At 36.5% G+C, this 72,089-nt stretch overlaps 5 protein-coding genes and 1 long non-coding RNA gene across 7 annotated transcripts in view; 4 read left to right on the top strand and 2 right to left on the bottom strand.

Annotated features, from left to right (window-relative positions):
• The window catches only part of LOC103953484 (naringenin,2-oxoglutarate 3-dioxygenase), a 2,428-nt gene extending 1,724 nt beyond the window's left edge, over window positions 1–704 (top strand). Inside the window, exon 3 of the mRNA XM_009365221.2 lies at window positions 221–704. Coding sequence (XP_009363496.2) covers window positions 221–523 — 303 coding nt within the window. The 3' untranslated portion in view covers window positions 524–704. The remainder of the gene's footprint in view (window positions 1–220) is intronic.
• A 10,174-nt stretch (window positions 705–10,878) lies between these two features.
• Window positions 10,879–13,005, bottom strand: LOC125471417. Its single transcript, XR_007253616.1, has 2 exons — window positions 11,655–13,005; window positions 10,879–11,142 (listed from the first exon to the last, which is right to left on the bottom strand). It is a non-coding gene; the product is annotated as an uncharacterized LOC125471417 (long non-coding RNA).
• Window positions 13,006–32,595: 19,590 nt separating this feature from the next.
• On the top strand, window positions 32,596–37,131 carry LOC103953483 (calcium-dependent protein kinase 28-like). Of its 2 annotated transcripts, none has more exons than XM_048588666.1 (12): window positions 32,596–33,206; window positions 34,006–34,136; window positions 34,311–34,352; window positions 34,470–34,581; window positions 34,771–34,849; window positions 34,989–35,158; window positions 35,323–35,449; window positions 35,659–35,774; window positions 35,868–35,975; window positions 36,084–36,146; window positions 36,318–36,551; window positions 36,671–37,131. In XM_048588666.1, exons 1-12 carry the CDS (start codon window positions 32,835–32,837, stop codon window positions 36,833–36,835), a joined length of 1,719 nt encoding a protein of 572 aa, XP_048444623.1. In that variant the 5' UTR covers window positions 32,596–32,834; the 3' UTR covers window positions 36,836–37,131. The 2 variants fall into 2 exon arrangements, with proteins under 2 accessions (XP_048444623.1, XP_009363494.1); XM_009365219.3 differs by having other exon boundaries at window positions 32,597–33,206; window positions 36,378–36,551.
• Window positions 37,132–46,614: 9,483 nt separating this feature from the next.
• On the bottom strand, window positions 46,615–48,515 carry LOC103953482 (transcription factor bHLH121). Its single transcript, XM_009365218.3, has 5 exons — window positions 48,201–48,515; window positions 47,920–48,041; window positions 47,590–47,717; window positions 47,023–47,490; window positions 46,615–46,890 (listed from the first exon to the last, which is right to left on the bottom strand). The coding sequence occupies exons 1-5, from the start codon at window positions 48,299–48,301 to the stop codon at window positions 46,738–46,740; spliced, it is 972 nt and encodes a 323-aa protein (XP_009363493.1). The 5' UTR covers window positions 48,302–48,515; the 3' UTR covers window positions 46,615–46,737.
• A 969-nt stretch (window positions 48,516–49,484) lies between these two features.
• On the top strand, window positions 49,485–55,205 carry LOC103953481 (DNA-(apurinic or apyrimidinic site) endonuclease 2-like). The gene is made up of 7 exons (XM_048588661.1): window positions 49,485–49,878; window positions 50,008–50,217; window positions 50,321–50,405; window positions 50,887–51,001; window positions 51,195–51,345; window positions 51,889–52,566; window positions 54,614–55,205. Exons 2-6 carry the CDS (start codon window positions 50,176–50,178, stop codon window positions 51,898–51,900), a joined length of 405 nt encoding a protein of 134 aa, XP_048444618.1. The 5' UTR covers window positions 49,485–49,878; window positions 50,008–50,175; the 3' UTR covers window positions 51,901–52,566; window positions 54,614–55,205.
• A 4,907-nt stretch (window positions 55,206–60,112) lies between these two features.
• Window positions 60,113–61,016, top strand: LOC103953480 (chaperone protein dnaJ 11, chloroplastic). Its single transcript, XM_009365217.3, has one exon. The coding sequence runs from the start codon at window positions 60,144–60,146 to the stop codon at window positions 60,609–60,611; it is 468 nt and encodes a 155-aa protein (XP_009363492.2). The 5' UTR covers window positions 60,113–60,143; the 3' UTR covers window positions 60,612–61,016.
• The last annotated feature ends 11,073 nt before the right edge of the window (window positions 61,017–72,089 follow it).

Below are 72,089 nucleotides of genomic sequence, written 5' to 3'. Positions count from 1 at the left end.
GAAAATGGCTGCATAGAGTTTGTGATGTTATGGTCAGTTGCTTACATTTATTTGTGTGACCGTTGTTGAGAGTGAGATTCCTGATGCATCAAGAGTCAGGATTTACTTACACGGCATGAACGCAACACTAAGGTTTACCGGTTTAGCATAAAACGAAAAATAAAATCATGGGCATGAGTCAATTGAACTGATTGAATTATTGTGCATATTGTTTGGGCAGTTTCTGAGCAATGGGAGGTTCAAGAATGCTGATCACCAAGCAGTGGTGAACTCAAACAGCAGCAGGCTGTCCATAGCCACATTCCAGAACCCAGCTCAAGATGCAATAGTGTATCCACTCAGTGTGAGGGAGGGAGAGAAGCCGATTCTCGAGGCGCCAATCACCTACACCGAGATGTACAAGAAGAAGATGAGCAAGGATCTTGAGGTTGCCAGGCTGAAAAAGCTGGCCAAGGAACAGCAACTGCAGGACTTGGAGAAAGACAAAGTGGAGATCAAGCCAGCGAATGACATATTTGCTTAAGACTTCTCCCCAGCCAAATTAAAAGCTCTTTGTGAAACTATAGCTGCGTGTAACTTTGCCTTTCCACTTCTTGTACTCGTAAACTTCGCTTTCGTGTGCCATAATGTGTTGGTAGGGCATTTGCCCCCTGGGATGGTTATCTGCCATAAATTGATGATAAATTAATAATCTGTTTATATCAGTGAGCTAACTACATGATTCCCCATATAACTAATTTTTCACTCATGTCATTTATAAAGCTTCGTTTTGACGATATTTGACCATCCATTACTGCTATTGTTCGCTCAATTAATTGGCAGCTCCTTGAAATTGATTCGCTTAGCAAGGGAAACATGAAAAACTATGTGGAAGAACTTTGTATTCTTTGCGCAATTGATTTGTCTGATCGTCTTACCAAGTCGTCTCGTGTTACTGAAGTTTTATGGAAACCACCTTGCATGTTGTAATTCATGCGGTAAACTTAGCTTGGGAGAGGGGTTGGCGTTCCCTTTGAATTAAGTGTGATTCATCTTGAGTTGTTCTTTTCATTTATGCTTCTCATAACAGTGTTCCCTGGTGTTTAAGGGAATGTTGATTGAATTGTCGAACGTTGCTTTCTTCTATGTGCATACGAGTTACACATATTTTTCAAGAAGGGAATCAGGTGGCTGATTTTTTGGCAAATTTTGGAGTGGACCATCAAGGAGTTTATTGGCAGGACTATTGTCCTCCTTGTGCTATTGCCACATATCATCATAATCTTTCTCTTCGCCTCAATTTTCGATTTTGTTATGATGGGTTTTACCTTTTATTTGTAACTAGATTTTCTTATTTCAAGTAGTTTTCTACTTCTTGTTAGGGTTTGGCTTCAAAAAATTGTTTTTAGTAGGTATTGGCCTAGTCCACCTACTTGTATTTCATATTATTAATAAAATCTAGTAGAAAGGGGACGGGCGAGGGGTTTCTAGGTGCAATAGGCGAAGAGCTAATCTCGCCTAATCTGTCTCTACAAAATAAAAATAAAAAGAATACCACTAGACCATAGTACTAAGTGTCACCTACTACCGTTAACAACTCATGCAAATAGTATTCAATTAAGCACCAATTTTTTTGGCCTATATTATGACATAGTAGGACAGCCAATGTGGTTTGCACATCACATATAGAGAAGTGGAAGGAGAGTGCCAACGAGTCTTGGTCCCTTCGTTGATGAGCCAAAATGTCAAAACAGGGGCAATCTTGATGGATTGAAATTGGAATAATGGAAAATGGGTTCCTCACATTTAGGTTAATTTCAAATTTTATTCATCCCTTATCTTGCTTTCCAAACTAAACCAACATGATGAAATTGAGGTTCCACCATAAAACCAAATGGCAATATGGGGAGTAGCCCAAGACCATATAAGCTCATAGCAAAGCATGCCCCTCACCGATGTGGGATAAACTTTTCCTAACATCATCAAATCTCAACACGCTCCCACACGTGTGGCCGATTTTCAAGCCTACACGTGGACAACAACTGGGTGATGCATGAGCACGTGTGGCCCTTAGGCTTTTACATGAGGGACAACATGCTCTGATACCATGATGAAATTGAGGTTCCACCATAAAACCAATTAACAATATAGGAAGTAGCCCAAGACCATATAATGTTGGCGTGAGAAAACAATAATACAATAGGAATATAATTGTGTTTCCGAGTTTGGGTATAACTCACCTTTTATGTCTTTAATATTCCTTGTAGTACAAGGATTGAGTATGTATGTGTGTGTGTGTGTGTGTGTGTGTGTGTGTGTGTATGTTGCCTTCTATGAGAGAAGAATATAAAAAGAAATATATTGAAACCCTAAAATTAGTTTCATCTTGGCATCATAGCGGGTTTCATTCTATCTCTTCCTCTAAATCCTAAGTTCACCCACTATTGACTTCCATTGTTGGCTGTTGTCAGCAACCTACAACCAAAATTCAATTTTAAAGGTTTCAAAGCAAGAAACCTTTCACGCAATCCCAACCTAGAAAAAACATCGATCAAATAACTGTGGTCTCGAAACAAGAGACTCATGACAGAAAGAAAAAAACAACAACTTATAACCAAACTATAAACCTTGTTGTGCCAATGGCTAACCATCAAGTTGCCATTTCCATCGGTGCTTCTCCTGTGTCAACCAAATATGGGCTGGCTCTGGTGAAAAGTAACCAGTGCCAACAATCTGTCCAACGAGTACATGTTGGGTTGGGCGACCATAGGGCCCAAAATCCAATTAGGCAGCCAAGAAATGGCGCTGACTTCAAGAGCAAAATGGCCGTTAGCTTGCTGAGCCCACCAGCGAAAGACCATCAGAAAATAAACCCGAACCCAGTCAATATTGGCCCATAACTATCTCTTTTAAATTTGATTTCTTCCCAATAGCAATCTGACGATCCAGGTAACATAGGAACAACCTTAATAGTATCTGTTAATCTCGATACAGGTTGGACCATTGATTTCGGAACCATTGATCATGTGACTTATGATCGTACTTTATTTAACTCTACAACACCATCACCCTGGGATAGTATTGTCATTGCTAATGGAGATGTTGCCCCAGTTACAGGGACAAGCTTGATAGCACTCACTCATACTCTCTCATTATATAACTGCTTTCTTGTTCCCACACTCTCAAGCTATTTGTTATCAGTGGGACAGGTCACCGAGCAATTAAACAGTGTTGTGCAAATGTTTCCGTCTTTCTGTTTACTTCAGGATATTCAAACTCAGGAAATCATTCGGCGTGGTACTAAGAGGATAGGGTTGTATTATGTTGATGATGTTGCACAAGGCCGTGTTCATCAAGTTCAAGGTCTTGACAATGGAAAATTAAAGTTTATTCAGTTGTGGCATCGTCGGCTAGTTCATGCCTCCTTTGGTTATTTGCAAAAATTACTTCCACCATTATTTAATAATATTCCAGAGTCCTCGTTAAAATGTGATGTTTGCACATTAACTAAAAGTTATCGAGCTTCTACTACTCAGCATGGTATGCGTTGGTTTATAACATTTGTTAAAATGTGATGTTTGCACATTAACTAAAAGTTATCGAGCTTCTTATTCTCCAAGTTTGCATAAAAGAACAATTACGTTTGAGTTAATTCATTCTGATGTGTGGGGGCCATCTGCGGTTACTACTCAGCATGGTGTGCGTTGGTTTATAACATTTGTTGATGATTGCATTAGGATGACTTGGTTGTACCTTATGAAAAATAAAAGTGATGTGGGTGACATCTTCAAAGCATTTTATCACATGGTCTATACTCAATATTCATTCTCTGTTAAAGTGCTTCGAATAGACAATGGTGGTGAGTATCTTAATCAGGATCTTTCTCAGTTTTTTTATGAAAAAGAGCATTTTTCATGAACTACGTGTCATCAGACCCCACAACCAAATAAAGTTGTCGAACGAAAAAATCGACAGATCCTTGAGATTACTCGTGCCCTTCTTATTGGTAGTTGTGCACCCAAGACATATTGGGCTAAAGCAATCACTTATGCTATTTATATCATGAACCGAATGTCATATCGTGTTCTCTCTTTTAGAACCCCTTTAGCCGTGCTTGCTGATCATGTTTTGCTCCCTTCCACTATTTATCTCGAATTCCAGGTTTTTGGTTGTGTGGCATATGTTCATCTTCACAAAAATCAAAGAAGCAAGCTTGATCTATGTGTAGTGCAATGTGTGTTCTTTGGCTTTAATCCTCAACAAAAAGGCTATAGATGATATCATCCATCCACTTAACACATGTACGTCACCATGGATGTTACCTTCTCTGAAGAAGAATTATTTTTTCCTCCTAGCCATACTCCTCAAAAAGAGACAACCTCAGGTGAAGATTATGGTTGGTTCAATATTATGCCTACTATTTCTGTAAATAGCTCAAATGGGCTTTTAGACCAAATCGGCCCAGATGTTACTAACCAAACTGGCCCAGATAAAGCTAATTGTGACTGCCCTGATCGGCGTGTTGACCATGGCAGAAGGAATGGGTCAGGACCGTGTGATGCTTACCCAAGTAAGCCGCATGTTGTAACCAATAAGAATAATGACGGGTCGCATGCTGACGATGCTATCTGCAACCCAAATTATGACGTTGTTGCTGTTGTCTACCCATCTGTAACTACCAACCCAAGTGGGCCAAATAGAAATTATGGTGTTGGTCCAAGTGGGCCTTCAAGGGTGATAACTGCCCCAAATTTGAGTAATAGTTCCATTGAGTTAAAAGACAATAACAAACTCCCTCATACTCCAACAGATATTCCTAAGGTAAGTACTCTCTCGAAAATTATTTAACCACTTTATATGTTGTCTCATCGACAAAATCAAGGTAAACCACCAGACAGGTACTCTCCAGAAGGAAATGTGCGATATTCCATTTCAAACTATGTCTCTATTAATCAACTTTCATCGAAATACTGTGCATTTGTTCAGCAAATGGAAACCATCAAAATACCCACCAGAGTGGAGGAAGCTTTGAAAGATTTGAAATGGACAGAAGCAATGCAAGTTGAAATGGAAGCACTACAAAAGAATAATACATGGAGTGTGGTCCCACTTCCCAAAGGAAAGAAATCAGTGGGGTGCAAGTGGGTGTTCACTATTAAACATAAGGTAGATGGAACAATTGATAGACACAAGGCAAGGCTAGTGGCCAAAGGTCTTACCTAAACCTTTGGGTTGATTATCAGGAGACTTTTGCTCCTGTTGCAAATATGAATACCATTAGAGTTTTATTATCTCTTGCTGCGAACCATGATTGGCCTCTGAGATAGTTTGATGTTAAAAATGCTTTTCTACATAGTGATTTAGAGAAAGAGTTGTACATGGATATTCCACCAAGTTATGGAGCTGCGAACTCCAGTGGGAAAGTGTGTAGACTTCGGAAGACATTGTATGGCCCTAAACAGTCACCGATAGCGTGGTTTGGGCGGTTTACCCAAACGATGAAGAAGTATGGGTATCGACAGAGAAGCGTAGACCATACATTCTTCATCAAACACAAGGATGGCAAGGTAACTCTGGTTATCATATATGTAGATGATATGATTGTCACAGGTGATGATACAATGGAAATCGAACGTCTGCAAGGGCATTTGTCTTCTAAGTTTGAGATGAAAGATCTTGGAGGACTTAAATACTTCTTGGGAATTGAAGTGGCTAAGTCTCAGGAAGGAATATACTTATCTAAGAGAAAGTATGTATTGGATCTTTTGTCTGAAACTGGTATGTTATGGTGTAAACCAGTGGATACACCTATTGTATAGAATCATCATATAGCAATTTATCAGGATCAAGTCCCAGTGAATAGGGAAAGGTATCAAAGATTGGTAGGGCGGTTGATTTATTTGTCGCTTACAAAGGCCAGATATTGCTTACGTAGTAAGTGTGGTTAGTCAATTTATGCATGCTCCTAGTGAAGATCATATGGAAATAGTAATGCGGATTCTGAATTACTTAAAATGAGCTCCAGGAAAAGGGTTAATGTATAGAAAGCATGGGCATATGGAGGTGAAAGGGTATATAGACGCAGATTGGGTTGGAAATGTCTACGTCGGGATACTTCACATTTGTAGCTGGTAATCTTGTGACATAGAGAAGTAAGAAGCAAAATGTGGTGGCAAGGTCTTCGGCCGAGGCTGAGTACAAAGGAATGACACATGGTATTTGTGAGCTTCTATGGCTTTGGATTCTACTCACTGAGTTAGGGTTTAAACCAAAAGGTTTTATGATGTTGTACTGTGATAATCAAGTAGCACGAGAAATAGCTAACAATGCAATGCAGCATGATAGGACCAAACATGTTGCGGTGAATAAACATTTTATCAAAGAAAAGTTGGATGTTAAGTTGGTTGACATTTCGTTCGTGAAGACAAAAAAACAGTTGGCAGATATTCTAACTCATGTAGTTTCTGCAATAAGGTTTCAAGACTCACTTGACAAGTTGGGCCTATGTGATATCTGTGCACCAACTTGATGGGGAGTGTTGGCGTGAGTCATCAATAATACAATAGGAATGTAATTGTGTTTCCTAGTTTGGGTATAACTCTCCTTTTATGTCTTTAATATTCCTTGCAGTACAAGGATCGAGTATGTATGTATGTATGTATGTATGTATGTATGTATGTATGTATGTATGTATGTATGTATAAATGTATGTATGTATATATATGTTGCCTCCTATGAGAGAAGAATATAAAAAGAAATATACTGAAACCCTAAAATTAATTTCATCTTATAAGCTCATAGCAAGACATGTCCCTCACCGATGTGGGACAAACTTTTACTCACATCATCAAATCTCAACACAACAAGCCCAGATTCAAATTAAATAACCTTGATCAAATTTAGGGACTCGAATATTGTACATGAATTTATTTAATATAATTCACCCTCTAATAATTAGATATTCAAACTAATGATGAATGAGATGAATGTTTTAAATAAATGCATATGCGTATGTGTACCCTAGTCAAATTTTTAATGTAAAACGCTTTATCATTGCGCTCAAGCTTATTTATTCGAATCTCCACCACCAATATCTGTTGTATAAAGAAGGAGCAATAACCACCAAAAAACCATCAAACAAACTCCAAAGTGTAGAAAGTTTCCAAACAAAAAAAAAAAAAAAAAAAAACTAAAGTGTAGAAAATTTGATGAAGTGGTACTGTTGATGTAGCAAAGTTGAGTCAAGATTACGCAGCCCAATCCCAGTCTTGCTGGGCTTAGGAGCTTAATTATGGATTGGACAGGAAATTCACAAAACGTAAAAGCAGAGAGAGAGAGAGAGAGAGAGAGAGAGAGAGAGAGAGAGAGAGGTAAAAAGTGTTTGGGACCTTTGTGAGTTTCTTGACAAGACTTGAAGGCTGTTAAATCTTGTTATCGAAGGTCTTTTAAAAAAGTTGCTGCAATGAAATTTACCTTTTCGACCAAAAGAAAAAAGTCTTTAAAAAGTGACGAGCTAAAACCTTTTTTTTGCGACCATAGAGCAGCACTAATTGTTGTTTAAAGTTTGAACACATGCTAAATTTATGAAGCACACATAACACGTCATAACTCAATCTCTCTCTCTCCCTCTCTCTCTCACACAGATATTTGATCACAACCAAATTTTTAAGAAACAGCCTCAGTTTTTTTTAGTGTAAGTACGATATTCATATATTAAGAAGGAATACGTACAGACTATTGAGAATAGAATGCTAACAGTAGGTTTCCATAAAAATCTTGCTTGGAATTTCAACCCGAACGAAGAGAAAAAAAGATTCTCGCACCAACCATTTATAAAGTTTTTCAAACCTTCTACACAAATTGGGTTATCATTAAGGATATATGGGTATGCGATTCTACCATTTAACAAACTGTTATGAACTTGCTATACTCATTCAACGCTCTTTAACTAATCATTTTAGAATCAATGGATTTGCATACTTACTAGGAAAAAAAAATGAAGAGGCTACTTAGGTTTTTTCTGGTTAAGTATAGAATTTACATACTAATTAAAATGTATTTAGTGTTTTAATTGTAAACTAAAAAGTGCACGAAAGCTCTAGCTTCTGATATGAAATTCAGATTAAAAGTTGTTGCTTGGACAAGTAAATGAGGAAAACCTAATTATTCTAAAGCTAAAAATAGTATCTAAGAATAGGATTCGGCAAGTGTGCGAGAGCTTTCACTTTTTATGTTATTTTTAAAGTATTGATATCTACACATTTATTTTCACTTTTTATACTCTTGTTAATTGATATCATTTGATTATTTTTTATTCATTTGATTTAATAACATAAAATTGAAAGAAATGTGTTAAAAGTAAAAAAAAGAATGTAAATAGTAACACCGTCATTTTAATATGAAATAATAGTGTTAACAAAGTAAGGGAAATAAGATAAGGAATAGGACCCTATCGGATCCTATTTGTAGAGATTCAAATAATCAATCAATTGTGTTCATTCACCATATATCGTATCGTTAGAAATTATTATAAATTTTTTATTTAAAATTAAATATAAATAATATTTAACGAAAATTAATCGTACAATGTATAATGAACATATAAAATTAATTGATAGAATCTGAAAAAATCCTCTTCCAAAAGAAAAGTGGTAGAGCACAATCTTCGATGAAGCCGCTCACTACACAGACGGTCTTACCAACCTCACAAAAATATCTTGCTCTAACTTATATTTTATATCTTTAAATGGCACGATGATGATTCCACTTTTATACGAGACTTAAATTATGCGAGAACCCTATCGAGGTTGGTGACTTTGTGTATAGAATCATTACACAGGTGTCATGCTCCAACCTCACTTCCCAAACTATCGGATAACGATGGTTTGTCATTTCACTTTCGATGCCTTCCTCTACCTTCTTGTTTTTGTAGTCAGAATTAAGTTACAATAATATTTTATATTACTATTTATTTTTGTCTTATTATCTTTATAAAAAAAATAATATAAAATATTGACGTCGCTTAATCGTGACTACACAAAACAGGAGAGCACAAGAGGGCACGGGAGGGCACTGAAAGTGGGAGGGCAGACAATCCTTGTCCCTTCCTGTGCTCTCCTGTTTTGTGTGGTCACGGTTAAGCCACGTCAACATTTTATATTGTTTTTTTTTATAGAGATAATAAGACAAAAATGAATAATAATATAAAATGTTGACGTAGCTTAGCTGTAATCACACAAGCAGAAGGGCACTGAAGGGCACCGAAAGTGGAAGCGCAAACAATCCTAATCCAAAGCTGTCACATGTTTATAATGTGTGTGCGAGTATAGCATGATGAGACGAAATTACAGTACTTCTGGATAAAAAGAGAATACAAGTATTAAAAAAAAAGGGATTTTTCGAGAATCTAAAATCTAAAAATCCCTTTTGTCTATTTGCAGCATAATCGGAACACTACTACTTTATTTGAACAAACAGAATGGGCATTTGATTCTGAAGAGAGTATTTTTACCTATCATCATAATTATGTTGTATGTTTACTACAGGCTTAATTATTTGTTATCTGTCATTTCACTTAATTCTATTTAACTTTCACATTAAAGTTACATTTTTTATTTTAAAAACACTAACCAAAATTAAATTAAAAAACACGTGACAAATGATCAGTGTGTAATGGACATCTATAAAAAATTTTGGGTTGTGAGCAAAATTACCCCCGCTTCTGGATAGCTATAATGGTAGATATGGAACAATCATAAGTCGGCAGGTCACCACCGGCACAACTGCATTGGTCTGTGTGTCCAGGTATACAAATAATGTTGGAGGTTTGTCCACCTCCAATAAAACGTGATTGGTTTCTCACCTTTATAATATTGTGAGTGTGAAAGCAACCAAATTGTGTTCGTACTGAAAAAAAAAAAAAATCTTAAATTCTTCAGTAAAACATGTTTCTGAAGTTTAACTAACTATGATCACGAAATTTCATCTCATCACTTTGCAAGTGGTTTATATGTTTTTTGGAGTGAAATGATTTTTTTTTGCACTAAATTTTTTAAATGGTAGGAAGAGCAATTCAAACTAAGTGCAAAATGAAATTAACTATGATATCAAATTAACACACTCTAATTCGGATATCTACGTAGCCACTGAAATCAAGGTATGTTCGCAGACACATAAAGGGGGACGAAATTAAAACAAGTAAGTGATGTGTAACTATACAAATAAATTAAAAACTGAAGTTAAAATAGGACTGAGAGTGCACATGTATGTGATGAACCTTTAATACATACATGAAAAGAAAAACAAAGCATCTAGTTATGTACAGTGGAAGTACACTAATGTAACATATCCGAAGATCAAGATTCTAAAATATGCTAGACGCTAGTCAGGCAGCGGATTGAGACTTAGCACCTAGGCAACTAGGCGGGGTTTAGGCGGGAGCCTAACCGGATTAAGCAGATTTAAGTAAATTTATTATATATTATGTACGTAAGTGCCTATTCATACTAAAAAAAAAAAAAAACAAATAACTGTATTGTGATACATTAATTGCAAAATAAAATGACATATACATTATAAAGTATTAGAACATATTGAAAACATAGGAAATGAGTATATAATAAGTGTTCACTCAAGTACCACTAGAAGAAAAAAGCTTATCTACCACGGTGGATGCTCGTGATAAATTGCAATCTACCACAGGCATCATGCCCGTTAGTATTCTAGATGTGATGAAAAGTCTTTGTTTCTACCACGGGCTATGCCCATTGTCAAATGCAATGTAACCACGAATTATGCCCTTGGTAGATTGATAGCTAACACCACGTGCTATGGCCATTGTGGATTACAAATTGATCACGGCTAATGCCCGTTATTAAAAAAAATTCAAAATATAAAAAATAAAAAAAAATTTATTTAATAAATAAATAAATATATATATAATAAAGATATTTATTTACAAAATTGCACATTTACACAAAATCACTGAGTTATACTTTACATTCATGTACCAAAACATGTATAGACTTTGTTTCACACTCCAAAACAAAACTCAAGTCCTAGTTCCAACATTGATCCTCCAATGATATTCATCTTCCTTGCAATCGTTTCTTCAAGAAGACACACATCTCCAGCAAGCCAATCATAATTCAAATTTGCAGGTACCTGTAAATGTAGTAGTTGATATGAGTTATAAACCATCATGAATTAGAACCACCAACCACCTATGAGACACAAGGAAAAATATCAAGCTTAGAAATCAAAACTCATCACTCAAGGACATCATATACAAAAAAATTTAAATCCACAAAATCAATTACACAAAGGTGCAAGCAATCATGGTCCAAGTGAGTACATGGTGCCTGTAAAAAATAAATGATCACTAGAATTCAAGGCTCCATTTTTATTTCAAACCAACTGCCATAGATTAACTTTCTTACTAGAAGAGTATTGTGACATGAAAAACAATAGTGAAAATCTAGAAAGAGAGACACAAAGAGACCTCATGCATTAGTATCAAGCATATGAATATCAATGTGCATGCTTTCCTCTGTGTGTGTGAGAGAGCGAGAGAGGAGAGATGACAGTTTTCCATGGGGATTACATTACAGTAATTAAGCAATGGCCATTTACCATAAATATGTTCTCAGTTAGAGTAATAGCACTTAAGTCAGTACCTTCTAGCATCAAACCGTCTCCAAACTTCAATCTGCCAAACATTTAAGGAAACACTTCAATGTCCCAATTTTTATAATCTTGTCCTGTTCGATTTATGTCAAATTGTCAATCCCCTGCTTATTTTACACATATATCAAGTGAAAAAAGTGAACTTGATTAATTCATTATTGGAGACAAAAGCAATACACCACACTAGGCCGACTAACAAACACTAGCCAAAATTTAAACAAGTGTTGTTTCAGTTCATACATATAGAAGCTTCACTAACAAAACCTAGCCTCTCTGCAGATGCAGATTAAAGCCTCTACAAGATAGTATTGCCAGGTTTCTCATTGAGGCATACACATAGTACCCAATACTGGACAAAATAACCAAAAGATTAAAGTGACAAGCAAAGAGAGATAAAGTGATAAGTTTTCATTAGATTGTTAAATATAAAATCTTAACTCCATTCAAGAAGTTTTCAAGACCAAATGCACATTATTCTATCACCAACCAGATAAGAAGGTAAACCGTAACCCCTTTCTCCTTTTGAAACCAAATCAAATATCATTTACTGGATTCTACTAACCCAACATCGATCGTTAATAAGTTATAATTAGAAATATTAAAGCAATATATAGCAGATCTGTATTCAAGGAATACAAAATCGTTTCCTCTTACACTCTTTACAGCGAACTACCCAATCCTTGTTGTTCATGTGACATTGATGGCACATCAACGCACCTCCTCAACATACTTTTAAAATCCCAAAACAACAATTACATTATAAATCATCAGTGATCACAAATGACCAAAAAAAAAAAAGTCAGCTCCAATTACAAAAAATCCTCCAACAATATTAGCAATTAGTGATGAAGTAAAACATAGAAAAAACCCTAAACAACGAGAGAACTTATGGAGAATAGATAGGGTTGGAATTTGCAGAAAAATGATGAAATAACACCAAGAAAATTCGTAGAAAGAAACCCTAGGAAACTGCCATACCAGAATCAAGAGGCACAAAAAATACCAGAATCGAGATATATATAGTCTGAAACCGAGATTCCAACCTGAGAGAGAGAGAGAGAGAGAGAGACAATCCAAATCAAACTCACTGAGAGAAAGAGACAGTGAGAGGGCTGAGAGCTTGAGAGCTTGAGAGATCGTGATAGTATCGCAAAAGAGCCAAATGCAACTACAAGACCACTCAATTCATACCAAATTTATAAAGAGAGATCAGTGAATAATCTTTTGCATCCTAGAAAAAAAGAACGATGTGAAGAGAAGGATTGAGGGGATAACCAAATATAGCTCCAAGTGACTGGGAACTTGAATGACAGTTTCTTCGCTTCGTGGGTTTTTAATTAAGTTTTCTGTCCAATAAAAATATAATAACTTTTATTATATGTTAGTTGGTTTACAATTATACCATCATTGGGACTCTCTTATAGCCATAAAACTAAAAGTATATTGGGACTCTGATACCGTGCAGCACCCATTAATGGGTTAATAAATTTAAATAAAATTATACATATCAGTTTTTATGTTGTAATTATGGTAAAAATTTGATATCTTAAATTTTACATATATAGTTCTATTTTTATTTTACATGGATCTTGAATTGTAATTATCACTTTTTATTTGTTTTGGCCAAATCGCAATGAAGACAAACCAAATTTGGGTGTTCTAGGTAGTCACGAAAGCAATGGGGGTCTCCTTGCCTCCCCTCCCACGTTCTGTAGATTTTATTTATCATTATTTGTAACATTCATGTCATTTATTGATTGAAATTCTCCGCATCATTTTTAATTAGGATTATTGGATATTATCGGAATTAAAGGTTAAATAGAAGTGTAGTATTTCAAATATAATAATAAATAATAAATTATGAAAGAAATATTTTGTTGCAATCAATAATCAATATAGTAATAAATAATAAGTAATATAATGATTCTAAATATATTAAAAAAAAAAACATAAAAACATCCACCATGGGCCGATTGCGTGGTGAATTTTCAAAAGGCAGTGTGGACGTTTGAAGTAACCACTACAAGCATATTGCGTGGTGGTTTTGATATTCCATCACGGGATTAAAAACCTTTGTAGATTATTCACTTTTAACAATGGGCTAGAATCTAACCGTGGTGGATTGATGTTATCTACCACAAGCTACACTTGACCGTGGTAATTAAATAGTTTCTACCATGAGCTGTTGATGCCCGTGATGGAATTGACGTGGTAAATATGTTGTTATGTACTACCTAACAAGTCTCTTACATTTTATTGACAAAATAAAATGAAAATGAAAGTTATCAATTTTCTATCTAAGTGAGAGTCATGACCTAGGCCTGTGCTTAGGTGGATTTAAATGGGCTAGGCGGATTCTTAGCTGCAACGGGTCTAGGTGCACATTCTTAATTTTCAAATGCCTAGAGCCTAATCGGGGCGGTGACCAGCAGCCTAGAGCCACGGTTTTTAGAACAGTGTCGAAGATGTTAATTATAGTTTACTAAGAATAGTCCCTACTCGAATGAGGGAAGACTATGCCACCACACATCGATGTCAAGAAGTGTGAGTGAACAAAGCCTACTAAATCATGGAAGGGTACAGAACAAAAAAGTGTGAATGGACAAAAATAAAGATTTCTAAAAATCACTTGTCTTTTTTGAACATATTAACCCCTCATTGTAAAAACTGGTATAGCTTTCAGAATCATGCAACATAATTCATATGAAAATAAAAAACAATAGTTGAAAAGTATTTAGTTCAACAAGACGGGTAAATCTCAAAAATGCAGACACACGAGTCCGTGCAAAGAGACTCTAACATGAACATGCTCTGTGTTTATACAAGTTACACTCATATACCACAATCATGTGAAGTTCACGCTAAGTGCATCACACCTGGGTCCTAATTACCTAATGCAAAACTTGTACATGCTTGCACTAAAGATATCTATTCTAAGCGTAATTGCAATGTGAAGCTCGTCTCGATCGTAGACTTGGTACTAACACAAGTGTAAGCATCGCAAATGAGCGAGTATATCAAATAAAAAATTGTCATGGCTAGTCTCTCGAATCTCATGTCACAGACCAAGTAATTGCACAAAACATTACATTTCTAAAAGTAATGCACAACCATAAATTCGTTCGATAGTTAGTTCACAAAGCTCATAAACCACATCATCAACACATAAACATTTGCATTTCTAAAACAGGGCATGATACAAAATTTCATCTCATCACTTTGCAATTCGTTTATGTGTGTTTTGGAGTGAAATTTTCTTTTTCTCGATACAATGGATATTCCATACAAAATTTACTTAAACGGCAAGAAGATCAATTCAAATTCGAGTACAAAAAGAGAAGCACAATACTCTAATCAACTTTTTTTAAAGTAGAAAAATAAATGAAACACAAAATTCCCTTGGGCAACGAGTACAGTTGTTGAGAATGAATCTCACATTGATGGAAGAAGGAACTTTGCAGTGGTTTATAAGTAAGTTGGGCTCTTATATTGGCAATTGATTTTATGGTAAAACCTCAACTTTTTTTTTCATGGTATCAAAGCAAATTATTCTGAGTGTGAAGCCCAACCATCATGCGTGTTCCACGCCACCTCATTTGTGTTGTTCATGTATTAGGCTATAAAATTTGCCTCACTTGAAGGGCGTGTTGAGAATGAATCCCACATTTATGAGAGAATGGACATTACAAAATTGTATGAGTAAGTTGGGCTACTTTTCATATTGTTAAGTGGTTTTATAGTGAAGTCAACTTTCTTTAACATCAATTATCAAAGTGTAAGGCATTCCTTACACTACTAGGATAAAATTGAGCCAAATACAACATGAAGAAATAGAGTGCTCTATAACAGCTAATTTTTATCTAGGGGTGTGCTATCCACACACCTATTTTTATGTCTCACACACCCTTTTAATTTTCGACCGTCGTATCGAATGATTTGAAGAAGATCAAAAGATAAAAATTAATAAGATCCCTTCCCGTTATCTATGCTCTAATCAGCTAATTGGAAGAAAATTATTAGTTTGAAGCATATGCTTCCCCACCATATATTTGGGTATTGTAAACAATATTGGTTAACGGTGGTCGTCCACGTGCACGTGAAGCTGTTGATTGATGTAGAACATGTGTTGCACTTGGATTCTTTGATCGATGAAAGCCTACTTTTAATGGTCAAAATCCATGTTGGAAGTGTTGGAACTTTTAAATTAGAGTTTATAGACTCCAACAAGGATTACAATCATTACATGCTATTTAAAACAAGAAAATATATGTATGTGTATCGTGTAAACCGCAAATCAATATTGCATTTATAATGTACAAGTATATATATGTATGTTTCCATGCAATCAGGCAAGCCTTTCAAGATTACAAGCATATATCAAGATTCATGCACTTAATCAAATATATACATGTGAACCCAGGAACAAACTCATGTAATTATACATAAGGGTAAGCATGCGTCATGCGTGTATATTGTACAGAAGGGTTTCAATGATAATAGCCAAGTACCTGAGGATACCATTGTCGTAGAAGAAGAATATACTGATATACAAGAAAGGCCTTCTGAATACACAGAGAACCCAGAAGAGAGTCTTCTACTCACTGTGATCCTTAATGTTCTACTAGTGATAGAGCTAGTTTTTTGAATAGAACGTGTTGTTATCACGTGAGCAGAGATGCTTCTTTAATATACATAATCATAACCAATTCCCACCTATCATTGGAAGCTGGTTGTAACCATTGTAACCACGCTCAAAACATGAATAGGGATTGCCATGTTCCACGTATCTTTCCACGTTCTAGCTGTTCATAGCAACAAAAAAGAGTCAAATATATCTAATTTAATTTTTGATGCATGGATTCCATTGATAACCAATAGAATAAAAATTAAAAAATTTTAATCATTTTTAATAGTTAATATAACTATGGGCTTAATATAATAATAAAATAAACATTTGACACATAGAAGAAGATTTAATATTTGTATTCAATTAACCACATCAGCCATCAAATAAAAGTTTGACATATGATATCTCATTTGGAGATGATATTCAATGGTTCATATTATAAATTTGTTAGGGTGAATTGCCAATTTAGTTCATGAACTATCACGTCAGTGAAAATTTAGTCCCTAAACTATTTTTTTCACAAAAATAAGTCCTTGAATTATAAAAATCTGCCAATTACATCCATAATATTATATTCAAAGCTACTATATTCAATTTTCCGTCAATTTAAGTCATGTTACTTGCATGTGATACACATTGGATGGTATATTGGTAGTTTTTCATAAAGAAATAGTGTATGGAGTTAACTTTGGAGGGTAAATTGGTAGTTTTATATAAGAAATAGTGTAAGTTAACTTTGGAGGGTAAATTAGATGTTAGATTTGCAACCTATATGACATGGTTAGGGTTTATATGCTAGGAAATAACAGTATTACACCCTAAAGTGTGTCAAGTGACTTAAGTTGACAAAAATTTTGATAAAATAGCTTTGAATATAATAGTAGGGATGAAATTAGCAATTTTTAATGAATTTAGGGACTTATTTTACCGAAAAATAATACAGGGACCTAATTTTCACTGAGGTGATAGGTCAGGGACTAAATCGGCACTTCACTCAATTTTTTATATACAATAAAACCTTTCTAAATACTCTATAAAAAATAATATCTTTGGACTAATAAAAAATTATGATCTTAACTTGGGTCAGGTATGCATAAGAATAAGCTCCACATTGTAATAAGCTATAATTTTTTTAGTTTTCTTGCCTCCACATGGTAATAATTGTCAATGGAAAGGGATTCTCTTTGGATCCCTTCCACCTTAACCACCTGAGCGTAAAATCTGGGCCTTTAAAATTTGATCCAATGGCTAAAGTGATTATAACTTTTAAAGGGGGCCCCTATTTTTAGCCGTTGGATCAAATTTCAAGGGTCCGGATTTGTGGCTCAGGTGGAAGGGATCTGGAGAGGACCCCTTTCCAATTGTCAATAGGTATAATGTTGTTTGGGACAATACTTTATTTGTGTTTAGAGTTAATACTACGTCTTAAGCTTGTGGATACGTAATACTTCATCAACACAAACATCTTCTTGTTGAAGCCAAAATACTTCTCATTTCTCAAGCATGTTTACAATTTTTTGACATGAAACTTTTGGTATTTATGTCTTGTCATCCTCAAAATTATCTATTTCCCCTTCTTGCCTAATTGCAACAATGATTCCTTAGTTAAAGCATACACAACTTCTTACACAGCTCAGCATAAATACATTTAGCTGACTTCACATATTGAGCTTAAGTGGCATGACTGATTTAATAGAGGAAGAAGACAAAGTATTCATTTGAATTGGTTGAAGATTGCATTGGATGTATAGTGTGTATTTATAAAATTTACTTAGGAATAATAACATTAAAGAGAATTTTACATACATATATTCACTAGTTTTACAAATTAAGCGTCTCTCTTTTTCCAACGTTAGAAATTGGCAAAATTCATTACTAATATTGTTCTTTATATTCATACAACTTTTATTAAGAATAACTAAATCAAAGTAATATTTTCTAACATTATACTATATATAAGTTTTACTACATGTTTATAACTTTAGATTATATAGTAACACTACATAATAAAGTAGAGGATTTGAGCATAGAATCTTTTGAAATAATATGAAGAAAAATACCTCTAAATTATCAGTGACTAGGTTCATTTAATTACTTTATTAGAAGCAATGGACTAGAAAAATAGGAATGGTGGAGACACAGCCATATTTGACTGGTCACTTTCGATTGTTTTCCACTTTGTTTGTTACATTCGTCAAGTCGAAGGTTTATTTCTCCTACTTTTCCTACCAGTTTCTAAGAGTTCATGCTCAACATTCGGCATATTCTAATTCTACTAAAGCACTCCTTTTAAAAAAGTTCAGTAGCCTATATTGCACAATTCAACTTTTTCAACTTACTTGTTTGGAAGTGATGTTAAAATGTCTGAAAACTTTTAAAAGAAAATATTTTTAGGTTTTAAAAACAGTTAAATTGTTTTTTGTAAGAATCACCGGCTATGTGCGACTTTGAGGAAGTATTTTAAGTGTTATTCTAGGATTTATTTGCATTTTTACTAAGGATTGGTCCCATAAACACTTTCACCAAAAACAATTTCGACCATTTTAAAAACACTTCCAAACGAGTAGTAAGTCACACATTAGGTCAACCATATTAATGTGATAATAAACTCGTTATTTGAAAAATGAATGTAAGATTTTCTATACACAAGTGGAGAGGAAAATGAAATCCACTTTTAAGAATATTGAACATTCACAATAATTTTCACAAGGTAAAGATCTTCCTTTAGATAAAGTATATTTAGGATTCAAGTATCAAAGGGTTAACTCTTATATTTCAGAACCTTCTATTTTTGTGAGTGGCAACTAAATCATTCATTCCATTGAGTAAGTCACGCACCAACTAAGTCATGCACCAAGTTCAATTTAAAAACAGAAGATAATTCTCCAACTAAGCAAAAAAGTCATTTAATTATCCAATGTAATATGATTTTTGGTTTTTTATAAAAAGAATAACCGTTACTTACTATAAGTTGTTTTTTTTCTTTATTTTTTTAAATAAAAAAACAGAAAAATGACTGTTTACTTGTCAAATTTTTATTTTGGTCGAAGGTTAAGGTCATGATGTTTTACAGTGTAAACAAAAAAAATACACATTAATATTTTTGGCTACATTGCCTAAAGAAAAATTTTCCCTCTCCCAACCCACTGTCTCCCCTCAATCCTCTCTCCCAAAAACCCTAGCTTTGAAATCTCAAGCGCCGCATATCCTTGCTTTGGCTTGAGCTAGCGACAACCTCCCTCCCCTCCTCCTAGCCTCTCCCTCATCCTCCTAGCCCCCTCCACCCTTCTAGCCCTCGACAGTCGCCTCCCCTCTTACTCCCACTTTCCACGACCACGTCCTTTCTCATTACTCAACTGTTTTTTTTTCGGCGAATCGTCTTCCTCTCTCTTCAAAGGTGCTAATAACCAGCACCTCAACTCCCCCGCCATTTTGTGGGAAACCAAATTTCATGGTTTTTTGGAACCTCCGCCCCAAAGTCGATATTTGCCCTAATCCAAGGCTTTATCCTTTAACTTGGAGCTTGATATTTGATGTTTGGGTGATTCTTGGTTGTTGGTGGGTCAAATCCACTGCCCGCTCGAAACCACAATGGCGACAACCTTATTAACCCATATTTTGCTGCGCCACCTTGTGCTCTCAGGTCTGATGGCTGATCGCATTTGGGTGACCGGATTTGATGGCTGTACCGCCCTGGCAACGGGAGCTGGCGTTTGTGCAGCCTTGGTTGACCAGATTTATCCTTTCCGCCATCTTAGGCGTTCAGACATTGTGGCCCTGCCACCTTGTGAGCTCAGATTTGACGATTGACTACCTTCATGACCGAACCTGACGATTGCGCTTTCTAGGCATCTAGATCTGGCATTTGTGTCGCCTTTGGTGACCAAATATGTCATTTTCGCCGCTTTGGGAGTGTCAAATATGGTGGCTCCGTCGCGTTAAGGTTCAGATTTGTGGACTCTGCCACCTCCCTTAACTCCTAGTCGTGGTAGATCCCACTTATGCGATGAGGCTGGATGTAGTTGTGGCTCAAGTATCTTAACACTCGAATGAGCCGACTGGTGGGTCGCTTCTTGGTGTAGATTAATTTTTTTGTCTCGCCTAGCGACAACTGTGTGTGGTTTTCGTCTTGAGCCATAAGTTATGTGACTTTGTTTACTAATAATGATTTTATGTGAACTCGCTCATCTGCGATAACTTTATTTTGTTTTGTTTTTCGACAATGACTTGTTATAAATGTTACATCTACCGTTTTGTGACAGAATAGTATAGGTACAGATTTTATAATTTTTGTAAAATGGGATGGCTGTTTAGGGGTTTACTTAATTGTTTGTTTGAGAAAATTCGAACTAGATCATTGGAACATTGTATCCAATTGACCTATGTAATTGTCTAGAATGATTAATGAAATACTAAGTTGTCGTTTCTTGTTAAAAAAAAAAAAAAAATCTACTCATTTGAAGAGTTGAAAAATAAGTTTACCAAAAGCTGACGAATTCCTTTTTCCTTAAAAAAACAAATTGGAAAAATTCTTTAAAACAAGAAAGATAGAAACATGGTAAAGTAATTGTGGCAAAATGAATTTCAAATGATTGAGATTGAAGCATTATACAAAAATGTCAAATGTACTTTGTGGAGCAAAAAATAATCAAGAAAATCACGGAGGTGACACGTGGATTTTTGGGTGAAGAAGACAAAATTACTTTCGAGGCACATCAGGATTCCCACATGCATGCAACGGATAATAATGGCTTAATCGATGTCAAATGTGATCAAAATGATATTCTTTTAAACCCTCTCATCGCTCCCCATTAAATCATCACCCATAAGGTAACTCCTAATCATCCTTTCCAAATTAGGATTAATTGCCAAACTAATTGCAAGATATTATTTTACATAATATCTTGCAATCAATCCCACAAATCAACCAAATGTGGCCGGTCCCATTCTCCTAACAGGGCCAGCCACACCTCTATATATACCCACTCATTTTCTCCAAAACCTTAGTCCAATTCTCTTCTAAAATTCTCCAAATTTCTCTAAACTCTTTCTCTCTCAAATTCTAACTTTGGCATCGAAGGTTCTTCAGCCAAAGCCCCCCCCCCCCACATTCATCGTGGGCGTATGAGGCTCTTGGCATTGACTAGAAATTCGGAAACCATGACGAATGGAACTTCCTACGTTCAAAGATCTAGATCAAATGATGAAGGACAAGACATAGCCCCACCACGACAATCCACAAGGCTCAATACAATGGCAAGAGGAGTAACTTTGCCACCAAGTAGCACCACCACCATGGCAGCCACGGGGACTACCGTGGCAGTGGTGAGTGGGCCAACTCCATGGCAGCAAGCCCAAGGTGAGCAAAGGGTAGATAGGTAACCACTAGCCCAGGTCCACACCAGTTTGCAGCAGCAAGCCCAGGCGTTAGAAGTAGCCTAAGCCGTTGCCCCAGTAACATAGGCCCAAGCCTCGTCTATTTGGTGCACGATCCAATCTACAGCCCATACTGCAAGGCAGTCGAGCTAAGCATAGCTCGAGCTAGCCCGAGCCACTACCCTAGCAATGTAAGCCCAAGCCTCGTCCACTTGGTGCACGGCCTAATCTGCAACCCACCCCTGCAAGGCAGCCGAGCCAGGCCCAAAGCGACCAGCCTAAGCCACTACCTCAGCAGTGCACGCCTAAGCAGCTGCGGTAGGAGAAGTAGCCTAGTGCTCGCAGACCCAAGGTCAGCGCAAGCCTAATGCATTCCCGAGCAGAGCCCAGGCCTAGCGCTTACACGTACCACATGCAAGGCAATCTATGCCAGCTGCCCGACCTTCTTTGGTGATCCAACCAGCTCCCGCAATCCAATCTGAGGCCCAACTCACTGTCGTGGCCCACCAAGAAATCTCAATTGGTCTAAGACCGGTTCAACCATCTCAGCGTCAGATTTCTAAACCGTCGATTGAACCGGGGGTATTTTCACCCCATTTCTTCGCAGATTTGACATCCCAACTCAAATTTCGTTCCTGAAGTCCATTACACTTCCACTACTTAAGGAAATATATACCATCCAAGCTCTTCCACCCCAAATGGTGAACAACACTTGTCTCGACAAGTCATAGAGTTAACAAGTGCCCTCGCGCAGCATACTACCTTAGTGAATTAGCTCTTGCAGCGTGCCCCAGACGAGGTGTCCCGAAATAGGACAAGGGCAAATGAAGAACCTCTCCAGCAATGTCTCGGCAAGCATCCACTCGACCAATCACGAATCGAATATTTTGGCAGTGTACACTCCTAACTGGACCCTCAAGATAACGTATACTATATTCTTAGCGCGCGGAGGAGCGTGCACTCTCGGTTAGGCCCACGGACGAGCATACATTCATGGTTGAGGCCACACTCCTATAATCAACAATGAGCAACCTTCCAAGCGAAATGTTCATTTGTGGCTAAGCCCGCGAGGAGCATCATCCACCTTATATCGAAGTAGGCAACATGATAGACAGAGAAAAGCAGTCACTCAATCTGGTTCAAGTTCAATTGGCAGCTTGCGAGTAATTCGCTCGTCTGCCAGGAACGTACCACATACACCGCATCTGTAACATAAATGAGCCGAACACTGGAAAAAGTAGCCTAGACTAACAAGTCAAGACTGAGGCAGCCGAGAGCTCCATTACCCCCAACAAGAACATATTCAGGAAGAAGTAGAGAGACTCATAATCGAGCTATTGTGCGATTTCCAACGTAATAAAGCTACTGACGAGGCGCTTCGATGAGACATGACCAACATAAGCAGGTCACATTTCATTGACAAAATCGAGCAAACGAAATTATCCCACATAGGTTGTCGGATACAAAGATTATGTATGTTTCGATAAACGCAGCAACTCAGCTTAACAGTGTGTCGGGGGTAGATGAGTACCAAAAAGACACATCAGCCAAACTACCAAAAATTGGGGCCATGCTTTGTTCTCAACACTCTAGACAATTTAATATTGAAACAGCACATCACCAGTAACCGAGCATCACGGACCTAGCGGTCCAATTACTCTTGTTGCGCACAATGTGGCTCAAGCCAGCCCCAGCCCCAGTTCTATACTCACATTTATGCCTACCTGCTCCACGGTTCTCAACAGCCCTTGATTCGTCACCATGGCTCTTAACTGTGCCAATCTTGCACCACGGCTCCTAGTTATGCCAATCTTTTGCCTTGTGGCTTGAGCCGACCAAGCTTATGGCACTCCAAACTTCAAAGCATCTAATGACGGAGCAGAGGACAAGGCTTTATTAGCAGTCTCTGCTAGCGAAAGACTTAGCGGTGAAGAAGCTTGCAATCCATTCAGATTCTCAGCTGATCACCAACCAAACCTCTAAAGGGCACACGACGAAACATATAACGATGGCTTTATACTTGAAGAAAGTCTGGGAGCAACTCGATGTGCTTCCCACTTACACCTTTAAGGGGGTTCCACAAGCAGTTCAAAGTCTCAAGCAGATCACCAAACAAAACCTTGTAGGCTGAGGATTATTTCAGTTGTCCAGTAGTTCAACTTTCCTCAGCTGCACTCACGACAACGACTTCCATGCTCTCCAGTTCAAGAGGGTAAACCAATCCCTCGACACCTATCTAGGTAAGCTCTCCAGTACGAGAAGGTAAACTAATTACTCTCCAGTGCAAGAAGTTAAACTAATTGTTCTTTAGTGCGAGAGAGTAAACTAAATCCCCGACACCCATATGGGTCTGCTCTTCAGTGTGATAGGGTAAACCAATTTTCTGACACCCATATGGGTCTGCTCTCCCGTGTAAGAGGTTAAACTAATTGCTCTCCATTGCAAGAGGGTAAACCAATTCCCTGACACCCATATGGGTAAGCTCTCCAGTGCGAGAGGGTAAACTAATTCCCTGACACCCATCTGGGTAAGCTCTCTAGTGCGAGAATGCCACACAACTCAAAAGATCGAATACTTAAAGACCAACTAAGCAGCAAATGGTCAGGGGGCAGCAGCCACTTCGTGCTCACTTCATCTTCAACAACTCCGATCTTGGCAGTTCCATCCTTGATTGCTCCATCTATGGCAGTTGAGAAATCAAACTCAAGCAGTTTCCTCATTTTTGGCAAGCAGACCAAATCGTGGCCCATGCCACACCACTTCTTCAGCCCATGTCGAGCTAGCCCTTAGCTTCAGTCAAACCGAGCAGCACATGCTCTGGCCCTTGCCATACCACCTCATCGGCTCATGCCAAGCCGACTTCTGGCCCTTGTCAGCCTGATGTGCCACACCACCCCGACGGTTACCCTGTGGCAACACCACCCAAGAAGAAGACAAAGAAAATTAAGTTTTTCTTACATTGGTGCAGCACGGAGAAGACAAAGAAATCAACAGAAAACGATTCTTTGCACGGGCAAGTAAAGAAGAGTGCTAGGGAGGGAGAACAAATATCCTTTAGCTTTCTCTCTTTCTTGTAGGGATAAATAATTGCCCTCTGAAGTTGATTTAATCCCCTACTTGAGGTAGACTTAAACAGGCTTTGGAGGTGATTTATTTATCCTTTCCTAGAAGAATCTAATTCCAAGTCCAACTAGGAATCTGCATCAAAGTTGGAGATCTCTACACATGTTGCCCTTTCCTGCAAGCAACCAACAAGTGTAGGGGCATTTATGGAGCAAAAAATAATCAAGAAAATCACGAAGGTGACACGTGGACTTTTGGGTGAAGAAGACTAAATTACCCTTGAGGTATACTGGGATTCCCACGCGCATCCAACGAACAATAACGGCTCAATTGAGGTCAAAGGTGATCAAAATGGTATTCTTTTAAACCTTCTTATCACTCCTCATCAAATCATCACCCACAATGTAACTCCCAATCATCCTTTTCAAATTAGGATTAATTGCCAAAATCAATTGATTAATTTCCTAATTAATTGATTAATTGCCAAACTAATTGCAAGATATTATTTTACATAATATCTTGTAATCAATCCCACAAATCAACCAAATGTGGCCGATCCCAATTCTCCTAATAGGGCTGGCCACATCCCTATATATACCCACTCATTTTCTCCAAAACCTAAGTCCAATTCTTTTCTAAAATTCTCCAAAATTCTTCGAACGCTTTCTCTCTCAAATTCTAACTTTGGCATCGGAAGTTCTTCGGCCAAAGCCCCCCATTCATCATGAGCGCATGAGGCTCTTAGCATTGACCTAAGATGTTAATTGTGAAAGCTCCATGCCGCTCACAGTCACAGACCCTGACACCGTTGCAAATTACAACATAGCCCAAAAAATTATGATTAATTTTGTTTTTGTATTTTGTTTTGAAACGTTGTCTCGATTAGAATGTAAAATGCTTACAGTACGTAGTTCTATCTTTTTGTTGTTAAATAATGTTAAATTATGAGTCTTATGGGTGAGCATGATGAGTTGGTCGTTAATTGTTTCAAAATTGAACGGTTAATTAAGCCATGCATTGTAATTTTACAATGTCAAACCACTTCTCGAAAATTGTGGGCTTAATCCAATTTTCTTCCAACACATGCATAAGAATGTCAATGACAGGACATAAAACAATCTCATAATTATGTCTATAGACCTTTTTTTTGTTTAAGTTTGTCATTATAATATCTTTGTTGAGTGACAACATCGTGTTATTAAATCATATATTATAACATTAGTATTATGTCTTTAGTTTTTAATGTTCATTGACTAAGATTTTATCAGTTTTTAGATTTCGATCAAAGTTCATAGCATTAATATATTAATGAATTACATGCAAGTTGCATAATTTTTATAATAAAAATTAGTAATTGATTTATACTTTTAATACTCACACGCTTATTAAACTTCTAATTAATTTTCAATTTAAACATTTCCAAAATATTAAAAAAAAAAAAACCAAAATTATAATAAGTTTGAAACGAGACTTGGCTACTGAAGATTCAGCAACACCTCCCACTGCCAACTAATCACGGATGAACATGTGTTCAAGTTGCGAATTATTTAATCACAACTTGGATGCGTGTCCAACCATGATTGGTTGGCAACAGGAGATGATGCTGAATCTTTCAGCAGCCAAGTCTTTTCAATAAGTTTGTACTCATTAAATTAAATTTTCAATTTTTTAATCTTATATGTATTGACACACCCCAATTGGAGTCGAGGCATGTTGGTTGTCACCCGAAGGTGACGTAACCAAAGTGTAAGTGATGTAAAAATGTGAATAAATTAAAAACCGAAATTTGGACTTAATTTAACTAATAAAGTGAGTGCGCAGTAGTGGGTACAAGCCATAAACTACAACTATTCAGAGCATAGATACTAACATTAGTGCAGTTGAAACTAAATAAGCGTTTAGTACACAACCGGAAACAATTCCTACTTTTAAATAGAGTATGTTAGAACACCAGCTTTTCCTCGTATGCCACCAAGCAAATTCAACTAACTTGGATATACAAAATGTTTGAATATACAAAAATATTCTACTCGAAGTCACGAACCCACATGTGTCAACCATTCGTCGACCGGAGGCCAGACACGCCCTCACGTACTGTCCAACCCACGGCACACGAGCATGCACGTGCATGGCAGAAGCTGATGGAACCCTAACAGACGTTAAGAATACCGTTAAATAGTAGTGGTGTTACCTGACGCCGTTAGAATATTCCGTCAACTTTGACGGAATATTCTTCGCCTTCTCCGGTGAGCTTCGTCGTCTACCGTAGTTGTTTGGTTCATCGAAAACTGGGGATTTTTTGGCGGTTTCTAGAAAAATTTCAAACCTTAATAACTTCCTCATTTATCAACCATTTTTAACAAACTTTATATGGAAATAAAGCCCATGACGAGGAGAACAAATCTATACCTTTTGGAAGTCCAAAAAATGGAGGGAAGTTATCACATCCCGGCCCAGGTCCCCACCATATCCTGGGCTCGACTCCGCCGTAACACTATATTGTCTGCTTTGAGCCCTGACCACACTCTCACAGTTTTGTTTATGAGACCTCACACGAGAACTTCACAGTGGGTCACCCATCCTGGGAATGCTTTTACTCAAACTTGCTTAACTTCGGAGTTCCGATGGAACCCGAAGCCAGTGAACTCTCCAAAAGGCCTCGTGCTAGATAGAGATGGGAATATACATATAAGGCTTACAAGATCCACTCCCTTGGGTGATATAGGATGTTAGAGAAGTGGTCTGAAGGTTCGGCCAAAAACTTGACTCCTAGAACTCGTATGTGCTCGTATGAACTCGTACGTGCTTGCGTCAACTCCACTCCAAACTTAGTCTAGGGACCTCGGGGAGTCACCTAGAAGCTTCCACAACCTTCAAAACCTTGTAACTCGGTCGGAATCATGTTGGGGAAAACTCAATAGAGTCGGAGCTTCCGAGTTACTTCGCGTTGACCACTTAAAACTCAACCATTCAAGAATCGGTTGGTATGGTTCGTGAGTTTGAGAGGAACACAATGGTGAATTTTGTCGATTTTGTTTGTGAGGTTTGAGGATCATTCTTTCCAGTTGCAGAGAAAGAAGAGAGTTCGGGAAAAGAGAGAGAGATAGTGAAAGCTGAGTTCTTATTGGGTGACAGAAAATAGGAAGTGGGTTTCTCATTGGTGCACGGTAAGTGAGGGATGGCTTCTGATTGGTGATGATGAGGGTTTTAAAGAAAAATAATTGGTGAATGTGAGGTGAAAGGGGGACCGAATCCACTTTTTGAAGGAGAAATGATTGGATTTTGATTGGTGAAAAGCATAGAGCATGGGTCCAATTTTAAAGAAGGAAAAGGATAGGATTTGTACAAACGTAATCAGAGGAAATCTATCCAAAACAGTGTTTCCAACACTGTAAAGTTAATGCACCCGTGAATAAAACTACCCGTTTTTAACACACTTTAATGTATCGTAATTTTTCCGCCATAACTCCGATTCGAGCCTAACTTGCACTCACGCATTTGTAATAATGAGTACTATTTAATTACAAAAGCGAGAAAAATGATTTAAGCACGAATAAACACGTCCACGTCACTTGCCAACAAGGGCATAAATGTCAATTCACATACTCGGGGAGAAATTACATAGAAAATTAGGGATGGATCGTCACATGTACTCATTCTTAAATATAGTTATATGACTTAAAATGTACCCTTTTTTATATATAAAATTCATTCAATTTTTTCTCTAATTAAAATTTTAAACTTATATGGGTACATTCTATTTCGTTGATTTGAGAATGTATCCATATCAAGTTTAATAGAAGAAATTTAATAATGTTAATAAGCCTAATATCATTTTTTTTTTTTTTTGAAGAATGCACCCATGTTTTGGTACAATAATTTTTTGATTAGTTTTGATGAACGTACCCATATATATATATGGAATAGGATCAATGGACAAACATTTTGACACACATTTTTACACTTCCTTGTAGCCTTTAGATTTTATAACATTCAACAGTCTAGATTAAGAGTGATGTGGAGAGTTTTAAAATTAAATGACTTGGATGATGATGTGGATTATCTCTACTAATTAATAAAACACTCATTGTCAACCAAAACCCTATGAAATTACCAGTTTAACCCTCTAACTAAAACAGAACATGAATAAGAAATATGGGCAGAAATGTAATTTTATACAATCAAATTTTGCTTTTTTTTTTTAAAGCCTCACCTACATGTAATCTTAACATATTTCTAATTAAAATATTAAAAAAAAGGAAATAAAATAAATAAATAAATAAAACTTCCCAATCTCACATTCTTTATATTTCACACACTACTGTGTGTGCCCATATGCTAGTAATTAATAAAGAAAACACTAATCTAAATTTAAAATTAATATCTAATAGGATAAAATTGAAAAAACCAATAATCAAACTTTGAACCTAGCATAAAAATAAAATAAAAAATAAGAAAAACAAAAACATGAAAATACTGTAACCTCGGTCTCCCTTCCTACAATGCCTTAGATAAATTCTCCTCTTTCATTTTATAAAAAATAAACCCTAATAAATAACAAAAAAAAAAGGAATGAGCAAAAGATTGATTACCAAGAAATAATTCAACAAAGCCATGAGTTAAATAATGAATTTGTTTCCAGTACCTATGGTGATTCCCCTTCAACTAGACCTATACTCTCGAGTAAAACACCAAATCTATTAAAAAAAAAATCTGAGAAAAAACTACTTTCAGTCTACAATTGTAGAAGCAACACCAAAGGCAATACTACAGATGATGGGTTTGGCTGGATTAACCATCTTTCATGCTAAAAGTCATCTGCAGGTTTAAAGGAATCCATTAAAAAATTTCTTTTGTTTTTCCTTTTCTAAAGTGTGATTTATTTTCCTCTCTTCTTTTTAATTTTATTTTTAATTACCTTCCATATTTTATGTTTTTTGAATTTTATTTTTATGTTTAATATTATTTAAAATCCACTTAGGTATTCATGTCATTTAATGAATGAATATAGGACCTTTGAATGTTTTGTAATCTAAAGGTTTAAAAGAAGTGTAAAAATATTTGTCAAAATGTTTGTCCCTTGATCTTATCTCTATATATATATATATATAGAGAGAGAGAGAGAGAGAGAGAGAGAGAGAGAGAGAGAGAGAGGGAGAGATGCACACACACACAAAATATATTGGCGAGTATAATTTTTCTTTAATATTTTTGAATCCCATAAATTATAGGTTTTATTTAAACTCTCATTATATAAATAATTACAAATTTCATTTTTAATTTAAAAATAGAATAACCTACATAGAAATACATTATTACATTAACATTAGGGATTTCGGTCAAAAACTAAAAATCACAAAGGTTTCAGTAAAAAAAAATTGGTAGTTAGAGATCGCATCCAAATTGTCACTATAAACAAACCACAATATTAATAGGGTGGTGTTATGCACACATCATTTTTAACCTCTGACACACTCTCTAACTTTTCAGTCATCGGATTAAATGAATTGAAGAAGATCAAAGAGGCAGAAACTAACAAGGAGTGTTTTGAAATTGAAAAAAAAAATGAATGTGTAAATAACACCATATTATTAATATATATTTTGTCGAATAATATAATACTGACGAACAAACATGTGTTAGAAAACATGCGCTTGTACGATTGTCGCACAAAAATACTACTCTTTATGATCAAGCAGGAATTAAATTCAAGGCAGACATCTTTAGATAGAGCAAAAAATAAAGTTAAGTCGTCAATTTTGTCTCCCTTCTTATTCAGGGCAGCAAGTATTAAATACATGGGTCATATACATTTGACAAATAGTAGATTATTATAACATCAAATTAAACAACCCAAGTTTGTAGTAGACGTATCGTGTATGCCATCAATTGGTGGTCCGTATAAACACATTTTGGAGCATTATAAGATTGTGCCAATAATCTTCAAAAAAATAATATATATATATAGTTTAAATCTATATAGCATTATAAGATTGTGCCAATAATTACAAGGTCTTTTACTTTTCTGATATGGGATTATTATTGTCCACCCACCACCTCACGTGTGATGAATTTTCAAGCTTAACATGTAGATAACACAAAGCGGTGACGTGGACCACATGTAGCTGTTAGGGTTTACACAAGGGACAACACGCTATGATACCATAAAGAAAGTTGAGGCTCCACCATAAATTAGTTTGCAATATGAAGATTAGCACAATACTTATAAGCATATACAAAATCCCTTATTTCCTCAATATGGAATTAATACTCTCAATAATGTGGCTTTTTGGTCACACACTCACAATAAAATTTGTCTTTCCTGTACACATCAAATTACCAAAACAATGTTGTTTCTAAACTTAGATTGGGAATTAATTTGGAACCTTAGGATTTCAAGACGACTAGTTTGGCAAACTTTATATAGTTTTTCTGTTGGTCTAATAAATTAATTTGCCTTGTTAACTTAAGATGAAACATTTCCACGAGCTTCATATCATTTGGTTTGCCATTAATTACTGGAAGGCTGGCAACTTTAGCTAAGGTGAGTGTATGAACACGTACAAACACTCGCTCTCATAATTTCGCAATCATTTGATTGCCCGTATGCTGAGGGAACTTAGCTAAGGCGAGCTCAATTAATGATTGTGGAGTTCCTTGGAAAATTTTCCTATCTGCATTGATTTATGTCGCAAAAACATTACTTGTGTATAGCTACTGCAACCTACTAGGTTCGGAATTTGGAGAGAGAGAAACGATCCATGATTCTTTAGAAATAAAAGAATTAGACTTCTCCAGGACTTGCCACCACCACTAACAAGAGTATATCAAACTTTGGTCGTTAATACTGTATATATTACCGTTGTCTCTATATAAATATAAAAGTAAGATGCAATGGCCCCATATAAATAATTTTGTATTGTAAGGTTATGTCTCTTCCTTGAAAGTGCTCGAGAACTTTGAGCATTATAGGACCCCTACCTTCAAATTGTTCTGTTGTTTGCCTTTGTAGTGTAGTTACTGTTTTTTGGACTAGTTGGTGTATAGTTGTTGTTGTTCATGAATTTATACGAGAAAACTGGAGATTCTGAGAAAAACAAATTATTTATATGTATATATATGTATATGTATGTGTATGTATATATATATATATATATATATCACATTCTTCATCTATATAAAAATAGCTTGCGTGTGAGTAAACCAGGGATCCATTGAGATCTACCTAATCTTGTTATGGATATAATAAGCTCCAACGGCAACATGGAGTGCACAAAGTTGACGTGGTTGGATCACAATTCACGATCAACCCAACAAAGTTAGAAAAAATCAAGACAAAGATAACAAAAGCTAAACCTAATCCCTGCCCTAACATAAAATAATCAACACATAATACACTTCCAAGATTTAATTGTGTTCAATACAAAATTATTTCATTACACATACAAATTATACAAAATTACGTTTATTATCTACCATTGCAAACTCACTCGATGTATTCACTTTCCTCTTCCATCTCTAATCTCGTTAAATTCTTACCATCGTTCTAGTAAATTCTCTTTTAATGAATTAAATTTTTTATTTTTTATTTCGGAATCTTGTGTTGTTTTTAACTATTATTACGCTATTTACTGTGATGAGCAACAAAACATTCACCGTGTTGCACATGTGTATAAATCTTCTAGATTTTTTTTTTTAAATAACAAATAATAAATATAGTATTGAGATGTTAAATTGTTTATTTCACTCAAAGACATAAAAGGGAAGGAAAATTCAGAAAATCTGTTTTGAAAGTAAATAATAACGTCCGCGCCAACTCTCTCTCTCTCTCTCAATTTTAATTTTTTTTTTCTTTTTGTCATAAGAACCTTCTTTTGACCATTCCCTCCTTCTCCTCCCTCTCTTTCTTCTCTTCTTCCTCCTATCTGCTCCAATCTTTCCTCCTTCCATCTCATTATATTTATATATCTCTGTATCTATATGTTTCTCTGATCCTTTCCATAAATGATCCATTTCCTTCTCCGCCAGCAATGGTTTTCGATCAAAACCTCTGAAAAGTAAAACCTCTCTTCCTTTCTCAGTTTTTTTATCTTCTGGGTCAACCATGGGTGGGTGCTTCTCCACCATCAAAGTCAGTGGCTCAAATAGCAACAACACCGCCCCCGCCACCCCTGCCTCCAATCACAACCGAAAACAGAGCACAACAGCCGGGAAGCAAGAACAGAGACCCACCCACGGACCCAATGAACCGCCCAAGAAGCAGGTTGTTCATAAACCCAAAAACAAGCTCAACTCTAGGAGCCGGACGGGGGTCATTCCCTGCGGAAAGCGGACCGATTTCGGGTACGATAAGAATTTCGATAAGCGGTACACGATCGGGAAGTTGTTGGGTCACGGGCAATTTGGGTACACGTACGTTGCAACCGATAGGGCAAATGGGGATCGAGTTGCGGTCAAGAGGATTGATAAGAGCAAGGTATTGAACTGGAATCTCAAATTTCTGAATTGGGTTTTGTGTTTTTTTATTTTTTTTTTGGATCAATTCATTGGAAAGTTGCCCTTTTTAATCTCATTTTGCTGTATGACATTCTGGGGTTCATGAGTTTTCCCTATTTTTCATTTTTGTTTTGATGAATTGTGAAACTTTCCATTTAGGGTGGATTTCAATTGTTAAATGTGATATTAAAAAAAAAAACTTGTTAGTTGTGTTTTCGTAGATTCTATCTGCGGATTCGAAATTCTGGTTTTTTGCTCTTTTTTCCAATACTATGAAGACTTAATCTCTTGTAGATTCCCACTTTCTCCTATTGGCGTTTGCCTTTTTTAAATTAGTCTCCATTTGCTGAAATTTTGTTGGTCTTTCTGAGGAGCAGAGAGTTAAACTTCCCATTTTTTGGGGTTCAGTTGTCGCTTCTTAAAATTTGAACCTCTTGAGCACCTTCATTCAATTGCGGTAGCGGTTAATTCTATTTAATGGAAACTACTTAGTTTGGTTGATTGCATAAATAGTTGTAGATACAATTACTCAAGTTTTGTGGGGCTTGCCTTTTGTTTTATTGCAGGCATCGTTAGCAAAGTTATTGTCTGTTTTTGTTTTCCTGTTCTTGCCAAGTTGCAAGTGTTGAAATATGTATTTCATTTTGTTTCTTTTCAGCCAGTTTTCCTGAACATGTAATTGTTATTGATGCATCCATCGGCAAGATAATTACTTTGTTCCCGTTTTCCTCTTTGAAATTGTTCCATTAATGCTTGAATGGTATTTTGTTTGGCGGCAGATGATTCTACCTATTGCTGTGGAGGATGTTAAGCGAGAGGTCAGGATATTACAGGCCCTTGCAGGCCATGAAAATGTGGTCCACTATTATAATGCCTGTGAAGATGACTCTTATGTGTATATAGTTATGGAGTAAGTTTTCTTTTTATTGTTTTCAGACTATCCATTGTTTCTTCTTTTGATTCATATACTCCTCTTCTGGTTACGTGAACTTCATCTTTTCGGAGACATTGTATTTTATAATAAGTGTGTATTTCATTTTCATCATCCTATTAATATGTTGTCTTCAATTTTCTGTCTTATCAGGTTATGTGAAGGCGGTGAGTTGCTGGATCGGATTCTAGAGAAGTAAGATTCCCTAAAGTCCTGGATAAATACTCATCTGATTTCTGGTTGACAATGAATTTTTTGCTCCTTGATATCTTTTGTAACATTGCTATTATATTCTTGTTCTTGGTTAATCAGGAAGGACAGCCGTTACACTGAAAAGGATGCCGCAGTAGTTGTAAGGCAGATGCTCAAGGTTGCAGCCGAGTGTCATTTACATGGTCTGGTGCACCGTGACATGAAACCTGAGGTATAAACAAGTTCATTAACATGAATATAGCAATTGTTATCTGGAGTCATTTTTCTCGGATCTAACGGAAGACGTGACACAGGACCAAGCGCAATGGCGTTCTAGGATTCATATAGCCAACCTCACTTAGTGGGAAAAGGCTTTGTTGTTGTTGTTTGTAATAACCTTACCTTTATTCCTTGCTCATAGAATTTTCTTTTCAAGTCGAAAGCCTTAGACTCGCCTTTGAAGGCAACGGACTTTGGTTTGTCTGACTTCATAAAACCAGGTATGCATATTTTCAGTCCTAGAAAGATTTCATCAAGAGATTTACAAGTTCCTGTCAGTGTTGTTCATCTATTAGTTGTAACGAGGTTTCTAGACATTTATATTTGAAACCTATAAAGTTGTTTAAACTGAAAATGCAGGGAAGAAGTTTCAAGATATTGTTGGCAGTGCTTACTATGTTGCTCCTGAAGTATTGAAACGCAAGTCAGGGCCTGAGTCGGATGTTTGGAGTATTGGTGTTATTACCTACATTTTGCTTTGCGGGAGACGTCCATTTTGGGATAAGACCGAAGATGGTATATTTAAGGAGGTATAGTTTCTTAACTTTGTGTACTAATAAACCCGTTCCCTTTTCTGTTGCATTTTCATTTTTCTTTTTGGGGGCAAGAATCCTTTGCCACTTCATTATTTGCATATGTCGCACCCTCCCCTCCTTTTTCTGTTTAGTAGACTTAATTGCCTCTATTTTTGCAGGTCTTAAGGAACAAGCCTGATTTTGGTCGCAAACCATGGCCAAGCATAAGTAACAGTGCTAAAGATTTTGTTAAGAAGTTACTTGTGAAGGATCCTCGGGCAAGGCTAACTGCTGCTCAGGCTCTATGTATGTCCCTAGATCTCATCCTGGTAGAAATAATGCTGACTACTATGGTACTTGGAAATGATTTTCCGAATGCTTGCTTTCTTTGCAATTGAGTTGGTGGTGTCAATAGTCAATACCCAGAGACATTATTATTTTATTTCGCAGCGACTATTTGAAGTGATAAGATTATCTCCTTGGGGGTTTAACTGTTCTTTATATTTTCATTTCAGCACACCCGTGGGTTAAAGAAGGAGGTGATGCATCAGAGATTCCTATCGATATATCTGTTCTCAATAACATGCGCCAGTTCGTGAGATATAGCCGTTTGAAACAGTTTGCTCTAAGGGTAAGAAAGATTTCCTTCTGTTGGAGTTTCCAATACATTAAAGACAAGTGCGTTTTGTATTTAATTTTCTTGCATTCAAAATTGTCCTTGCAGGCATTAGCTAGCACACTTAATCCTGAGGAGCTATCTGATCTCAAAGATCAATTTGATGCAATTGACGTGGATAAGAATGGTGCGATTAGTCTCGAAGAAATGAGACAGGTAAACCTTTATCACATTAAGTTTGAACTTCAGAATTTGATGCCCACTTCCTAATGAAATGTAGAATTTGGTACCTTTGTAACTTCTAAATTGATGTCTTTATTGCAGGCACTTGCTAAAGATGTCCCTTGGAAATTGAAGGATTCGCGTGTCCTTGAGATACTGGAAGCGGTATGCCAACCACACAACTTTTTCCTTTTTCATTTTTTTGCCTTCTCTCTACGAAGGGAAAACCCCACCTTTGTATTATGTTCTTGATGTCAGTCTCTTAGGGCCTTCTTCCCCTTATCGTTCTTACTCCAACCCAAGGCGATGTGAATCTCACATCGATCCTTATATCAGAGTTTGGATGTTGCTTCCTTTGTACGGTTTGGGATGTGGTTGTTTACTTGCTTGGTTCAGATTGACAGCAACACAGACGGGCTTGTGGACTTCACTGAGTTTGTCGCAGCTACTCTACATGTGCATCAGTTGGAGGAACATGACTCACAGAAATGGCAGCAGCGCTCACGGGCAGCTTTTGAGAAATTCGACATAGATAGAGATGGGTTTATAACTCCAGAGGAACTTAGAATGGTCAGTATTATCTGCCTTCTCCCTCTCAGACGACACAGATACATGGCACACTGAATTGGTTCGAGTGTTGTTCTTGTTAATTTTGCTAATGTACGACATTGCTTTCTTTTCTTTTGCAGCACACGGGTTTAAAAGGTTCTATTGATCCACTTCTTGACGAGGCGGACATTGACAAAGATGGGAGGATCAGCCTATCAGAATTCCGTAGACTTCTAAGAACTGCGAGCATTACCTCGAGAACTGTGACTAGCTCACCTGGTCACCGGAATGCTAGGAAGGTGTAGATTGGAAGTAAGAGAGTATGAAGGGTGTTCCGGTTTTCTAATTTATAACCATCTGAACCACTCTTGAACTCAAGTATTCAGCAATTTTATTCTTCATAGGATTGATATAAACGTTTCACTGAGACGTGTGATGTTAGAGTTGGTGTGGATCTGAAAAGAAGGTGGCTCCGGCTCCGGCTACGGTGGTTGTTCTAAGTGTACATCCTTTTGCAGATGTTGGAGATTTGTTGTTTGTGCCATACAATTTATGATGTGTGACAAAATAAATTATAAAGTATAGCAGATTACAACCGGAACGGGGTTCATACTTCATATGATATTAAGGTACCGTTTGGTACGTGGGACGGGACGGAACAGAGTGGGACAAGGCGTTCCGTCCCACGTTTGGTGCGCCTAAAACGGGTGGAACGAGCTGTTCCACAGGACGAGTTTTGAGTGAATTTTCGTTCCACCTCACCCCCCTGGAACGACTCGTTCCACATCTGTGGAACACAAAATTATAACCTCTCCGTCTCCTTCTTCTTCCTCCTTGTTTCCATCCTAGGGCATCTTTGCTTCCGCTCCGTTCCGTTCTGTTCTGTCCTGTCCTGTCCCGTCCCATTCCGTTCTGTCCCGTCCCGTCTGCATATCAAACGATACCTAAGAAACTACCAAGGGCTTGACAATTTGAACAAGTTACCTCGTGTGTGTGTGTGTGTGTGACCCAATAGATTTTTTTTGACAAAGTAATTAATTTGGCTCTTCAAACGATGACGATGAATTTCTTCTTAAAATACTTTCAAATTAATTTACGAAATTTTATATTTATGATTGTAACCGTTTATAATCATTATTTATGATTGAAACCATTACTATTACAATCATTATTTATGATCATTGGTATGTACAAAACAACGAATAAAATATCATGAATATACTGAATTTCTTGGGTTACTATGCTCGGGGAAAAAACTACAATAAGGCTTTAATGAATATTAAATGTGGGGAAAACTCGGTCAATAATGCTTGCTACTTTTTCATTTGAACTTCTTTATTTCTTCTTACAATCATGCATTGTTAATTGATGACTGAAAACTTTCTATTTTAATTTTGATTGTTTTAATGATCGGTCTATTTACCGATAACTAATAAATGAAGAAACGATTTTGGATATAATTAATTTTTTTTTATGGAATGTACTATTCAAATCAACAAGCAACTTGAGTAGAATGAGATCGCTAGCATTCGTCTTAATTAATAATAAACCGTCGACCAAAATTACTTGGATAACTGCACGTAGCAACATGACATTTATACTAAAAAAATTGGTTAGACAACCAAATAGTAAGAGCAGTATTGTAATTCTAATAGTACAATGTTCACTGTCCAAGTCGAAAATGCGCGATTTCTACTCTACAATCATTCATCTTCTTAATCAATAATTAAAAATCATTTCAACAAAAAATCAATTAAATCAGAAATTATTTAGTAATTATTGTAGACCTAATTCACTAAATCATATAAAGGACAGAGAGAGAGATGATGGGGCAATAGTAGAGAGAGATATATATATATATATATATATATTTAATTGTGAAGTGTGTGTTGTATCATCCTATTGTGCCTTTATTTATAGTAGTAAGGAATGTTAAATCCTTACCCTAATAGGATTACAACTCTAATAGGATAATATATAACCCTAGAGAATATTCCAAGATATCCCTAGATACACTAGGATTTACACAATCACATTCATAATCTAATAGGACTACAACACTCCCCCTTAAGTCTGTAAATATTCAAACAAATGGCGCATTAGGTTTTCAGCGATGAAGTAAGTATAGTTGATGAAGTCGTTGGCACAATGAGCCAATGCGAGTCTCAGATCAACAAAAGAATGCATAAAAGATAAAACTCACAAAACCTTGCTATGGTAAAACCCAAGGTGGGAGAAAAACCCATAGGCTAAGGAGAAAAGTGAGAAGTTGCATTAAGTCAAAACTATACATCTTATGGACATAAGTAGAAGAGCTCACAAGGGTATGATCAGCCCAGGATGGGTGCCTCGTCGAAACCTAGTTAGGTAGCAAAAACCCAATGGGAAAAATGCTCCTAATCGTTGGGAAAAAGAATACATTAAGATCAAGTGAGTATACTTCTAGATACTCCCCTAAGTTTGACAGAACTTCCAAATGATAACTACAAGCATTGCATATGAATAGTTAGGCATACCAATTCCTCGGACAACCTTCTAGAAGGTTGACTTTGTAGTGACGTCGTGTAGAGGTCGACAAGGTTGTTTGGGAATGGCTTGCATGACTTCAATCTCCTAATGCTTTGCTAATGTGAATGTAGATACAATATATCTTGGCGTTGACTTCGTTGATGTATCATAGTTTGGTCGGGTTAATACATGCGGCATAGTCTTCATGGATCATCGTTGGGACTCAATGATAAATGAAAATAGCAAATACTTCGAATATGCTCAACAAGAGCTCTTAACCATGTATCATGTGTGGCATAGTGAAGTAGGGTAAGTCTTGGAACAATTTGCAGATTTCGCAACTAAGGTCATATCATGGACCTTCAAGATATTGCGATATCCCTAATGGTAAAAACATAATCATTTGGGGATTTGCCTTGTGCGAGTTTGTTAAGTAACCAACGTCAGCATAACAACAAGGCAAGCATCATTCCGAGGATCAGGGGGTCGAATCCGCTCGCGATGTGTTGGGATTAGCCCAAATCTGTAGTACCTTTCAAGGTAGCGGAAAAATGTCTTTAATACCAATTTAATGGTTACGTGTAGGTGCAATGCTGCATCTTTACCAATAGATCACAGCGAAGTAGATGTCCTATCTAACGCAATGGTTAAGTACAACAAAGCGCAAAGTTGAACTTAGATATGGAATTTCGAATTCCATAACCTATTCAAGTGTTTCATTTGCAAATAGCGTATGGAAGATCATATGTATACTCAAAAGGTAACACCTTCGGGGTGTAATTTGATTGGTAGACCAAAGTATCGTCAAAACAATGCTTGAACTTCAAGTCAAGGCATAAAAGGGTTTTTCCAAGATCCTTCATCTCAAATTCCGTCTTCAGGTGTGAGACAGTTTTCTTAAGCTCTTCCAGAGTCTTAGTAAGATTCATGTCATGAACATAAACTGTAACTCTAGCAATTCGAAATATGACTTCATAGTTTAACACGCAAGGGCATATTTCATATCCCTAACTGATCAAATAATCACTTAGATGGGTATACCACATCCGCTAGATTGCTTTAATCCTTAAGTGAACGCCTGAAACAAGTTAAGATGATGTTTCGTGGTTTAGAACTATTTGAACCAGTCCATGTAATTCTTTGGAAACTTACATGTAAATCTCCGTATCTATATCCCCATGGAAAAATGCTAACCACATTTCATAATGCTGCTATCAATCACAAGGCGTTTGAGAGAAATCTTGCACCGTAAGACGTGTATCACATTGCACTATTTCATTCATCTCATTATGCTTCCTTTCCCACTTGTAACACAACAGGGTTACCTTGGGCAGTGTAGGAACGATATGTCCAAAACACATTTTGGTAAGGAATTTAACCTGGATTGTAATTTCGGTTGTCCAATCAGTTCTACGTTGTCATTAATCAACGAAACACAGTTTGATATCGTCAATTTTCATTTATGTTAGTAGCTACCATATAAGTGAAAACATCATGGATGATAATCTCATTTCAATTCCATTATCTCATACAAACTAGTATACTGGACCAAGAACTTCAAGTCTCGGGAGTAATCCAGATTAATCTTATGAGATGGAAAGGATTTGAGATAGCAATCGAGTATGGATTCATTGTTGTGACATGTCTTCCTCTTCTAAGGAAGTGAATCCTATGAACCGAGTGATATGTCGTGCTTTAGGGCGAGATAGATTGATTAGTTATCCGTTGGTGTACCAGACAGTCCAACATGGATGGCCAAACCATCCTTTAGGGGTGGCACATCCTTCTAGGATGTTGACTTGACGTCCGTTAAATACATTTATCCTTGCAAACATGTTTGCACCTGGTATATGATCTTGTCACTTTAGCTAGATCAGAGGAATGGGTCTGGAGCAACACTCTGAAAGCTAGAAATCATTGCACTTGCTTCTCACACTTGTGTGGTATAGGGATCGAGATGAGACATAGTGGGCAACGTCCAGGAAAATTCATGTCGTTCTACAGGAACGCTGACGTTTTTATCTCTCCTTAACGACGAGAAGACTGTCTTATTGAAGTGACAATCCGCAAATGAGCGGTAAAAAGATTGCTTGCAAGGGTTTTAAGAAAGCTAGTGTGAAGAAAAATCGTAATCGACAAAGATTCACATCCTTCTTTGAAAACCCATATTGGTACGTTGTAGCGACACAACTTGGCACATGGAATGCACACCCAAATGCGTAAGTAAGAAACATCGGGTTCATACCTAATAACCAACTGTAACATCGAATAGGTTGAGTGGCAATGGGCCTTAAGGTGGACCAACATAGATATGTACAAGATTGCATAGCCCTAGGCAAAAACCGAAAACTTGGTATGCTCACCAAGGTCCAAGCGATCATTTAAATTGTGCTTTATGATCACTTTGCAATGCTATTTTGGGGTAAACATGGGAATGCAATGTTCAATTATAAACCCAAAAGACATGAAATACTTATCGAAAACCGTCGATATAAACTCTGAGGCATTATCAAGTCTTCCAGACTTTATGGGATAAGTAGGATGGTGAACCCTTAAAATCGGCCAGGAGGTTTAACAACAATATGTGTAGACAAACATGTGACCAGTTCATCGATTCATCAACCAAAAGCATAAGTATTTATATGGTCCACATTTTGGGTAGATTAGTCCACATATATTCCCTTGAATCCACTGTGAAAAAAAAAAGGTGATTTCGTATCTTTGTGAGGGATGATATAAAAATCAAATTTCCCAAACGAGCGGGCTTTGGCAAAGTGTGCTTGTAGGCATAAGATCCTTACTTCGGGTAAGGAGATGCATCATAGCATCATTGTTCGACCTAAGTGTGCCAAAAGGTCGTGCCAAAGCAAGTAAACTACTCGAATCACCCGGCTCCAGGCCAGCCACTTGTTGTGTGTTCCCAGTTGGGAGGCAACCCATTGGCCCCAAAGCAAAGCTTCAAGCTCATTTTTGGAGGTGGTGCAAAGATATTCCACTTTATTTTCTTCAATGATTTCATTCATGATCATTGTTTTCTCGAATATCCTTAAAACTCAACGACGTTCTTCCGGAACGGGGAGAATATAAGGTTTCTTAAATGGTAAGTTAGTACCATTCATACAACGAGGAGCATGCCAATGCTCTTAATCAGGTTGGATAGACCTGAAGTCGTTGCTAGAGATATGATTTAGGTATAAAATTAGTGTGCGTAGTATCGCATTCATCTAGATAACTAACTTTCCCAATCACGTGTTTAATTGAATTTGGTCACATGTATACAAGAAACATGATTCAATTAACACGTATTCGAGGACAATATCAATAAGATTATCCATAACGAAAACATACACCAAACTTGAATCCAAGAACATGGAAAAGTGTTCACAAAGTAAATGGTTTACTTAAGGGGATTTGGCCAACAAGGCCATCCATGTCAAAAGTCTGCTCTTCTAACGGTGTTTAGTGGAGCAAAATTAGTCTCATTTATTGACTACTAGAATGGCATTCCTCAACAACATTGGTAGGTTCACGAACAGGTGCATAACCAATGATTTATTCCATCAAGACGGAAGTAGATTCTGCAGGGTTGAGGTTCAGGAATATTATCCTTTATTCTTGAAGTTTTAGGTCTTAGGTGCCAAGGACCACACCTTGGCAAGCCCTTTCTACCATAGGTTGTTAAAAAAAAAAAAAAAAAAAAAACTCGAAATTGGATTATGAAAGAGACAAACCCAGACTTGGGTTCGGTAGGCTCCAGCCAAAGCTAGAGGAGTCTGTTCGATAGACCGAGCAATACCATTCGGTGCACCTCTGCCGAAGTAAAGTATGCCCTTTCGGTGCATCATTGCGAAAGCAGGGCATCATCGTTCGGTGCATCTTTCCGGTTCATAAAAGGAGGTACCTATAAGAACAAAGAATACAATATACAACTAGGTGTAGTGGATTTAGGTTGCTTCAAGAACTTAAGTGTAAGTGCTTCAGGACTACGATAGGGAGTCAGCAGTTCAAAGAAAAGAAATAAAATATTGAATCGTTAATGTCCAAAAGTGGGCTTCAGGCCAATAATTTTGGATGTCTTGTCAGATTAATAAACTGCTGGTCACTTTAATTAATTCAATAGATTGGGACCATTCAGGGTCGATCGTAGAAGAAAAATAATATTTGTCTAGGCCCATTTATTATTTAATGTGGGTTGCAGGCCACACAAGAAATCAGGCCCAAATTGGGCTGGCATGCGGGCCAAAACAAAAGAAAGCCCAAGTGGGCTTGGTTTGTGAAAAAAAATCAGCCCAGCTCCAAGCTGGCTATGGGGTTGAGAGGGCAATAGGCCCAGAAAAGAAAAAAAAGTTGAAGCCCAAGTGGGCTGAGTCTAGACAAGGCCCAAACAAACTGGGTTTGATTTGCGCACCCCAACTTTGCTGGGTGTGTACTATCGCTGGAAAAACCGAACAGCGCCGCCATGATTTGGTGGTGTTCTCAGATGAGACTGAGTCACGGTTCAACGAGAACCCTTAAACCCACGACAGAGTACTTTCTTGACATTGGTGGTGGTCCAAAACCAGTGAGATTCTTCGAGAATCTCCAAAACATGGTCGAGATTTCAAATTAAATCTCGAGGTTTCGATGTCGGGGACAACTTCCAATCGTTGTAGGTCACCGGAGCTCGACTGTAGGCAAGCTGGTGTCAAGCGTGACGAAGAAGACGACGCTAAAAATGACGTCATATGCTTTTGTGTCTGGGTTTTGGACTTGGCTCAGAAACTAAGCGGCTCGGCTTAGGTTGGCACGAGCGCTTCAAGCCGTGGCTCCATCGCTTTTCTGGGTTGTTTTTTTTTTTTTTTTTTCACGTTTTAGTTTTAGGGTTTTCAGAACCCAAAGGGAATCAGGGCTCGAAGCCCAGTAAAGAATGAAGGCCCGGCTAGTGGGCTTGGTTCTCGCGCACAGCAAACCCAGAAAGGCTGCTTGGTTCCTTTTTTTTTCTTTTTTTTTTTCTCGGTTAGGGTTTGGAAAAGACCCAAAATTGCTTCTATTTTATTTTGATTCTTTGACTCACAAATTTCACATAGCATAATTGCGTATTACATGAATAAATAAATATATATATATATATAGTGAATAAATAAATAAATATATATATATAGTGACAAAATATATGAACACATATGCAATATATATAATTGAAGGGAAAACATAAATATAGGGGGTTCATTCATCATGAGAAATGTTTTCATGCTTCATGATCATTTTAAATATCTTAATTTATTTTAAAAGAACCTAATTGGCAGAAAACAACTTAGCCTTTGAATTTTGTAGAAGATCTTTCTCAGAAAACCGGAATTGCATCTCTAATGTGTTGTATCATGTTCAACAAAGAAGAATTAAATTGAATCAATAGCATGTAGACCAATTTAATAAAATAATAAATTAATCATAAAAAGAATGATTAAAATGTAATACTCCCCTGATTGAAGAACAAACTCTCTTTAGCGTAGTGTCAAGAGTGTGCTAATAACATGTTCTAGGCCTAATTCACTAAATCATATAAAGGACAGAGAGAGAGGATGAGGCAATAGTAGAGAGAAAGAGAGAGATGTGTAATTGTGAGGTGTGTTTTGTATCACCTCATTGTGCCTTTATTTATAGTAGTAGGAAATGTTAAATCCTTACGCTACTAGGATTACAAGTCTAATAGGATAATATCTAACCCTAGAGAATATTCCAAGATATCCCTAGATATACTGGAATTTACACAATCACATTCTTAATCTAATAGGACTGCAACAGTAATCTATTTATTTGATTTGATTCGATTAATTTTTGTATAAAGATCTATTGAGATACCCATTTTCCCTTTTTATTTTCCATTACAAGATCAAGGGCCAAAATACAAGCCTTGGGTACAAGATCAACACCAACAGAGGAGGGTTTAAGCAAACAAAACTGTTACATGTTGAACGCAAATATATAGGTTTAATTTTAGCTACGCCACTTGAAACTCGATTTTAATACTTTGATTTCTGTAACTCAGAAGTTGTCACTTTACTTTTTGAAACTCATAGTGTGCTCCACTTTGCCCTTTAGAACTCGATTTTGATCCATTTCGCTATCTGAAACTTAAAAGTCGTTTTTATAAAACTCAAAATCCACTCAACATTGCCATAGATATGTTAATTTTTTATGTGGATTTGATTTGGATGGGCCAGGTTAATTAATTTCTTTTTGATTTTTTTCATCTCTTCAATTTCTTTTAAACTTAATATTTTATGATTGTTGTCACTTAGTACTACGATTTAGTGATATTTCTTATCACTTGTAAGTGCGAGGTCTCAAGCTCGATTCTCACCAAAAGTGATTTTGAACCAAATTATTGCTAGCCTATTGTGTGGCTAAACTCGCCCCCTCCTTTATAATATCGTTTATTAAAAAAAAATATTAAAAATTCTAATTGTTAAATGGTAATACATACTGGAAATTTATAATCAAATTTATTGAACATCTATCATGGTTTTATTGGAGGTTGGGTCCCATATATATTTTAGGAGGCAACCGAATAAAATAATGATTTTTGAACATGTGGCATAGTCTTATTAGAGGTTGGATCCCACATATATTTCAAGAGTCAACCGAATAAAGTAATGACTTGTGAGTTACACAGAGTGAAGTGAGATTAAATTGAAGTTACAAGCCTATCTAACATATCATAAAACTTGGTCAAACTCTCATCTGATCATAAAACGCAATTTCATACTCTCTTGCTTCACCTTGCACCCAGTGTATTAAAAGCGTGAGGTATGGGCGAGACGTTTGAGGGATAGCCCGGCCTAGGCTTGAGACGTGAGGTGAAGCCCTACAGGGCCAAATTTTTTTAATATATACACTGAGTGTACACATATATTATAAATATACACACACACATATATATATATATACATATATTCTATTATATACATATATATATATATATATATATATATATAATAGAGGATGAAAACACAATGAGCACACATATAACAATGCACGCAGACAACACACACATCCATTATATAAAAAAATAAAAACCAGGAAAAAAAAAAAAAGGCAGAGACGATAATGCAAGGAAGAGGTACAAGGTAATTAAAACCCTACCCAAAATTTGGGCTTGGGAGTTAAAAAAAAAATTAAAAAATAATAATAATAATAAAAAAATAAAAAAAAACAAAACAAAAACAAAAACAAAAGAAGCAGCCAAATAGAGATGCCTTGACGCCTTCCGCCCACTCCCTCAAAACAGAGGCGGCAACCCTCACGCCCAGCCTCAGAGGCCGCCTAGGCACGCCCTGAGGCAAGCCTTTTAAAACATTGTCTTGCACATAAGGAGACAACTCATTCAGTATCATTCGAATTGATCTCCTATCATTTTTTTTTGTTTTTTTTTAACATTTTCCTTAGTGACATTGCTTATACGCTTAAACTTTAAACTTTTTGGATAATGTTGCAGACCAAACATGGTGAGGCAAGTATTGGCCAAGTCGATCAAACTTGTGACTAGCCAAAGGAAATCCTTGCTTGCTTGGACACTGGAGTCTTGGACTTGGGATTTACTTTGAAACTGAGATGCTAAATTTAACCTCGAAGGTGTTGTGTACCAGGGTTTCACAGAAAACACAGGCTTTTGCAATGTTAGCAGTTCGATGAAGTCAGAAATACAGACGACCTATCTTCATTTGTTAGGCTTGGGAACGTCACCTACACTGTTGGAGGAGCTTTCCTGAACAACTTGAGATGAAGAAGACCTACTTGATGAGCTTCCATCTGTAATGCCCCTATCCTTCCTCTGTGATTGCTTGGCCTTCTTAACCCCAGAAGATGAATCCTGTGAAACTCAACTCAGTAAATTATTATCTCTAATGTACAGAGCATTGCTGCAGTTATATCTATGACATACAGATACAAAAACGTTACTCCGAGTATTGCTTCTACAACAAGTTTACAAGTTAAAACTAACCTGTGGTGCTGAAGACCCTGGCATCTTAAGTTCAAGGTCTGTTGCTACATCGTTGGAGTCGTCACACCTTTCAGCATTGCTACCCCTTTGATGATCTGATGACCTACTCCTGGAATCTTGCTTGCTTGAACTGTGGGAGACAGATGCGCACTGCAGTGATGGGTGTTCTACTGGAGGATTGGCAGGTACTGGATATGGCACAAAAGTTGAACAGGGATTAGGCATAGCAGCAGGATTTTGAGCATGAAAGTAAGGATACGGCTGAAGTGACGGGTGCATGGGAATTGGGCCGGGAGGGACAGCTACAGGCATTGGATATGGGTAAGGTGGAGCCATAACAACAGAAGGATCCATGCCAGCCCATGGGAGCATAACTCTCAGTCTTTGTTGATACTGAACATTTAGATTTTCAATATCGGATTTTAGAGATGCCTTCTCTTCTCTTAGCTCGTTCTTCTCCTGCGTTAGCTGCTTGTAATAGACAAGAATTCCGATCACATTAGCACATAATCATCCTCACAAGTTACAACCACAGGATACTACACGGTAACAATAACATCACCCCACCTCACGGGATTCATCAGTAAGTGCAGCACATTCAGCCTTTAGTTTGTTGACATCGGCAGTTAAATCCTTCAACATTTGAATTGTGTCGGTAAGGATGGTTGCCTTATCGTTCTTGGGCCTATCCGGATCTGCATTTCCAGCATAACAACGAGGGCACAAGGGATGTGTATCATAAACTAACTATATTGCGAATTAACAAGACCGTTAATCCAAGTATGTATTAATTTCATGCCAAACTGAAACTATCTAACTTCAATTACGATGTTTAAACATGTCATTCCCGAAAAATCATGGCAGAAGGAGTAACAGACAGCAGCAACTAAAACTTACCTAATGTGTTGCCCAACTCAAAAAAATGCTCGTTCAATCGATCCCTCCTCACCTTTTCGCGGTCTGCTTTCTGAACCTTTCTAGCAACAATCGGGTCCTTCGTCTCCGCATCAAGTCTTTGCCTGCCAACAAAATCAAACTGTAAAGATCAAACTTTTTCATCTGCTTCAAGCCCATCAATCATTTTTTCCTTTTTTTTTCTTTCCAAATTATTTAATCCAACAGACATTCAATTGCTGAATCCAAACAAACCCAATAAAATTTGTAGAGAGAGAGATAACCTGGAATCAGAGTTGGAGTTGTGGGGACGATTGGAGGGGAGAGGGTGAGTAGAAGGAGGAGCTGAAGCAGCTGAGAAATCGTCGGATTTCCAAGGATCCATAATTTTGGGGTTAATTTTTGAGCCTAGGATTTTGCTCTTCACTGCAAATTGAAGAAATTGGGGAAGAACGAGAGAGAATCACAAAGATACAAAATTGAACACTGATCTCAACTTGCTTTCCACAACAAAATCCACCACGGGGAAATGGTTGCCACCTGCGATTTGGATATGGGTTTTTCATTTTTTTTATCGTTTTTTATTGAATTTTATAATTTTTTAATGGCAAAATTTATATTTCTTATTAAAATTGCTTTGGAAGGGAGATGGTGCATTTTTCATAAGATAGTGCTATCTACACTTTTTTTTTTTTTTTTTTTTCATACATATTTGCTAGTTTTTGTCCATCGATTATATTCAATTCATTCATTCAATCTGAAAGATGAAAAGTAAGAGGATTGTGTGATAATTAAAAATAAATGTGTGAATAACACTACTTTTTTTATACCCTGTAGAAAGAGGATGATGTTTTAGTTACCGTTAAATTAGTATGATTTTAATAATTAAAGACACGAATCTCAAATTTAAATTAATTTAATGACAACATAAAGAGTACATCAAAAATATAACCTTGAATTTGACAATATATATATATATATATCCTTCGAATTTAGACCATTTTAAAAAAGTGGCATCACCTTTCAATTTTTTCACATTACCACTCAAATAATTAAACTAGCAACAATAAAAACGCTTTTGCCTCAAATCTTACAAGCCTTTGTTTTCTATTTACGTAGCATGCGTGAATCTTACTTTAGAAGGCAAAATCAAACAACATTTCAGATTGACTCTTCTCTTTGAGTTTTGGTCAAACTAAAAGATAACTTGAATCATCAAAAGTTTTTATACTTCAAGTGAGAGGATTGATATGCGTTTTTTTATGAAGTGTCTCGAAATCAATGGCGTACTTTAAAAAAACTATTTCGTTAATTTCTGTCTTGAACATCGATTTGTCTCCTGAACTTCAACTTGACAAGTTTCTTCCATCTAGTATTCCCCTTAATGTCATTTTCATTCTCATTTCATCTTTTTTTTTTTATATTTAAGTTGTGACGTAAAATTAAAAAAAAAAAAAAAAAAAACTTTTGATGACGCGCATGTGAATTTTTTACACACAAGAAATGAACATGAGGGAAGAGTTAAGGGTAAAAATTGGTAATTAACATTAATTGATAGAGGAAAATTGGGCAAATCAAAACTGTAGGGGCCTAATCATCTAAAGAAGTACAACATCCGGGGGGAAATTGCTAAAATTACCTATCTTACCGGCTTTACCTAACGGCGTCGCATTTCGGTCCCTCGCTTTCTCTTACCTCCAAATTCGGAAATTGCCTGTTGAGGATTTCCATCTATCTGTAACCAGAAGCGAGGAAGAAGATGAAGATTGTGACGTACAACGTGAACGGGCTGCGGCCGCGGATTGCCCAGTTCGGCTCTCTCTTCAAATTGCTGAATTCATTGGACGCCGACGTCATCTGCTTCCAGGAAACCAAGCTGCGACGGCAGGAATTAACCGCCGACTTGGCGGAGGGCTACGAGTCCTTCTCCTGCACCGGCACCTCCGGAAGGGGCCGCACCGGGTACTCCGATAATTGTTTGTTAAAATGCCTCAACCAGCCACACCGCGGGGCACACACTCTCTTCAAATTTTGCACCTTTATGTTTCCTGTTTTGATTGATTTTTTTAAATATAATGTGGTTCTGTGAAGGTGTGGCGACATTTTGTCGTGCGAAGTGGGCGTTCTCGAGTGACGAAGTCGCTTTGCCGGAGGTGGCGGAGGAATGCTTTACCGGGGTTCTTGACAGTGGAAAGGAAGAAATGATTGCGGTTGCGGAAGGGCTTGAGGAGTTTTCAAAAGAGGAGCTTTTGAAGGTTGATGGCGAGGGGCAGTGTGTTATCCCGGATCATGGGCATTTTGGTATGTTTTGCCTTAGCTTCTAGTTTCAAGCTGGAGTCTTTGTGAGGTTTTATTTTATTTGTTGGGGAAAGTTTAAAGATTTATATTGACAATGGCTGTGTAGTTCTCTTCAATTTGTATGGGCCTCGAGCTGGATGTGATGATACTGAAAGGACGGAGTTTAAACTCAAGTTTTCAAGATGTTAGAGGTAACCAAAATGACCCTTTTACTTTTTAAGTTGCCATCGAAAAAGTTAGAATTGTTATTGTCGTAGTTTTTTTTTATTAATGTTTCTGTTGTAGAAAAGGTGGGAGTCTCTCTTGCGTCAGGGTAGGAGGATATTTGTTGTTGGTGATCTTAACATTGCACCCACTTCATTAGATCACTGTGATACGCAACCAGATTTTGAGATCAACCAGTAAGATGTTTGCCTGATCTCTAGCAGTGGCCATCTGTGCATGTAATTATATGCAGAATATATAATTGTAGTTCATTCCTAATAATTGAGAAAATCTACCTTGTAGATTTAGAAGATGGTTTAGATCGATGTTGGTGGAAAATGAAGGCTCTTTCTTTGATGTTTTCATAGCAAATAATCCTGATAGGTAAAGCATACACATGCTGGTCACAAAGTACAGGTGCTGAAGAGTTTAATTATGGCTCTAGAATCGATCACAATCTTTGTGCAGGGGCATGCTTACACCAAGAGCAGGACTTGCAAAGTCATAATTTTGTAACATGCCATGTCAAGGAGTGTTACATATTGACACAATTTAAACGGTGGAAACCAGGAAATTCTCTGAGGTATAGGATACATAGATGCTTGTTTTTTGTGTGCTTGCAGCCCATGCATGGATGTCATTCTTGTATTAGTTTTACTTTTGTGATTATGCAACAGTAGGTAATGTGGAAGTGCATGCATGTGGTACATATATGTAGGTGAAACATGTCTATGTGAGTGTTATGATGTTGCCTTGACCTCTTTCCCCGCCCGCAGATGGAAGGGAGGGCAGAACATCAAACTCGAAGACTCCGATCATGCTCCAGTTTACACAAGTTTACTGGAAATTCCTAGTGTTTCCCAGCATAGCACCCCATCTTTATCTGTTAGATACATTCCAATGGTTGGTGGCCTCCAACAAACCATGGTATGGAATTATATTCTCCCTTTTGCTGACTACCATCTTGTTTGATTTTAGATGTTTCCATATAAACATTCTCGTGAAATATGCAAGGACATAAATGATAAACCTTTTGTGCACACTTGAAATTTGAAGGAAGCGACTGCTTCCTTGGTTCAACTAGTATTTAGTTGTCTATTGATTTTAGTTATATTATAGCAGTACTTATTGATCAAATAGATTAAGGGTTTGTTGTGTGCCTTGTGTTTAACGTGATTTGGGATGGTGGAATATCGTATGTGCAGCTGCCTTTAGTTTGGGACAAGTTTGCAACTTTGGTGTTCATTAATAAAAACTATATCTATGTATATAGATGTTAAATATTTTGACTACGAGTCCAACAATAAAAGAGTGAAAACGAAAAAGATTTGAATTTGATTATATCGCTTAATTACTAATACTTCATACTTCCCCATATGGATGCTGTATGCTCTCTTAACCTGTTCTCCTGAAGCTACTTCTTCTCTATGCCTACTCGAGGTTGACTGAACCCTTTGTCCTCCTGTGCAGTATCTTTGCTAATGAAAAGACAAGCTGCGTAACAAGTTAGACAGAAATATCATTCAAGAGAGTTTCAGTAAGGAAGAAAGATGTTCACCTGACCAATGATGCACACCCGGTGCACCCAGCGGCAACTCCTGTTCTTTGAGCCAAAACTCCCAAGTGATCAGTTGAAAAACAAATGAGCATTCAAGCGCTTTTGCTATTGAGGCTACTTGTAACACTTTGGTAACTTTAGGTGGTCAACGTACAAAAACAATGTGCAGCAGTGAAGCTAGGAAAAAATCAAAAAGGAGTTCCCAACTCTCTTTGAGGTCATTTTTTCAGAAAAGTTCTATCAGTAGCAACAGTTTGAGCAATAATACTGGTATTTCTACTAGTCAGAGAAATGTTCCAGATTCTAATCATCTCTCAAATGAAACTCCAATACCAGAAAGTCAAAGCGGCAGTCCCAAGCAGTATGAACTGAACTCTAGTGTATCAAATCAAGATCAGGATGAAGTAGATGTCTGCTCCTTGGACAAAGAGAAGAATAATTTTGCGTTATTGGAGTGCCAAAGGTTACAGCAAGTCATGTAGAATAGCATACCAGTTTGCAAGCGCCATAGTGAACCTTGTGTTGCTCGGGTTGTGAGGAAGCGAGGTCCTAATTTTGGACGCAGATTCTCTGTCTGTGCGTGTGCTGAGGTATGTTTTTGTTAGGGTAAAGTACAAAAAACTACCTCAATTATGGGTCAAATGACACTTTCATACCTCATCTTTTAAAATTGACAATGTCATACCTCATCTTACGAATTTGTGTCAATGTTATACCTTCCGTTAGTTTGGCCGTTTATTTCTCAGTTAAATGCTGACGTGGCTTGATCTGAGACCCATTTTTATTAAAAAATTATTAAAAACAAAAAAAATCATTTAATATTATTTAAATATTAAAATAATAAAGAAAAGTTATTTAAAAAAAAAAAAAAACCAACATCAATTCGTCTCTCCCCCCCTCTCTCCCTTCTCCCCATCTTTATCTTCTTCCTCTTTCTGCAACTGCAACCCAGAAAAACAGAAGAGAAAAAAAAAAAAAAAAACAATATGTTTTCCCTGCTCCTCACCCCCTCTTCTCTCCACACCCACGCACCCAACCTCCCCACCTTCGCACCCCACCCTCTGCACCCAACCTCGCACCCACTACCTACAACCCAAGAAAAAAAAAAAAAAGCCTAGAAAAAAACCCATTCTCCTGGGCGAGGAGAAAATGGGCGGCGGGGGCGTGGGGGGTGTTAAACATTTTCACCTCCGGGAAGAAGATTGCCCGAGCCCGCGAAGGCGGTCCATCCAGTTGTTCTCAGAGATCAGACCCGCCCAATGCGGAGGAGCTCAGGCGAAGGAAATTCCTCGCATGGCCTCCCTGACCCTCATCGCATTCTCCGCCGTAAGCGGCGCGTTTCTGCAGTTCTCGTCTTCTCTGAAAGCCCTAATTATCTCCGAGTTGGAAGCAACCTCCTCCTCCACTTCTTCTGCTTCCGCTTCGTCATCGCTGCTTCTGTTCAAGCGATCACTATGCCCGACGCCGTCGTTTAGCTGGAGAGACGAGATTCCTCCGTCGATCTGATTGACAGTGACGTCGTTGGAGTGCAGCTGGGAGTGGATCGGGACGGTGTAGTTTCCGATCTGGTCGTCGTCGTCTTCGGAGTCGACGGCAGAAACTAGCTGGTAGAATTCGGCGGCAGGGGGTTGGGTTTGTGGTGGGGGAAGGGGGTATGAACTGGGTTTCGTTTGGTTTGGGTTTTTTTTTTTTTTTTTTTTTTTGTCCTCTTCTTCTTCTTCTTCTTTCTCCTTTTTCTTTTCTGGGTTGCAGGAAAATGATAGGGAAGAGAGAGAGGGGAGAAGGAGAGGTTTGTTTTTTATTTTTTTATGTACTTTTTTATTATTATTTTAATATTTAAATAATATTAAATGATTTTTTTTGTTTTTAATAATTTTTTTATTAATTTTTTAATAAAAATGGGTCCCGGATCAAGCCACGTCAGCATTTAACTGAGAAATAAACGGTCAAGCTAACGGAAGGTATAACATTGACACAAATTCGTAAGATGAGGTATGACATTGTCAATTTTAAAAGATGAGGTATGAAAGTGTCATTTGACCCATAGTTGAGGTAGTTTTTTGTAATTAACTCTTTTTGTTAACTTTAATACTGCTGGAAATTTGTAAAAGTTTCTAATATACGATATTGGAGTAAGAGTAAAACAGAAAGAAAATGAAATAATACCCTGGCATGTAAATAAGGAAAACGAAGTTTAAGCATGATTCAGTATTGTGATGTCTGATGAAATTATGAATTCAAGTGTATGACAGTGAAGTGTGGACAAAGGACAAGTATCTTTAAATGAATTACTCCTTTCTTTGATTCTTTCCATTATTTTGTACATCTCAGATTCAGTTGATTTTGTAAAAGCAACCTTGTAACTAGTTTCCCTTCAGTACTTAGAACCTAGAACTTAGGATGAACAGGTCCTCCGGCTGTGCAGTCTGTTTTACCCCATTTTGCCATTAAAGAATTTGGGCATCTGACAATTGCAAGCTTTATACAGAACTACAGATATTGTGAAGTTTATATGTACTCGAGCTAAGTTTGCAGTTGACTACTCGTGAGACGTTTGTCTTGTTTATGTGGAATAGCAGAAGGCAAAGTAGATGATTTATGAACTAACTAGTGGCATTCCTTTTGTTCTTCCTACAGGGACCTGCATGTAATCCAGAAGCAAATTGTAAGTATTTCTAATGGGCTTCTTCGAAACCCCGACAGAAATGACGGTGGTGATCAGTGATGCCAGGTAATAATCGATGTCATGCTTTTAGTTTCCAGCCTACCCTTCGAGACGATGTAGGTTTGGAAAATTTTGTAATTGAAATGATTCTTTTTGAAATAGAAGTCTCAGGCATAAGCTCCTTTGTTGTATTATTTAGCTGTATAACTTTATTCATTTTCTTGTTTAGTGAATTGATCGCCGTGCTGCACGAAAGAAATATGTTTCCAGAATATCAGAATCTTAGTTTTAGGCGTATGTGACGTGTGCCGTCCATATATATATATGAGAAGTTAAAGAGAAGAAGGTAGCTAGCATCTTTCGAAAGAGAAATTATACGTTTCCTCGGTATGTCATTTATCAACTAGTAAGAAGAGTCATACAGCACGCACACAGAAGAAAAAAATGTTCCATGTATTAATGTATTATTCTTTCTTATTCGTGGATAACTTCCACATAAAAATACAATCCTTGATGTCACGATCTTGTGTTTTTATAATCAATTGGGAGCCGAAATTCGAGTTTGATGTTTCTTCCAACATTTAGAAGAAAAGTATCACCAGTATTAAATGTCCTATCAACGTCACGGACGAATGGTCGCAACCGATGACCCAACTATCCAGTAAAAAAATTGAAAGACTAGTGAACTTCATCCATACAAAATTGTTTGGGATGGCAAATCAACAAAGTACAGCGATCGTTATCGATCACAAATTATGGTAGAAGACAACCCTAGAAAATAATAATACGATAATGTCAAACACATCAGCATGGATTATGACAAACCCTCACCCCCAAAGATATGTTTTACATCACTTCAAGCGTCATATAAGTGTTTTTTTTTTTGTCTGATCAATGTCCTGTATTCAATGAAAATGACTTATCTACATCGTCAAGACGCTACCGTGGTATATTGAGCAAATAACACGACATCCCACATTAAAATTTTTTGCATAACTTCACATAGTTGATTTAAAACACCGTCGCCTTAACGTTATGTTGGCAAAACCATTGGATATAAGTGTTTTTGTTTTTTTTTTGTCTGATCAATGTCTCGTATTCAATGAGAATGACTTATCTACATCACCAGGACGCTATCGTGGTATATTGAGCAAATAACATGACATCCCACATTTAAATTTTTTGCATAACTTCACATAGTTGATTTAAAACACCATCGCCTTAACGTTATGTTGGCAAAACCATTGGATATAAGTGTTTTTGTTTTTTTTTTGTCTGATCAATGTCTCGTATTCAATGAGAATGACTTATCTACATCACCAGGACGCTACCGTGGTATATTGAGCAAATAACATGACATCCCACATTAAAATTTTTTGCATAACTTCACATAGTTGATTTAAAACACCGTCGCCTTAACATTATGTTTCATGTAAGTCGTCGTATTTAGTTTCAACCTCATCACAACCAGTTGTATACAACTTTCTTCACAATTTAGGGTCATTTATACTCTTGTTTGGAATCGGATACCATGTGATTGGCCCTTGGACGTACGTTTTATAGATATTTCAGGTGCGATGTGTACTACTCGTATAAATATAATCAAGCTTGGAAAATTTTGTAATTAAAATGATTCTTTTTGAAATGTAAGTCTCAGGCATAAGCTCCTTTGTTGTATTATTTAGTTGTATAACTTTATTCATTTTCTTGTTTAGTGAATTGATCTACACGAAAGAAATATGCTTCCAGAATATCAGAATCTTAGTTTTTAGGCGTATGTGACGTGTGCCGTCCATATATATATGAGAAGTTAAAGAGAAGAAGGTAGCTAGCATCTTTCGAAAGAGAAATTATACGTGTCCTCGGTATGTCATTTATTAACTAGTAAGAAGAGTCATACAGCACGCACCCAGAAGAAAAAAATGTTCCATGTATTAATGTATTATTCTTTCTTATTCGTGGAAGACTTCCACATAAAAATACAATCCTTGATGTCACGATCTTGTGTTTTTATAATCAATTGGGAGCCGAAATTCGAGTTTGATGTTTCTTCCAACATTTAAAAGAAAAGTATCACTAGTATTAAATGTCCTATCAACATCACGGACTAATGGTCGCAACCGATGACCCGACTATCCAGTAAAAAAATTGAAAGACTAGTAAACTTCATCCATACAAAATTGTTTGGGATGGCAAATCAACAAAGTCCAGCGATCGTTATCGATCACAAATTATGGTAGAAGACAACCTTAGAAAATAATAATACGATAATGTCAAAACACATCAGCATGGATTATGACAAACCCTCACCCCCAAAGATATGTTTTACATCACTTCGACGTCATATAAGTGTTTTTTTTTTTTTTTTTTGTCTGACCAATGAGAATGACTTATCTACATCATCAAGACACTACCGTGGTATATTGAGCAAATAACACGACATCCCACATTAAATTTTTTTGCATAACTTCACATAGTTGATTTAAAACACCGTCGCCTTAACGTTATATTTCATGTAAGTCGTCGTATTTAGTTTCAACCTCATCACAACCAGTTGTATACAACTTTCTTCACAATTTAGGGTCATTTATACTCTTGTTTGGAATCGGATACCGTGTGATTGGCCCTTGAACGTACGTTTTATAGATATTTCAGGTTCGATGTGTACTACTCATATAAATATAATCAAGCTTGAAAATGAAGGGGAAGATGAGCAAAACAACAGACAATTGCAATAATTAATGAGACAAACAAACCTGGTTACTACTGTTTCGATGGACCATCACCGTATGGCTGCTAGTGGACTTGGTAAGGTGGCTCTTCCTAGCCCAAAAAGCTACCAAAATTCTCATGCAAATTTATACTATTTTAATCTGTGATCACGATGATTATCGTGTAATTATATCTTCAGAAAACAATATCCAAGTCGATGGAGAAGTGCGACTTATCTTCCTTTGAAATTTGTATGCGGTGGGAGGGGCTTCTGACTTCTGAGGCAAGAGTTAAAAGATCTGCACGATAAACTAGTGGTTCCAAATGACATCCCACTACACTTGCGGTCCTTTTCCTGCTCTAGTAAAATCATGAAAGGTTCTAGATACTTTTTTTTAGCCGAAATACTCGAGCCATTTGCAAATGGATTTGGCCTCTTAATTTGTTGATTGCGGCTAGCATTGATTCAATATTCTAGGGTTTTATTTTTGGGCACTCAATTACAGCTAATATATGCGACGGGTGATATATTGTTCTAATGATTATAGTCTTTCTCTTCAATCTACCTTATTCTGAGTTTAAACGTTTTTTCTCTATTTTAATGTAGAATATTGCTTGCATTAAGAAAATGCTTCATTTTATAAAAACTTCATGCTTGCTTGTACCTATAGGTGGTTAAATTAGATTGTAATGTCATTGTCAATCATTTGTTAAGAGAATGAATCCAAGAAGTATAAATAATCATAAGCCTTTTTTCGGATTCCATTTATAACATGGGTGACGTCATACTATCTTAGGCGAGGAGTCAGACAATTTTGGCTTGATTAAGCAGTGCAGTCGAGCCTTCTCCTTTTTACTGTAGCTTGACCGATTGGGCATGGGCTAGAGCTCATTTTGTTGGTTTTGATGGATTGAATCATCCAATACCCCTAGCAATTGAGAGAGGTGGACTTGCTATTATAGTAGATGGGAAAGAGATTATGAGCCTTTTTTCCATATGGTTTATGGTACTTCTTATGCTTTGGTTTGGAGGGCACACATAAGATGCAACCACTATTACTTTCCATTGTCTTATTTTTGTTGTTATTTATTTTGGTTGGTGTATTTTATAAAAGATAATGCTTGTGTCTCTCTATGGAGAACTTAATTGTCCCTCCTATGATTAACTAATATTTATCGTCCAAACATTTTAATCGGAACTGTACGTTCTTCTTATCATCATTTAAAGAGTACATATGCAAAAATTATTCAATTAGGAGACATTTTAGCCATTCATATGCATAAAACAAATGGACGGTTCATCATACGGATGACACTTGTTACCAAAATTGTTAATTGGTTTAACACAGATGGTTGACTAAACAATCTCCAAATTAAATGATTTTTTGTAGAATTGATTTTTAGATGATGATAAAGAGAATGAACATTTCCGATTTGATGTTATGATGTTCGAATGATACAAGTGTTAATCGTAACTGAGAGACAAGTAAGTCCCCTAATGCAGGGGAACATAAGCATTGTCCTTTTATGTATATCCGTTGTCTATTGGTTCTAGAAGCCATGAGCGATCACCTCATTCTGGCAATGTCACCTAAATTATCAACATTACATCTTGTTGGGATTATTAAAGAGAAAGAATAAAGGATTCTCTTTACAACTGCTTTTGGATGGTTTATGCTTAAAAACTTAAACATTCATACATTCTTCAATGTTCAATGTACGAAAATAATATATAAGTTGTTATTATTAACTCTGAATTAGAGTTTAGTTTCAATTGGAAAACATTAAATTTATAGGAATAGTGGACAGATTAAGAGAATATAGAGGGAAAAAGTGATAAAAATAGACATTAAATTTTTTTGAGCATAATGCTATATTTTACACTAGGGAAATGAGGAGTTTGGCTAAGCTACACAATGAGCAGTCTAATTTGGTATCGAATTCGCTGTTCACGAGATTAGAATCTAAGACTTCTCACTTACAAATGAAGAGGAATATCACCAGACCGTAGTATTAAATGACAAAATAGACATTAAATTTAAAACTTGTTAATTTCAAAATCATGGAAGGTCTGTTTAGGTTTACTTTTCTACTTTGCTTGCTTGCATTTCTACATCCTTTTGTTTTTCATAAATAAATAATCTGCTTCCGCACCAAAGACTACTATTAGTTATGTGACAAAGTATTAGGTTTAGGTGACTAAGACATATGCTAACACTATCGTAACCAAACTAGTCAAAATTCGAGATTGATCTAATTAATAAAATTTTATTTACAAAAGAAATTTCAAACTCTTTGCTAACGATTAAATAATGACACATGACGTTATATTATTAAACATAAATAAATACAATTTGCAATGAATACAATTTGATTCGATAATAATGAAACAAATCACATCAATTGATGCGTAACACATTTTAACTTTGTAGTAAAAGCAAGGAAAAAGACCAATCTGCTAATCTAAAGAGGACACAAATGACCAATAAAACTCATCCACTACCATTTATTTTCAATTTATGACCACCAAAAATAAAGTGAAAATTACGACAATTATGTTTGAGGAGTCAGGATCAATCCCAGCCAATCAATCCCAGCCAAACTGGATAACCATTTTCTTATCTTAACCAAACACCATATTTAACCCTAGTTATAGCTCTGGCCTGGCCCAACCCAAGTCCGCATCCAAACACCCCTCAAAGTCCCTCAATATATAAAGCCAAGCCACCCCTGCTCCCCTCCCTCTCTTCTCAATCAAATTCCACAACACATACCAAACCGCACAGTATCATGCTTTCTGCTTCGTCCTCCACCACATTCCTCGCCGCTCCAATTCTCTCCGCCGCAGCCTCTCCTAAAACGCCGACACGTGTACGATTTCAGCCGATTCGCGCCTTCGCCACCGGCTCCGCTTACGCTTTGCCTGAGGCCGAGACGGCGTCGTATCTCCGCCCTCAAACAATGACCTCGCTGTACGAAATCCTCGGCATCCCAGCCGTCGCCACGTGTCAGGAGATCAAATCAGCGTATCGGAGACTGGCTCGGGTTTGCCACCCCGACGTGGCGGCGATCGAGCGCAAGGACACGTCGGCCGACGAGTTCATGAAGATTCACGCTGCCTACTCCACGCTGTCGGATCCCGACAAACGCGCCGATTACGACCGGCAATTTATGCGGCGGAGCCGGCCGTTGTCGTCGGCGTCGGGATATTCGGGGTACTACACTCGCCGGAACTGGGAGACCGATCAGTGCTGGTAGTGAGTTGACTGTCCTGCTGACGGAACGATTCCGAAATTAAAGCAACTAATCCGCGAGATCGTCTGTAATTTTGTAATTATACGGAGGGTGGCATAGCGCAATCAGAGGCGTTGATTATTTTGATCTTGATGATCTGGCCGTCTGTCTGTCGGGCAAGAAAACAAGAAAAAAGAAGTCGCGCCAAAATTGTGGGATGTGAAAAGAGTTGAAAATGTTGTTTTGTGTTTTGATAATTACTATAATTATGTAGCATAATTAGGGATGCAACATTTTTAATATTTGTAAAGTTGTGTTCTTGTCTTGGATTAGTATGACATAAGTAGAGTATATATGGTGATTTACATGTAGAGATTGAAGCTCAGTATTTTGATGGGTAATCAATTTTTAATACTCTATTGGTATTGACGATTTTAAGTTTTCAAGTGTTTGTAATGTGAAATTAAGCAAACCTTGACCGTGGTTGAAAATAATCGATCAATCTTTAACTTTGTTGAAGGTCTTAACTTGCATTTGATTTACGCGTACTGAGATTATCATTTCATTTTTAAGTGATGGATTGTGTCATAAGTTCAAATATTTTTTCTTCTTTCTTATAACACCAACAATTACAAAGGTTGCCAACTTGCCACAATCATTTCTTCGGTGACCTATTCATTGATCTAGAGATAATTTGCATACAAGTATAAAGGGTAATTCCCTAAATGGCTATCACAAGTGGCACCAACACAAGCACCAACGTTATAAATCTATCACAAAAAAGAATAGACGTAACAGATCTAAACCAACACATATGAAATGTCATCGTGAAAAGTGAGACCACTGCAGTACAGACTACCTGCTAGTTGATGTGCTCCCTCAGACGTAAGCTTCTCTCTCCTTCCCACAAACAACAAACCTTAGATTTGCAACAACCATGGACGTTGGCCCCTTGCTCCAGCTTGGAGGCGGTGGCCGCATTTCTCCTCCCTCCTCCTAGACTATTTTTGCCGCCTTTGGAATAACAAAGGTTTTGCATTTTAATTACTTAGGAATTTGTTAAGTTATTGGAGGAGTTGTAAAGGTGTCATGGAAACTTAAGTCTATTAATTTGTAAACGCTTATAAATATTGTATTAGAAAGCTTTGAATGGTAAACTTGAATGAATTTAAAGTGTATTTACCTTGTGCATTTAACGAGAATGATTTCTCCTTCTAAAATCAAGCATTTTGGTGTTTGAACTTTGAAGTCTGCACGGACACATAGTTGAGGTGTCGGACCTCATAATTTCTTCATTAGAACGTGTTAGCGGTCAATTTTAGTGTGGGGCCACTTTACCACCAATTACTTGATGCTATGTCTTTGTTTAAGTCCAACTAAGCGCTGGTGGCCTTTGGGGGAAGGAAGATTGGAGATTGTGATATTGTGAAGTCGCTATCATTGAAAAATAGAAAATTGGTTGTCAACTATAGTTGTTGTTTTGTATAAGTCGGCCATTACAAGTTAATTAAGAACCCTAAGCAAAAATGAAAAAGTTGGATGTGGAATCTCGCATGCAATTGATGACTGATTGAGCGGTGCTAGTAGACAATCATTTCTTATGTTTTCAATTGTATTTTATTGGTTGATATCACGAAAACTCGAATTTGGATTCCATTCGAATCCAAATGATGAGGATCTTAAGAATTCTTACATCTTAACTATTCATTATATATCGTGCAGTTATAAATTATTTGAATTTTTTTATTTAAAATTGAACACAAATAACACCTAATGAAAATTGACCGTACCATATACAATGAATGGCTAGGATGTGAGGTTCGCTAAGATCTTCACAAAGATGATTCGAAGAGGACCCCTCATCCCAAAAACTCAACCATATAATAATCACTTTGAATTTTTAATGCTTTTTTAATATAAAGAAGATATTGATAAAAAAAAAATATCAAAGAGAAAACACTATAGTTTTTTTATAACAAAGAATGAAGAATTGAACACGAGAACTTCTTATCAGGTCAGAAAGAATAATGTTAGGGAGACCAAATTTTTCAACCGAATTTGCAAACCAAATGGTTTGTCTCAAATCTTGTATGTGAGAGCGGCTAGGAAGATTTTTCAGTGTGACCGAAATATGGGGTAGTACACCATGTGTTACTATAGAGATTGTGAGATATGTGTGTTAAAAAGTTAATAACTTAAAAAATAAAATTTCTCACCATTTATATAAAAATACGTGGTGTACCACCCGTGTTCAGGTCATAATGACATATTTCTCCATAAACAAGAATCTTTCCTATGAGATTTGAACATTTTCTAGTTTTACCAAGTCAAATTATTACTTTCCTTCGTCATGGTAACTTAATAAGAAAATACTTGACTCCTTATTTAGGGCTAATTTGGAGTTCTTGTATTCTGTTTTTCAAAACTGTTTGTGTTGTATTGTGAGAATAAATAATTGTGAAAAAATAGTTAAGTGTTTGGTAAAATATAGTACTAAAAGTACTTGTAGCAAAAAATGATGGGGCAGGATTGTCAACATGAAAGTTCCATTATTGAGACGGTTCATTTGTCCCCAATAAAAAAAGTGCTTTTTGAGAAGTATGTGTAGAGCTGATTCTGCTTTCTGTTGTTTCAAACCTATAAATTTAAATAAAAAGCACTTGTTTTTTCATTATCAAACACAATTAAGGTCCAACCTTAAAATAAAATAAAAAAATTATATAAAAATAATAATAATTAAAAAAAAACTATTTTTAAAAAAAAATTAAACAACTCAAAAACAAGCTCCTAAAAAGTGGCAAATTACCGTTTGACTTTGACGTGCACATAAAGCTTTACTTTCACAATTCTATATATACTAGCCTTCATGCACGCGCTCATCCGCATGAGTGCGTGCAAAAGATATTTTTTTAAATCACGGCATGCTACGCTCGACTTACACGTTTTAAATGTATTTAAATACGTAAATTGACAAAAGAAAAATCAAATATTTGAAGTAAATGAATAATCTTATATTATGTTAAAAGAAACCCCTTATAAACCAATTAAAGTAGCTGAATTCACATAATAAAATTAGTCTCTATATAATTTACATTAAGAATGGAGAAAATAATATTTAATAAACAATTGATTGAATCACATTATTGCTAACCCATTGTGAGGTTAAGCCCACCCCCTTCCCCTTAGTGTAGATGTGACATCCCACATCGCCCAGGGGAGTGATCCTTAAATGTATATTCCCATCTCTACCTAGCACGAGGCCTTTTGGGAGCTCACTGGCTTCGGGTTCCATTGGAACTCCGAAGTTAAGCGAGTAGCGCGCGAGAGCATTCCCAGGATGGGTGACCCATCGGGAAGTTCTCGTGTGAGTTCCCAAAAACAAAACCGTGAGGGCGTGGTCGGGGCCCAAAGCGGACAATATCGTGCTACGGTGGTGGAGCGGGCCCGGGAAGTCGTCCTGCCCAGGCCGGGATGTGACAGTAGATAATATCGTTTGTTAAAAATAAAAATAAAATAAAAAAATCATTTAACAACTAATTTAATCACATTATTATCTGCGTGCGAAAAACTTTTTTTTTATAAGGCATTACACATCTCTTAAGATGTTTTGAATGTGTTTAAAAATAGAGAAAAATAATATTTAATAAATAACTGATTGAATCACATTATTGCTAGCATATTGTGAGGTTAAGCCCACCCCTCCCCCTTAGTGTAGATAATATCGTTTGTTAAAAAAAAAAAAAAACAATCATTTGACAACTAATTTAATCACATTAGTATCCTCGTGCAAATGACTTTTTTTATAACCGGCATTACACGCCTCTTAAGATTTGAACGTGTTTAAAATAGAGAAAATAATATTTAATGAATAACTGATTGAATCACATTATTGCTAGCTCATTGTGAGGCTAAGGCCACCCTCCCTCCCGTTTTGTGTAGATAATATCGTTTGTTTAAAAAAAAAAACAATCACTTGACAACTAATTTAATCACATTATTATCCGCATGCGAATGACCATTTTTATAACCGGTATTACACGCCTCTTAAGATGTTTTGAACGTGTTTAAAACAGAGAAATTGAATCTCATTATTGCTAGCATACTGTGAGGCACTAATAAAAAAATTTAATTATTAAAAAAATATTGTTAAAATGATGAAAATGCCCCTGCCTTATTTGATGCATTATTTTGAGATGTCTTTGAAGTTTTTTTTGTCTTGGGGGCATTTTGTTGAAGCTTCGAGACACCAAAATCACTATTCACTTTTCCATTGGAGAATGCATGCAGAAGATATTTTTTGAATCAGGGAATGCTACGCTCGACTTAAACGTTTTAAATGTATTTAAATGCGTAAATTGGCAAAAGAAAAGTCAAATATTTGAAGTAAATGAATAATCTTAGATCATGCTAGAAGAAACCCCTCATAAACCAACTAAAGTAATTGAATTCATATAATAAAATTAGTCTTTATATAATTCTATTCAACTAACTTCCCCACTAGTCACACTTAGAAATAAATTAATTAAAGCAGTCACATGCATAAATATAATTCTATTCAATCAATTAATCAATCGAGAAATAATATCCATAAAAATAATTATCCATATTTCAAAATAAACCAAAACTAAACAAATAATAACAAAGACTTAGAAAAATTGTCCAAAATTAAACCATAAACCTAGAAAAATAGGGGGTTCGGCCACTAGGGGTGTAAAACACCCTAACTTGTCTTAGAAAAATAAACTTTATTTTTCCATAGGAGCGGATGCCTCCTGAAAATCTAAAACCTCCATATTTGTAGTAGCATCTTCGGGATGTTCCACATGCACAAAGTTAGTCTCACAATGCGAATGATACTTGGCAATGGCCTCGGGGGTAACTTGGCATATGCGTGACTAATGATCCTTTGATCCATGGTGGTAGCACGTGTCTAGTTCAGTGGAAGCCAATTAAACGGTAGTTTTTCCCTTGTTCTTGAAGTTTGGGGCCTTAGAGGCAAGAGGTTGGCGCTTTTGGGTCAAATTTTCTCCCTTGGGTGGGCCTCTGCTTCGTTGACCTTGGGCCTGTGGTAGGGCTTGCCGCCCATTTCCACTGCCACGACGGGGTTTTCGTCGGTTGTGGTTGCTAGAATTTGTTGCATACACTTCAAGCGGAGCGTTCGAGCCAGTATGTCGAGCTTGATAATTCTTCATCACATGCTGGTTCTGCTTATCAATGAGAAGTAAAATAGAGATCAAATCCAAAAATTTGGTGAACTTATATGCCCTATATTGTTGTTGCAGGACAATATTGGTGGCATTGAAGGTCGAATGGGTTTTCTCTAGGAGATCCTGTTAGGTTTAGTCATCTTCACAAAACTTAAGCAGTGATCAGATTCTACAAACTTTAGAGTTATATTCATTCACAAACTTAAAGTCTTGGAAGCGTAAATGCTACCAGTCGTGTCTTGCTTCAGGCAAGTAAATGTTTTTCTGGTGATCGAAGCAGTCGGCTAAAGCAACCTAGAGGGTGCGAAGGTCCTCATTAGCAAGGTACTTGGTATGTAGTGCATTATGGATAAAGATCATAGCAGTAACTTTTTGAGCTTCGTCGACTAGGTCATCAGTAGGTTCCTCAATAGTGGCTCTAAGACTTTTTGCAGTAAGATGAAGCTTCACGTCTTGAACCCACTTTAGGTAGTTTCTACCAGATACTTCCAAAGCGGTGAAATCGAGCTTGTTCAAGTTCAACATGTCCCTAAAGCAGAGGGTACAACAAAAACGTGGTTAGTCATATAGAAAGCCATGAACATACATTATAGAACATTCGGATTCTATAGACATGTATTGGTTTAATTTAAGTATGAAAGCTACATATTTCATGTGGTAAGCTTTGAATGAAAACTTCGGGTTTCAAAGGGGCTAAATTCGAAACTACATGTTCGATTTAGTCATGAACATCTAGTTCACATATAAGGGTACCTGCAAGAACACAAAATATAATATACAACTAAGTGTAGTGAATTTGTGGATTTCTTCAAGAACCCAAGTGTGAGTGTGTTGGGACTACGAAAGATAGTCAATGGTTCACATAAAAGAAATAATTTATTAAATCATTAATTGCCAAAAAGTGAGCTTCAGGCCAATAATTTGGGATTAATTGTTCGATTAATGGACTGCTAGTCACTTTAATTAATTCAATAAATCGTAACCATCCAGATTTGATCGTAATATTAGCGAGAATGCTAAAAAAATAGCATTAGATTCGGAAAAATCATAGCCCAATATTTAGTGGGCTGGTTGTCGCGTACGAGGCAAGGCCCTAAAGGGGTTTCAGGGGCTATGGGTTGGCTACAGGCCATGGGCTGGTTCTTGGAAAGAACCCAGTAGCCTAAGTTGTTGGTTTTAGGCCAAAATGGTGCGGGGGGACACAGGCCTAGCACATGTGCTTGCCTGGAGTGTGCACGCGAAGCCCGCCGCGGGCTGGCTTCGATTTTGGGTTGTGGGAAACAAGCCCAACCATCCGGGCTGGCTTGGCTTTAGTGATCGTAAGCTATGATAGGTGGCAAAGCCGAGCAAGTCGAGGCTTGCTACAGGCAAGTCGGAGCTAGGACAAAGCCCAGAAAGCACAAGACTTGCTGGCAGGTTAGGCTAAGCTATAGAGGACGGCCCAGCATAGCTGCAGGCCTGCTGGTGGGCTCAAGCTTCAAGCCTACGTAGAACCTAACCTAGGTTGAAGCTTGGTTGTCTGTACATTGGCAACAAGCCCACGGGGCTGCTACGAGGTTGTCTATGACGTCGAAACGATGTTGTCCTGGTGATGGTGTAGCAGCAGGCCAGTCATGTTGGCTCGACGGTGCGGCGTGGAGCCACGGCTTAACCACGAAAATTCCCTTGTTTTTTTTTTTTTTGAATTATGGGGTTAAAAACCCTAATTGCTTTTAAATTAATTTCAATGCTTTGACTCACAAATTCCACATAGCATAATTACGTATTGCATGAACAAATATATATTGACAAAAATATATGAACACATATGCAATATATATAATTGAAAGGAAAATATAAATATAAGGGGTTCATGCATCATGGGGAATGTTTTCATGCTTCAAGGTCGTTTCAAATATCTTAATCTCTATTAATTAATGAAACCTTATTTGTCAACCAAAAGAGGGTGAAAAGACAACTTAGTCTTCTATCATACAAAAAAATGATGGGCAATAATGTAATTTCATAGGTTCAAATTTTACTGTTTTTTATTGAAGCCTCACCTACAGGTGATGTTAAAATATCTTTAATATTAAAATATAAAAATAAATAAATAAAAAACCAAAAACAAAAAGCTCCCACTCCTCCCCCCCCCACGTTCTCTCTCTCTCTCTCTCTCTCTCTCTCTCTCTCCTTCTCATTTTCTAAAAAAATGTGTTCATACACTCAAAGTGTGTAGGCAAATTTTAGTTTATTTTAAAAGAATCCAACTGGCAGAAACCGATTAAGCCTTTGATTATGTAGAAAATCCTCTTTCACGATCCTTCAGTTCCTTAGCTTCTGACAAGAGCGTGCTGATAACGTGTTGTAAGCCTAATTTATTGAACTGTATTTGGGACTAGAGAGGGAGAGGGCCAACGGCAAGAGAGAGAGAGATGTAATTATGAGGTGTGTGGTAGATCACCCCATTGTGCCTTTATTAATAGTAGTAGGATATGTTAAATCCTTACTCTAATAGGATAATATCTAATCTAGAGAATATTCCAAGATATGCATAGATACACTAGAATTTACATAATCATATTCCTAATCTAATAGGACTGCAACAAAACTGTGTAATTGAAATAATTTTTTGACACTGCTCATTTGCTATTTAACAAAACTTTAGAGTTGTCTTGAAAATATTCTTAGGAATTAGGTACCTAGTTAAAGTTTCTTTTAAAAATTCCATAGTATTTTTGGTAGGACTAGACTGGTAGATAATGACGGTGGATTGGAAGATGGATGGAGATGGATGTAAACTAGTCCAGTGAGCATTATCACCAGAGAATTTTCTTCTTTTTCTGTGAATATAGGATTTAAACCCCATCTCTAATAGCAATGTTCCAGATCTTTGATGTGGACTGAGGTAGATTTCAAAGGGCTATAAGATAGAATAATACAAATCCACAATGCCGTAGCAATGAGTATGTGATAGTTAATACCCTCCTAGTGCAGTTCCTTGATTTTTTTTATGGTGGAATGAAAAGATTGTCTATGGCTACAAATGCTTTAGTTGTATTTAGGGCAGATAGTTATGATTATTACGGTGGTCTACAATTTCGATTTTGTAGCCTCTGCCTGTGCTCATGACATTTGGTTTTGTATTTATTGTCGTTTTCGTTGATTGTTTTGTATTTACGAATCTTGGCATGGTCCTCCCGCTTGTATTTTTATCCATTTACTTTCATATAAAAACTGTGGAGGTGGGTAGGGCAGAGAGTTTATGGGTGTAATTGTCATCACTCTTTTAAGAGAAGGTAAATATCTCGCATGCAACTATTGCCGAAAAATCTAATATCGCGTAATCTTCCTCGATTCAACTTATATATAAAAGAAAATTACCCTCCTTATAAATCTAATTTCATGCTGTTAAAATATTCAACCCACACATTTTTTTTTTTTTTTTCGATTTCGCATGTTTTCATAAAGACATGGGTAGGTCAATAATTGGGGTAATTCCACTTGTTTTTTTTTTGGGAAAATTAGAATGCCCTACATCTTTCTCTATAGTTGTTAGATTAAACATTCATCCATTTTAAAGATTTGATTAAGGTGCTTTGATCAATTGTCACCTCAATAATTTTCTATTTATTTAATTTCCATGTCATTAATTTAAATGCATTTATATAGAGGCATTAGGTAACTTAGTTAATTGCCTACAATATAGGAATTTAATTTCGTCAATCCCCTTCTACACATTAAATGACATTTTTTTTAATAAAATAAAATAAAAAATTAATTAACTAATTCCTCATTACCTTATTATCAGTATTTAAAAAAAAATTCTCTTTCTATTAAAAATGTCTCAATAAAAAGTCTTCAATACATATTTTTTCACGTATAGATATATAAAAAATATACTTAAAACTTATGGTAATTTGAGAACAAAAGTATCGACTTTTGGTACGTTTAAATTTCAAATGCACCGAGAAACCCAATGTACAAAAAATTCAAATGTACCATAAAACCAAATGTACCCATTGTTATTAACCCTTTTGGTACGTTTAGATTTCAAATGTACAGATAAACCAAATGTACCATAAAACCAAATGTGTCCATTGTCAGGTAACCCTTTTGGTACGTTTAGATTCCAAATGAACGAAAAATCACAAATGTACCACAAAACCAAATGTCTCTATCTGATAACTCTTTTGGTACATTTACACTCCAAATGTACTAAGAAATACAAAAAATCAAATCCACTATAAAACTAAATGTGTCCATATTATAGATAACTAGATGTAGCTATATAATGAAACAAATCTTTATTATGTGTTGGGTCTTCTAAATAATAAAATCTGACAATGTTTTTTATATAAATATTCTACTATATTCACAAAAAAAAAAAAAAGTAAAATTATAACAAACAATAAAAAAATGCATAGAGATGGATAATAAATGCATAAATATAGGGATAAGAGGAAAAGAAAAAAAAATGAAATGTTTAGGAAAAGTTGTGAAAAATTAAAATTCTAAACAAAATAAACTTATGTGAAAAACTGAAATTAATAACCAAAATTTTAAGAAAATGTTTGATCAAATTTTCAAAAGGAATATATGTTTAGTCTAAAAAATTAAAAAGCGAGGCGCCCATATCAAAACGCCCCTTTTTTTTCACACACATTCTAAATAAACACAATAGATATAATAGACTAATTTTGGATCAAGCCATGAATTGAGGGCATTTTGTGTTATTTAATTAATTCAATTTTTGTTTCTTCCCATCTAAAAACATTTTCTCCAAAATCACTTTTAATTATTTTAAAAACACATCCAAACAAGTCCTTACCCACTGGGAGATAAAGGAAAGAAAAGAGAAGGATCCTAAGACATATTAAGTTACTTAACCCATCAGTGACATAAAGTTTCTGGAAGATTTACCCACTGGAATTAACTACTCTTCCATCTTCTTCTTATTTCTTTCTTAATATAACCGAACCTACATTCTTGATTCTTCGATGATAAATATGTAATTTAGAGTAGCTCCAAGGACTTGACAAAAATTCTGGAAACATAAATTCTAGAAACAATTAAGAAAGAAGTATAGACTTATTCCATGCCGCCACTCAAATCACTTTCTGAGTGGTGATTAGCAGTTAATTAGCACCCAGAGTTTTATATTGTCAACACGTAAACAGTACTGATGGGTTAGTTAACTTAATTTGTTAATTGAATGATAATGCTTAGACTAAGTATTCTGATCCGGATCCTAAGACTAAGCAATAAGCATTTTTATCGATTACTTAATCACGGTCGAAAACATTGATCTGCATGGCCTGCATGGTTTTAATGTTTACAGAATTGATTAATCTTATACTGATATTCTGCTAATTATTTCATTTCTTCAATTAGTATTGCAAGAGGTTTCAGACTCTTGAGGTTTTCTTATAAGGTATGACGTTTACTTGTTTGCCCTAAAATACTAGTTAGACTAATTATATTGGAACTTACAACACCGTCGGCGTGCTAATTATTTTACATAGTTGATACTTATTGAGGTAAAAATTCCAATTTATATGATTCCTCTCAGATCCAAAGCATTCATACAAACACAAAAATGTTGTTTTGCGCTTTAGCTTATGTGGTAAAAGAAGCAGGCGTCTCAAAAATTAGATTCCTCCAATGTTTGTAAAAACACAGGTTCTAATTGTTATTTCGTATCCACTATCTTTTCAATATGAATTCCAAACGTCATGCATGCTTCGTGGCAGTGTTTGAAGATTTATATAATTTAAGCCCTATATTACAAAAACAATCTTGTGTTTGGTTTTGCAGGGTGAAACTAACCATTTCCATAAGGCTCTTAACAACATCTTCAAAGGGAGATAGCAATTAATTTGGTAGTAAAGTTAAATTTGCTATCAAAGTAAGAAAAACGCATCTTCAACAAAGGTAGCAATTCAATTAGCAAATTAAACAAGTAGCAACTAACTCTGTATATTTACAAAATCAATTGCTACTTCTTCAACTTAGCAAATCAAGTCTAGTGGTATATTTTTAATGAGAAGTATTGTTTATGAAAGTGTTAGAAATTACTTTACCAAAAAAAAAAGTGTTAGAAAGATAAAACTGGAGCCCACAAAAATAAGACAAACTTTGAGATAACAATATTTTAAGATAGAGAATAAAATTTCAAGTGTTGGTTGAATAGTGGGTTAGAGTAAAAGAAAGTTAGGCTTAGTTTTAGCTATGCCCACTTGAATTCCACTTTGATCTCACTTTGCTCCCTATAACTCAAAAACCATCACTTTATTTCTTGAAACTCAAAATTCGT

This window comes from the organism of the source record quoted next, unplaced genomic scaffold, assembly GCF_019419815.1.
Source record: "Pyrus x bretschneideri cultivar Hongxiangsu unplaced genomic scaffold, Pyrus_bretschneideri_v1 Contig1, whole genome shotgun sequence".
Lineage (NCBI taxonomy): Eukaryota > Viridiplantae > Streptophyta > Magnoliopsida > Rosales > Rosaceae > Pyrus > Pyrus x bretschneideri.
This window is presented reverse-complemented; position numbering and strand designations above follow the sequence as displayed.

Coding starts and splice junctions, on each gene's coding strand:
- LOC103953483 (XM_048588666.1), top strand. CDS start 32,835: ATGGGTGGGTGCTTCTCCACCATCAAAGTCAGTGGCTCAAATAGCAAC. Junction 36,147..36,317: donor TCCTTGAGATACTGGAAGCG/GTATGCCAACCA, acceptor TCCTTATATCAG/AGTTTGGATGTTGCTTCCTT. Junction 36,552..36,670: donor CTCCAGAGGAACTTAGAATG/GTCAGTATTATC, acceptor TTTCTTTTGCAG/CACACGGGTTTAAAAGGTTC.
- LOC103953482 (XM_009365218.3), bottom strand. CDS start 48,301: ATGGATCCTTGGAAATCCGACGATTTCTCAGCTGCTTCAGCTCCTCCT. Junction 47,718..47,919: donor TGAGTTGGGCAACACATTAG/GTAAGTTTTAGT, acceptor CTGGAAATGCAG/ATCCGGATAGGCCCAAGAAC. Junction 47,491..47,589: donor TTACTGATGAATCCCGTGAG/GTGGGGTGATGT, acceptor TATTACAAGCAG/CTAACGCAGGAGAAGAACGA.
- LOC103953480 (XM_009365217.3), top strand. CDS start 60,144: ATGCTTTCTGCTTCGTCCTCCACCACATTCCTCGCCGCTCCAATTCTC.
- LOC103953481 (XM_048588661.1), top strand. CDS start 50,176: ATGGCGAGGGGCAGTGTGTTATCCCGGATCATGGGCATTTTG. Junction 50,218..50,320: donor CCCGGATCATGGGCATTTTG/GTATGTTTTGCC, acceptor ATGGCTGTGTAG/TTCTCTTCAATTTGTATGGG. Junction 50,406..50,886: donor AAGTTTTCAAGATGTTAGAG/GTAACCAAAATG, acceptor ATCTTTGTGCAG/GGGCATGCTTACACCAAGAG.